At 30.4% G+C, this 70,311-nt stretch overlaps 7 protein-coding genes across 7 annotated transcripts; 5 read left to right on the forward strand and 2 right to left on the reverse strand.

Moving 5' to 3' along the window:
- Positions 1 to 16,243: 16,243 nt before the first annotated feature.
- On the forward strand, positions 16,244 to 16,741 carry OCT59_001745 (uncharacterized protein; the record flags this gene model as incomplete). The annotated part of the gene is made up of 2 exons (XM_025324220.1): positions 16,244 to 16,354; positions 16,487 to 16,741. The coding sequence occupies 2 exons, from the start codon at positions 16,244 to 16,246 to the stop codon at positions 16,739 to 16,741; spliced, it is 366 nt and encodes a 121-aa protein (XP_025187389.1).
- A 7,486-nt stretch (positions 16,742 to 24,227) lies between these two features.
- Positions 24,228 to 25,100, forward strand: OCT59_001746 (uncharacterized protein; the record flags this gene model as incomplete). The annotated part of the gene is made up of 5 exons (XM_066144046.1): positions 24,228 to 24,260; positions 24,423 to 24,477; positions 24,545 to 24,625; positions 24,711 to 24,832; positions 25,074 to 25,100. 5 exons carry the CDS (start codon positions 24,228 to 24,230, stop codon positions 25,098 to 25,100), a joined length of 318 nt encoding a protein of 105 aa, XP_065995247.1.
- A 5,291-nt stretch (positions 25,101 to 30,391) lies between these two features.
- Positions 30,392 to 31,402, forward strand: OCT59_001747 (uncharacterized protein; the record flags this gene model as incomplete). The annotated part of the gene is made up of 1 exon (XM_025324221.1): positions 30,392 to 31,402. The coding sequence occupies one exon, from the start codon at positions 30,392 to 30,394 to the stop codon at positions 31,400 to 31,402; it is 1,011 nt and encodes a 336-aa protein (XP_025187390.1).
- An 884-nt stretch (positions 31,403 to 32,286) lies between these two features.
- Positions 32,287 to 33,064, forward strand: OCT59_001748 (uncharacterized protein; the record flags this gene model as incomplete). Its single annotated transcript, XM_066144047.1, has 5 exons — positions 32,287 to 32,294; positions 32,525 to 32,581; positions 32,664 to 32,726; positions 32,804 to 32,957; positions 33,053 to 33,064. 5 exons carry the CDS (start codon positions 32,287 to 32,289, stop codon positions 33,062 to 33,064), a joined length of 294 nt encoding a protein of 97 aa, XP_065995248.1.
- A 3,716-nt stretch (positions 33,065 to 36,780) lies between these two features.
- OCT59_001749 (uncharacterized protein) lies at positions 36,781 to 38,739 on the forward strand (the record flags this gene model as incomplete). Its single annotated transcript, XM_066144048.1, has 5 exons — positions 36,781 to 36,837; positions 36,922 to 37,066; positions 37,247 to 37,308; positions 37,500 to 38,307; positions 38,696 to 38,739. The coding sequence occupies 5 exons, from the start codon at positions 36,781 to 36,783 to the stop codon at positions 38,737 to 38,739; spliced, it is 1,116 nt and encodes a 371-aa protein (XP_065995249.1).
- A 17,038-nt stretch (positions 38,740 to 55,777) lies between these two features.
- OCT59_001750 (uncharacterized protein) lies at positions 55,778 to 56,077 on the reverse strand (the record flags this gene model as incomplete). Its single annotated transcript, XM_066144049.1, has 1 exon — positions 55,778 to 56,077. The coding sequence occupies one exon, from the start codon at positions 56,075 to 56,077 to the stop codon at positions 55,778 to 55,780; it is 300 nt and encodes a 99-aa protein (XP_065995250.1).
- A 3,967-nt stretch (positions 56,078 to 60,044) lies between these two features.
- OCT59_001751 (uncharacterized protein) lies at positions 60,045 to 60,341 on the reverse strand (the record flags this gene model as incomplete). Its single annotated transcript, XM_066144050.1, has 1 exon — positions 60,045 to 60,341. One exon carries the CDS (start codon positions 60,339 to 60,341, stop codon positions 60,045 to 60,047), a length of 297 nt encoding a protein of 98 aa, XP_065995251.1.
- Between the last annotated feature and the right edge of the window lie 9,970 nt (positions 60,342 to 70,311).

Genomic DNA, 70,311 nt, shown 5'->3' on the forward strand with positions numbered 1-70,311 from the left:
GTGTCCAACTTTTCTTTGAGGGAGTGTTCCAATTTAGATACGGTCCGCGGTTTAAAAGAGAAATAACGGGACCAGAAATTTGTAGTCATTCGGGTCAGGGATGCGATCCTTATCGCGATATTTAAATGCCTTATTGGTTTGTAGATTTGGCAAAAAGAAAGCAGCGTCTTCTAGCAGCGATTAATTTGTCGTCCATAGTAATTGCCGCGTTAGGTTTTCCATGCACCCATTCGATTACAAATAATTGGATCTTACTATTTTAGTATAATCAGATCGCAGATCATTTTTTAATAAAATTTGACCTTTGCGGCGTTATGGGACCCAAATTGTATGGCCAACATAAAGAAACGAAATTTTTGACATGTTCTCCAGTTGGATGGAAAGTTATCCAAAAAGGATCTCAGCACGTTCACCCACGCTTAGTGGAGAAAGAGATATAGACATTCTATGCATTCTATGAAATGATTTGCGGAAAATACTTTTGATTGTTATCAATATTATGCCAGCCATTAAACTCACCACAGTTGTGTGGTCTGTTAATCTACACATAACATCTCCAAGAGTCTGAGTCAGTTTTGATAAAAATCTACGGCTAGTATCATAATTCTCAGATAAGAGCTTTTCATACTTTTGAGATCATCAACAAAGTCATCGCATGTAATAAATGAAGGCTCCCACTTTTTTTGACGCCCAATGAATTAAAATCCAGGCCAGATGGGTTTACCCATTATTATGGATAAAACAACAAGGTCTACTAAGTTATTATTTTTCCAAACATGGAACTCTTGGCATCATATGACAATGCTAATTATGCCTCATATCTCCTTAACTTTTTCCAAGTAAGATACAAAACATGTAGTGGTATGTGGAAGTTCAGCCAGGTCAAATCTTCCAAACTCCAGGTGCATCATTACGAGTCCAATTGGAAACAGTTGTGGTCTTCCATTTCCTTTGAGGTTGTATTCAAATTAGATTGAAGCCACCCTTCAAAAGACCAAACATTAGGAATAGTGTTACGCGGATCTGCGCCACATGGAAAGTTCAAGAAATTAGCAGCGATCCGCAGTGTAACGGTGTAACTTATACTTTGTATAGTTTATACTAAGTGTAATTTATACTTGGTATAATTTATACGAAGTTTAACTTATACATAGTATAATTTATACCGAATTTCGAATAATATATATAGAGCGGGCGAACAGTGGGGGATAGGGGATAATTAAGGTTTATTTAGTGTTAAATTTTAGTATAGTTTATTCGGTAATATTGCAGATCGCCGGCAGAGGCAGCAATATTCTATTCTGATATTATTTATGAATTTATTATGTATTAGCATTTATTTATTGTATTGCTTGATTGTTTTAAGTTATTATTTACATTGAATAAATATACACTTTAAAATCATACATATAACTCTTAATTTTACATATATACTTTATTTCATTTTATTTTACGATAAACGTAACACGAATTTCTGTTACTATCACGTGACCCCGACGCAAATCGATAGTAACAATTTGGTGCCTTCTGCCAGAAACCTGATACCCACCCGATTGTTGTATGATAGATTATAACCTATTCTTTCAACAGAATACTATACACGATCGTTGGCATACACGTTTAAACAATAATATAATCCAAGTTCAGTATTATCATCGTGATCTTTCCTGTCCATATTGTTACCCCCCTGGACCCACTACTCCACAATTCGTTAACTTTTGGGACTGGTATTCAACCGAAAATCCTACTGGAAGTTATACCAGTAATACTCAACAAGCACTAGAGGATTTATCGGACGCACCTACCATTCGGGATCTTTGGGAAGCTATCTATTCACTGGTTTTCACTGTAAGATATACCGATATACCTCGCCCTTACACCAATCTAAGGCAAGAGATATACAACGCTTGTATCCTTACCGATAATTTTGAGAAGGATTTTTATGGAGAGCTGCTGGAAGTAACTAGTGAAACTGAAGAACTTGAATTATCCGAAGTATTAACCGATTCTTCAGAATCCCTTGTTGTACAATTATCAACTGGATCATCCAACTATTCTGATTTAGAGATCAACTTTGATCTAATAGGACCGGAGCCTGGGCTACTATATATCAATGAAGATCTTTACCTTAATAATTTATTTAAAGAAGAAGAAGCCGGATTACTTTATACCGACGAAGACCTTCACTTAGATTTCCTATTTCAAGCACCAGATCCTGGTTTACTCTATACCGACGAAGAATTATATTTAGAAAATTTATTCAACGAACCAGAAGAACCAGACATGGCGGCTATGGCCGGAGGAATGCCTAATGCTAACCAGCTCCTTAACGCCTTGAATAATTTGACAAATGCGTTAGGAGTTGGCGGAAATAATATGCAAAATGTGAATAATGCGTTAAATAATTTAAACGCAGCGGTAACAGCTAACAATAATGCAATGCTGAATCGGGGAGTACAAGCGGCACCAGTTCCGACGTTTTATGGCGGAAACCAAGACCCGATTACATGGTTAAACGAGTTCAATAACGCATGCGCAGCAAACGGATGGAATGCAGCACGCAAATTGCAAGTCGTGCCCGCTTATCTGAAAGGAACGGCCGCAGTATGGTGGCAAATGGTTGTCAACAACCCTATAAACGCGTGGGGAGGAGCAGCGAATAATAACACATTTGAACATGTGTTCAAGCAGCAATTCCGAACACCTGCATTGGTTGAAATGTGGTCCACCGAGTTGGACCAACGGCAACAACAACCGAGCGAAACGGTCGATCAATATGCGTCAGCAATCAGGGAATTATACCAGCGAATCAACACGCCGGTATTTGCATACCCGGATAATGTACAAGCCCGGAAGTTCGTGTCTGGCTTGTTGCCAGAATTATACATGGCGGTGAAACCTTTTGGAGATCAAACGTTGACCGACGCCATTAATCGAGCAAAGGCCTGCGAATTGACGATGAATTCTGGAAGACCCCGGATAATGAATTATATGCAAACCGGCAAATCTGAGATGGCTGAATTGACGAAATTAGTTACCGTGTTGGCGCAACAAGTTTCCGAAATTGAGAAGAAAATTGATAATTGTCCGTCTGGTAGTTATCGGAAACCACCTGCTGCGAGACCAGAACTATCAGTTCCAGATAGACCACCAATAGTATGTTACTCGTGCGGGGAACCTGGACATATTAGCAGACGATGTCCAAAGAAGGAGAATACTACCGGTGGTAAGGCTGGTTTCAACCAAACCGGAAATATTGATCCCAATTTGCTCCAAGGACTGTTGAAGCAATTGGGAGGGCAAGGACAATCGGCGCCTTTAAACTAGGAGGTGCACCTTTGGAGGGTGAAGGTGCGAAACCCGTTCAAAATCCCTCGTATGTAACCTTGTTCCAAGCCTACCCTGCTCAAAGGAATAGACCAAAGACTCGAAGTACTCCATATCCGAATAAAGAAATAATCGAAGAGGAAAATGCTCGCGAAGATCCTCAGTATGCACCAATACCGATTCCTATCCAAACGACTAATAATGTTGGGGAAGGAGAGCCGATGACCGTCGATGCGAAAGAACAGGCTACCGAAATTAAAAAGAAGAAGGCTACGGTGCGGAAAAAGAAAACACCGAAGGTTCAGCCGTCGATAGCTGCTCACATACCACCGTACAACATAGTTGCCGATTTACAACAGCAACGAGCGAACATTACCTTCGGACAGCTATTTCAGATATCACCAAAGCTCCGAAGCGACGTTGGAAAAAGTTTACGGAAACCAATGACTAGAAGCGCTAAATTCGCTCATCAGGACGTACAAAATACGACAGCAATGTATTGTGACGCCATGATAAAAGGGAAAAGAATCCCATTAATTGTCGATACAGGAGCAGCTGGTAGTATTGTTACCTGTCAGCTGTTGAATGACTTGGGAATTGCGATAGACCGACCATCTGCTATTGTGATGATAAACGTCAATGGGAAAAGAAACGGCCATTGGGTGAAGTGCTGGATTTTCCGATAACCGTTGGTGGCGTTACTGTTCCTATCAACGTGGTAGTAATCGATACCGAATCTTATAGTGCCATAGTAGGTAACGATTGGCTATCGAAAGTGCAAGCCCAGTTAAACTATAAGGCATCGACGTTGTTGTTCACTTGGCAAGGCCGAGAAGTGGAAATCCCTGTTGAATATCGGATGATGCCGCACGAACGAACGATAAAACAAAAAGAGGAAGAGGCGAGGATAGTTGAAAGTGAAGAGGAAGAGGACGATGATGATGGAGATGAGGAGGAAGAGTCCGACGATGAATACGAAGAGGAAGAATTAGAAGAAAAGGTTTATTGTTGCTATCAGTTCGAAAGCGACAGTACGGATACTTTAAAGCAACATAAATCGTCCGGACTGAAAAAAGAAAATAGTACGACGAGTGGGGATCTAGTTCTCATCAATCAAGGGTTTTATTTGCAAAGAAACTTCTACCATTGGAATTATTACCGATATTTAGACGGAAAGTTCCAATCGGAAAAAGCTCGAAAAGAAATTTGTGGAAATGAAGGCAAAAGTCTTTGCCTATGTGGTAAAGCAAGAGGATGTAAAACCTGCCGAAATGATTTTACTTTATATACGGCAGTGAAAAACGTCCCGGAACAAATCGTCACCACGATGAGTATAGTTACGCCTGAAGAGAATGAACCGCCTATAAAGGAACAACGATCATGAGACCTCGAATCGGTCGAATTTACACCGAAGGATGTTGATGCGATTCTGCATGAGCAACAGGCCATCGGATGTTATTATTGTGGGAGGCAAGAAATCGGAAAGATAAGGGAATGGAGTGTTGCGTTACCCTTTTTACATAATGAAATTACCGATATCTTTGCGGGAGAATCAAAGCTACCGAATGTTGGAGAACTAACCGAAACTCAACGGAATGAATTTCAGAAGTTGATTGAACAGTATCGGGATTTGTTTGCTTGGACAACTGCGGAATTGGGTCGGACAGATTTAGTGTATCACTCGATCGACACCGGAGATGCTAAACCGGTTCGACAACGGTGGTACCGAACGTCCCGAACCGAACAACAATTTATAGCTGAAGAAATCCAAAAGATGCTGAAGCAAGGGCTCATCGAAAAATCCAAAAGCGCATGGGCATCTCCTGTTGTTTTGGTTCGGAAAAAGAATGGGAAAATGCGATTCTGCGTGGACTATCGTCAGTTGAATTAAGTCACAAAAAAGGATTCTTATCCGTTACCACGAATAGACGATATGCTCGACGCCTTAGGACATGTATCGTGGTACACTTCGTTGGACTTAGCCAGCGGCTACTGGCAAGTCGAAGTTGATCCCAAGGACAGAGAGAAAACGGCTTTCATCACCCAGTATGGTACCTATCAATTCCTGGTGATGCCGTTCGGCTTGTGTAATGCACCGGCAACCTTCCAGCGATTGATGAACGGGATATTGGAGGGGATACTATGGGATTTCGTGGTGGTGTACCTTGACGATTTGAACGTATATTCAACAACGTTCGAAAAACATCTGGAACATTTAAGGAATGTATTCGACTGACTTAAGAACGCCGGATTGAAACTGAATCCCGAGAAATGTTATTTCGTAAAAAGAGAACTATCGTTTCTGGGATATGTGATCAGTTCCAAAGGTATACGCACCGATCCCACGAAAATCGAAAAGGTAAAAAACTTTCCGATACCTCGGAACGTCACCCAATTGCGTGGATTTTTGGGATTAGCGTCTTATTATTGACGATTTATCAAAGATTTCTCAAAGATCGCAAATCCCTTAAATAAGCTATTAAGAAAGGACAGTCCTTTTGTATGGACTGAGGCGCAACAACAGTCGTTTGACTTATTGAAGACGCATTTAGTTCAAGCGCCTATTCTCGCATACCCGAAGTTTGACGAAGAATTCATCTTATTGACGGATGCTTCAACTTTGGGATTGGGCGCTATCCTCGCTCAGAAGGACGAAGACCAATTCGAGCGAGTCATCGCATATGCAAGTAGGACATTGAGCAAAGCCGAAAGGAATTATTCGGCTACCGAACTTGAGTGTTTAGCGGTTGTGTGGGCCGTTGGACACTTCCACCCTTACGTACATGGAAAGCGATTTACTCTTATAACGGATCATTCGGCATTGTGTTATCTTTTTAACTCGGCAACTCCTACCGGAAGATTGGCCCGCTGGGTCATGAAACTCCAACCCTACGATTTCAAGATTATCCACCGCGCCGGCAAGAAACATACGAACGTCGACAGTCTATCGCGAATACATTAGGAATCGACGAAATCGTAAAATTTTACCAGGATTGTATTTCTGGACGACACCTCTTATCGGATTACGGCTTGATCTAACCCAACCATGGATATTACGCTATATTACCAACTATTACAATATCTGAATGATCTCGTTCTACCAGAAATGATGGATTCCACACAAATCCGTAGTTTCAAAAGCAAAGCTCGACACTATTGTTCTATTAACGGAATTTTATACAAGAAAAATAATCGGAACCCTCAAAGACCTTTACGGGTCCTTCGACCTAGCGAGGTGGAACCGATTTTATATAATTTCCATAGTAATTCGTTAGCCGGACACTTTGGATTTAATGAAACCTATCGGACCATTAGTGAAAGGTACTATTGGCCGCAGATGGGAGACGATATTAAACAATATGTGCAGACCTGTGAAATATGTCAAAAACGGAAACCGCCAATAAAATCGGAACCGTTACATCCCATCAAGGTAGGAAGACCCTTCGATCGAATCGGAATGGATATTGTGGGACCGTTACCAATAACGCGAACCGGAAATCAGTATATCGTCGTGGCCACTGAATACTTAACGAAGTGGCCGGAAACTCGTGCCCTTCCAGACGCTAAGGCCGCTTCGGTGGTTCCGTTTTTCTATGACGATATCATTTGTCGGCATGGTTGCCCGAAGGAACTCCTAACCGACCAAGGAACTCATTTCGTTAATGAACTTCTGGATTCGTTATGTAATCGGCTGGGAGTAAAACATCGGTTATCCACTGCTTACCATCCACAGACGAACGGGTTGGTCGAAAGGTTCAATCGGACCTTGTGCGAACTTTTGGCCAAGTATTCTGACCAATATCAGCAGGATTGGGACGTCTACCTCCCATCCGCCTTGTTTGCCTATCGCACCATGCGACAGAACACGACCCGTTACGAGCCTTTCTATTTGATGTATGGGAGAGAGGCTACTATACCGATTGAATTACAAATCTCTAGTCAACCTGATAGTTCCGAACAAGTTGAAGACCTTACAGCAACATATTTTAAGCGACTATATCAGATAATTGGACCACTGGAAGAAGATCGTCGCAAGGCGCAGCAAAATATTCACCGATCCCAAGAAAAACAAGTTGAGCAATATGGGAAGAAAGTTCACCCACATCAGTACCAAATCGGCGATAAAGTACTACTTCGGAATTTTAAGGCCAGGAAATTGGATCCGAAGTGGAACGGACCCTACTACATACACGATATAGGACCGAATGGAACCTATAAGCTGCGGACAATGGATGGTCGCTTACGTAAGAAATTAGTAAATGCAAATCATCTCCTTCCATATTTTGAAAGGAGAGTGAACAGCGACGATTAGGTAATCAAACAATGCAGGATACGACATGAATCTTCTACAATTTTCCAGAAAAATAGGAAAATATAAAAGGGACGCCAGAATGAAGTCATTTTGACGTAAAAATGGAGACATATTCTAAGGAAACTATCCGGCAATTAAAGATTTTTCTACAACATTGGTTACATGAAAGGCGACCTAATGATGTTCTTACAATTGATTCCGACCGGATCCTTTTCAGTAATAATTTTGGAATACAGGAAATTCATCTATACGATTTTATTGGGAATTGTGCAACTGTTTTGGAAAAATGTGTGGAGGATTTGCGAAAGGAAGGAGTGACAACTATTCCTGTACCGGATTATGTAGGACAAGATGATGAACAACGATTAGAAACATTATTACATTTAACGCAACAACCCTCCTTCCATAGGCGAAAAACATTACATAGAATAGAGACCTTTTATTATTTAGGGGAAGTTCTAACTCTACGAGGATGGCGGAAGAAGGATGCCCGGCGAATAAGAGAGTTATTCAGCACCAATAAAGGCGCTAGTGAATTTAAGAAGACGGCTAAGCGTGTATACGAATTGTTCCAGGCGAGAGGATTGGCTAATTTGTATGCAGTAACCTATATACGACCACATCACCTTGACCAGATGGAGGAAGACGAATTTTATGGTCAATTACTACCGATTGCTCGCCAGTTGCGTGAAGCCGAAACCCTGATCTTAATACAGGGCTCGCAGGAGCTCACCCTTTCTAGGGGGGGCTGATGTTACGCGGATCTGCGCCACATGGAAAGTTCAAGAAATTAGCAGCGATCCGCAGTGTAACGGTGTAACTTATACTTTGTATAGTTTATACTAAGTGTAATTTATACTTGGTATAATTTATACGAAGTTTAACTTATACATAGTATAATTTATACCGAATTTCGAATAATATATATAGAGCGGGCGAACAGTGGGGGATAGGGGATAATTAAGGTTTATTTAGTGTTAAATTTTAGTATAGTTTATTCGGTAATATTGCAGATCGCCGGCAGAGGCAGCAATATTCTATTCTGATATTATTTATGAATTTATTATGTATTAGCATTTATTTATTGTATTGCTTGATTGTTTTAAGTTATTATTTACATTGAATAAATATACACTTTAAAATCATACATATAACTCTTAATTTTACATATATACTTTATTTCATTTTATTTTACGATAAACGTAACACGAATTTCTGTTACTATCACGTGACCCCGACGCAAATCGATAGTAACAATAGGTAGAATTAAAAAATAAATCTACCCATTTCGGGTTAGATTTATTTTTTTATGATGATCAGCTGCTGCTTACGAATTTTCTTTATTACAAAAATAGTAATTTTTGTATACAATAGTAGTACAAATAGTTATACAAATAGTAATACAAATGTGCGCAATTTATTAAACTTCGTTCAATTCACTTTTGCCCATAATAATTCTGAAATTTATTTTGAATAACATAGTTATTTATTTATATAACTTAAATTAAGATTATAACCCACAACTCAATATGGATGAAAAGCCAAAAAATTTATGGAATTATGATGTTGAATATCAGGTAATAACCATTTAATATCTTTAATAATTATGATTTCTTTATTGAACTTTTGTAGTTAAAAATATTAATAATTTTTTGTCTATTAAAGGAACATGTTACAATTCCTACTAATGATTCAACTATTGAATCAGAAAATGTAGATGAAAGAGTAGTTTATATAGGAAATTTAGAAAAAAGAAAACAAGCGTATGGAATATGTGGAGAATGTAAAGAACCTGGAACAGGATACAATTGGTGTCAATCTTGTAATGCTAAAAGATTTAAAGATAACTTTAAAAATTGGACTAGTGAAGTAAAAATATTGATGAATTTATACAACAATCACAACTTAATGCTGTGCATTATTTAAGATATCTTGAAATACCTTTTGAAAAATTTCAAAATATCACTTATATTGCAGAAGGTGGTTTTGGTAAGATTTATTCCGCTGAATGGTCTGAAGGATGTCTTGAATATTGGGATATTGAAAATCAAAAATGGTATAGAAGAAAGTCTGATAAATATGCATTGAAAAGTTTGAATAATTCTTCTGATATATGTTCAGATTTTTTAAATGAGGTAATTTAAACTTACTTTGTCTTATATATAAAGATTTTTATTTGCATTTATTTATTAATAAAAATTTTCCTTTTTGATGATGATTAGATTAAATCTCATCTTCAGATTTATCTTTTAGATATTATTCAATGTTTTGGAATTACTCAAGATCCAAATAATAAAGAGTATATGATGGTTTTATATTATTGTGAAAATGGAAATTTGAGAAATTATTTAAATAAATCTAAAAATTATATAAATTATAAATCAAAAATTGATCAATTACAACAAATTGCAAGTGGACTTTTAGATATTCATAATGCTGATAAAGTTCACAAAGATTTTCATTCAGGTAATATATTATTTGCAGGTTCTCCATATATAAGTGATTTAGGAATGTGTCAACCAGCAAATATAAAGAAAACAGTTAAAGAAGAAGGAATTTATGGAGTATTACCATATATGGCACCAGAAGTTTTACGTGGACAACAATATACAAAAGCAGCAGATATTTACTCATTTGGAATAATAATAAACGAATTTCTTTCTGAAGAAATTCCTTTTAATGATATTCCTCATGATGAATTTTTATCTATTAAAATATGTAAAGGACTTAGACCAACAATTTCTAAAGACATACCAAAGTTATTTGCAGATTTGATAATAAAATGTTGGGATGCTGAAATAAAAAATAGACCAACCATTAAAGAGTTGTATCAAGCACTAAATGAATGGAATTATGGTCCAAATAGTGAAATTTATTTTCAAATAGAAGAATATGATAAAATTAGAGAAGAAAAATTCAAAAACAGGTCAAATGAAGATAAATCCAAAAGCTTCAAAACGCATCCACAAGCAATTTATACTAGTAGACTTATAAATTTCAAAAATCTTCCAAAATTAGTAAATTCTTCGGATTTATCATCTTTTCAATTCAGTTCAAGTAATTAAATTTAAGTTTATTTTATCATATAATCCAATTTTACATTATTAATGTTATTTTTATTTTTTAATAGACACTAATTATACTACTCAATCAACATCAGCAAATCCAAGTAAGTATTCCTTTATTACTATAATTATTTTATTTAAATTTATTAATGTTTAAATACTATAAACACAATAATATACAGTTTCAGAATGCTTAGATGTTCAATTAAGTGAATTAGGTAAGTTATTATTATATGTAATTTTATTGATATTCTATATCTAATTTATTATTTTTTATAGAACTGAATGAAATTTGTCAAGATAGTGAACATAATATTGAATGAAGTTTCTTTTTATGTGAAAGTTGTATATTAATTCGTGTATTGAAGTTAGTTTTCTTCTATTTTTCTTTCATTTATACTTCATAAATTTTTATAATATATAGAACATATAGATTTATTGGATTTTATATTTAAGAATATTCTATATAAATAAAGAAGATTTTAAACATAAAACTGTAATACAGAAAGTATATTTGCAACTGCAAATATTCCGCTCAATGTATCTTTGCTCGATGATAACGGTTACAAATTCATAGTGAAATTTCTCATTTTATGCGTAATAAATAGTTTGGTTAATACTTTTAAAGGTAGTTAGATCATGTTAACTAAAATTCATTTTTTTTTCGATGAAAAGGCATACGGTAATTTCATATGATCAATATGACAAATAGGAACACGAATTTTCTGCACAATATAAACTTTTAAAATACTTAACATAAGGTGGTAAAATTTATAAATTTATTAATTTTACGCGTCTAATGTATAGTAATCTATAATATATTTATTGATTTCAGTAAAACAAAAGAACACAAATTTTGTATGCTCTGGTATTAAAATAATTTTTATTAAATTAAAATTCATCGTGTAAGATGCATATTCTTAAAAGTCCCAATATGTTAAAATTAGCTTTTGAATATTATGAAAAATCTGCTAATAATAATTTCTCGCATGGACAATCAGAAATTGGTTAGTTTCAACAGTTCCTATTACTTAATATTTAAATTAATTTAATTTGCTACACTGTATTATATTTTCTTTTAATTTACAAAATATAATAATAAAAGATATGAAATTTTAATAATTATTCTTAGCAAGTATATTTTATTATTAACTGAATGTATATATTTTTCATTAATGTTAAATCATTTTATTCTAAAAAAAATTAATCGACATAAAATAATTAATGCTTATTTTTCATTAGTACAGATCATGAACAACGATAGTATATAATAATAGACCCAACCAGATGATCGACATAGTCCCTAATCTCCTAGTTTATAAACTTGTTAAAAATTCATAATATACATAGTTACATATGTTGCTCATGTGATCTAAAAAATCAATTTATATGGTATACGTTCGAACTTTTTTAAAAATGATGATTGATAATATTTTCAGCGTTAAAATTTGATTATTATTATTTTCGTGAGTGACTTTCAACAAATTGGTTCTGGGAGTTCTGGAAAAGTATACCGTGTAAATTGGAAAAATTCAGAAAAACAATTTGCAATAAAATCATTTTATAATTTTAAAAATATCACTCTGAAAGAAATTATTCGTGAGGTAATTTAATATACAATAAGTTTTTTTTAATTAGTCTTTATTAGTCTATTAACATATTTATTTTAAAATTTTGAATTTATTTATTTAGTTAAAAATTCAAAGTGAAGTTGATGTTCGTGATAACATTATGTATTGTCATGGAATAACAAAATTCGAATCAGGTATTATAAAAATTTTAAACAAAGGCAGGATTACGTCGATAGTTATCCATGCGAGATAAAGACTCTTCTATTCTTTGAGAAAAAATTGTTTAACAGAAGTTTAAATACGTAAAAACATTGTCATGTAATGAGGTAAAAAAGGAATATGCCATTTTGACTTTGCTTAAGTTGTACTTCGGATAAAGCGGACTAGCTGGATCGGGAATATATCGAATGCATACGGTCCTTACTGCGCATAGAATATAATGCAATTCATAAGCTACACGTGCTTCAGAAAAAATAATGTTGGGAACGACACAAAAAAATAATTACAATTCGGACTAGCTTACCGTAGGTATCCCTATAAAAAATTAAATTATGTGAAAATGATACATTCCCAGAAAAAACATGGAAATATAAAACATGGATCGACATTTTTTAGTTTAGCACTTAATTTTCTTAATAAATCCATTGTAGGTTGAGCGTTTGACATTGGGAATAATTCAAAAGTTCGTCAGTAGTTCGTCAGCATAGATATAACGACAAAATGTCACGATCAGAATTATACTGCATCGATAATACATAGGCTTGTTTTACAAAACAAAATGTCGTTTCTATACTATTTCCTACAGACCACACCAGTGTTTCGTTCATCTAAACTATTTATACTAGTACAATATCCCAACATTAACTCTAATTCGATTTCATTTGTTATTTGTATTTTGTATCAATAATGCCTGTTTCCCAATATCGATATTCTGGATAGAATAAATGGTCGTCAATTATTATACATAAAACATGCAGAGTCAGAATTAAATTAACAATATTGATCTTAGTAAAACTTACCGAAATTTTATGATAATAGAATAGTCAATAAGAGAAGGAAAATAGGAAGCTGGAGTTATTTAACGAGGAAGCCAAGCAAGAAAAATGATTTGAGGAAAAAGAGGTTTCTCCGCCTAATAAGATCTTTGAATTTCTGAACAAAAAAAAAAATAGATATTAGCCTTGCATGCTCTGAGTCATTTCTTTGAAAAGGCACGTATTGTCTCGTCTAGAACTTCAATAGTTTCTTCAGTCCATAATGTTTTTGTTTAGCTCAGGCCAGAGTAAAAAATATTCTAAACCACATTTCAACAAACCAACTGTACAACCAAAATTTTCGTAATCATATAAATACTGTACCTACTGATTGTTGGTTATTATTAACTTTTGTTGTAGTTTGTACTAGTCGTACTAGTCATATATCTAAAATGTTAAATGATTCAGCGGAGAACTAGCCACATTGTTAATATTTTGAGTTTAATTTTAATAAACGAAATTTTCTTAATTAATTACTATAAAAATGGCCCATTTTTTTTGGATGCACAGATCGAACAACTTCTTCTTCTTCAAATATTTTGACACTTATGTTTCTCCAAACCATATTTACAAAGTTACGAAGCCTTTTTTACATTAACTTGGTAGGTTATTTTGTACTGAACTTTAAGTAGTTTGTCTATCTTGAGATCTGATTTTTTTTGGATAATGCAGGAATGGCCTCGTGTATATAATACGCTTGTATTTACATTTTTCCATCCACATCTTTCATAACTTCCACTCACAAGTTATCTTTCATCTTTAACAATAACTGATTATTACACTAGACATATCCGCTGATTTGTGGAATTAACGAATTAGATTAAAGCGGAATTATATAAAGATCATATTTGTGTTACATGATCATATGACACGGGTAAAAAGATTTTTTTCTTTTATAAACCCCCCTATCAATTTTCCCATCAGTTCTCTCTCAATATCATTCCTACGCTCTTTAGCTGGTGTGTAAGTATTAAAAAAAGAGATTTTACACTAGAATTTCTACAAGTATATAGTATATAGCATTATTTTGCATTAGACACAACTTGTAGCTATTTTTTTTTTTTTAATAGTTTATGAAAAATCTTATTTAATTTCAAGAAAAAAAAAATCTTTCAATAAATAACTCTTAAATGTTAATCACCAAATTTTAATGAATTTAAATAATATATTGACTTATATAAATTTAGTTAAAATCTATTTAAATTATGTTATTAATTATTTTTTAATTGATTTTTTTTTTTTTTAACTTTTTTCGTTAAATATTTGAATTTTGGAGAGTTTTTTTTTTTATTTTCAATAAACTAACTTTATGATATTTTTCCTTTTTTTAGAATTATTTTTTTTTTACTTGTTTCAAGTTATAGGTAAATTTGTGGAAAAGTTTAAGAGTTTTTTTACATATTTTTTTTGACTTATTTGTCTTATATAAGAGCGGTTTCAATTTGATGAACGGCAAATTCCTCAGATTGACGGATATGGACGTCATTGAGTTGTATTGAATTACAAAACATATTGAAGTTCAAAGTTGATAGTGAAGTATATCTGAAAAAAAAACGATAAATAATGTCTGTCTCTGTGATCAAAAGATGGATCAATTAATTTCGAACATAGGAGATTTGGACGATACCTTGAAAAATACATTTGAAATATAGGAGAGCAGACAAAAATTACGAAAGAAATATTGGATCATATGAAGAGCAGAGACTCGGCTTAATCAGTTAGAGTGTCAAAAAAATCGAACAGAATTTATAAGTGACTATAGAGATTGAGTTGGAGTGATTTAACAAAAAAATATGGAGAGAAAGAATTGCATGAAGCGGAGAGAGTCTTGGTTTTCAAAAGAGAAGAATGGCTTTAATGGTTTATGAGAGTAAATCTATTGAAAAGTTAAATAATTTTTTATTAATATGGAATGTCAACCAATGATATTAAATTATTACGTGAATTGGAAGATGACTATTTCATAATAATGAGCAAACCTTGACAGAGGCAGCAGTAGAGCGACTAAACAATCCGCTTCCCAACAACATGAATAAATACAAGGCTCCATTACAACTCTTAAAGCAATTGATATTTGTCCAAACGTATCTTCGATCCTTATAGCTCCTCGCCACTTAGTGTTATCCTAAAGGCACTGGGATTTTTATTATTTTTAGATCATCAAATGTGTTTTATTCTTCCACTTTCCATAACTAGAAGGACTTATAATATTTTTCATATTGATCTCCTTAATTTTGCAAATATTTTTGTTATTTTCTATTTTTATCTTATAAAATTATATTGTGAATGATTATATAAACATGTATAATGGAATTAAAGATTATCTTCAAAAGTGTTTTAAATGTGGGTGCGCACTAAATAATATATGCATTGTCATAAATTTTAATAAAATTATTAAATTTTTGTACCATGCGTAAAAATTAATAAGAATTTGAAAATTATATATATTTCTTACATCACCTGCATTTTGCGCAAGTGCGTAGAAAAAAACTCCGTTTTAATAAATCCTGTATTATATAACCTTATAATAACCTTTTCAATGTAAAAATTAGAAATTCCAGTCCAGGACTGGGTTCAAAAGGCGGGCTCTCACGGGACTACTACTCCAGTAGTTAGCTTTTCGTATTTTTTTGTCATTATTTTCTACGATTGAAATGGAATGCTGTACTGCAGCTATTCTGATAGGTAGCAATTATAAACAAACAAATTCTTATCATCAAAGTTACTTGGTAAGTAATAAAGGTTAATGAATTTTATTATTTTATTATTTTAGACCCGGACATCTTGCACTCGTTGTCATAGCAAGCACGTGAAAACCCGGATAAATATTGCCGAGATTCAAAGTAATTGTCGATCACGTTGAAGTCGTTGAGCTGTAATACTCCTATATATAGAGTGTATTCAGCAATAAAAAAAAATAAAAAATTTTAGAAAATGAATTCAAATAACCAAACTACTCAAGAATATTCTGATTTATCAATGTATCAAACTGAAAATAGCTCCGCGCCTTTGCATAATAATAATAACAATTCTTCCATTAACAACGTAGGAATGTCTAATACCTTCATTATTAATAATTTATTCTCACACTTCAAAACGATACATTTGAATTTTACTTTCCTTTACCAAATGATACACGTATTTATTACGTTACATATACCGAATTATATCCATTAGAAAATGCGCGACTCTTATAGCATTGATTTATCTCGTATTCCTAGCCATCAGCTTCCACATCATTATAATATCCAATCTTTAATTCGACAACAGATTCAGCAACAAGTCCAACAATCCATTTATCATCAAAATAATGTTCAACAACAATTCATTGATACTACAATTCAACCTACTTCTCAAGTACATTCAGATAATAATAACGTTTATAATGCAGCTTCAAATTCAGTATACGGAACTATTTCTTACAATATTTAAGGTACAGAATTTCAGAATTCTTACTAAGGAAATTTGATTATTATATTTTGAGATGAAATAAGGTTTGGCTATTAACTAAGATTAAGTTGTTAAATTTGCTAATTAAAGTGAGATATTTTTATTTATTTATTATTATTTTTTTTTTTGAGAGAATGTATTTATTTTATTGTATTTATTGTTTATATATATTTTGTGTTGATATTTAAACTGAAATAAAATATAATTTTTTTTAAAATTAACGTATTGTGTACGAAGTTAAAAGACTAATGGCAATCATTCCGTTTTTCCATATTTTTTTTCAATTTCTCCCAGATAGGAAGGCTTATTCCGTTTTGAAAAAAAAAAGAATTAAGAATTATGACCCTTAAATTATTGTTCAAATTCCATCATTAATATTTTAACGCGTAATTCATAACACTGCATTTTTAAACATTATTCTCTCAATTAGACGATCAAAAAATAAGATATGAGCCGATATCAAATAAATCAAAATAGGGATGAATATAAATATATTCTATAGTGCAGAACCTCTATACTCAACTACTTATATATAGTAACAATTGATTGATTATAAATTTCTAAAAAAAAATTTTTTTATATTAAAGTAAAAAATTTAACCAATAATTTTTATAGACATGACCATTAGCTTTAAAAATTATCGGTTATTTTTTTTCTAAATTAAATTTTGGCTGAGTTTTAGCTGTTTAAAAATCTGTAATTTAAATATATTGATTAAATTTAGTCAAAATTGAGACTAGTTTAAATTTTTGTATTACAGGTTTTTTTAGCCACATTTAATGTACAGATTTTTTTTTTAATATGCTAAGAAGAAAAAAAATTTTAAAACTGCAAAAAAAGATTTAATGAATAAGGTTGTTTAAATATAGGTCAATTTAATGTTATAGATGATAATTTATATACCATCAAGTGAATATTTAAAAGACAGTTCAGGTCAAAAAATACATATAATAAAATACAAATCTCATCATTGTATACCTAATTCATCAGTTTATAATGAAATACAATAAATAAATATATTATATAAATTTTATATCATATAACTTATAAAATCCTAATTTCTGATTGGTTAATATATGTATCACATGATGCTTACATAATCTGAAAAAATTGAGACTTTTTTTTTATTTTATAAATCAATTCCTTTTAATAAATAGAGTTTAATTTTTTTTATAAAATTAAAATCCAATTATAAAATCAAATTTTATTTAAATTTTTTTAAGTTCCTATTATAGAGGTTCTGCACCGTATGTACGTACATCCTACCAGAGTTTAGGAGTTATGCACTTGCACGTGATAGCGTTAACATTAACTCTGGTCAGTTCGTACGTTAATACTTAATATACACCCACGCTGTACATTAAAGGAACCCCATTACTAAATATCATGGTGAATTTATGATGTAATGCTGGCCAGTATTTTATTAGATTTTTAATTCTGGGCAAATGCACATCATAATTCTGGTATGGTGATCATCACCTCCTCCTATTTTCATTGGTCGACGGTATTTCAGTATTATTTATGTTAGTGTATCGACTGTATCGTGTAATTTACAATTTTTTTTTTTGCATAATTTTTTTTTTGCATGATAAATTTTTTTTCATATGAGAAACTATTTAATTATGTTATTAGATTAAATATGAGTAATTTTTTCTTACAAAAAGTCTATTTGATTTTTTTTTTAGCTCAGTCATCAATATTTTAATATTTTATAGAAAATCGAAAAAAAAATTCGGAAAAAAAAGATACTTTGCAAGTTTATTTTCTAATTGATTATTTTAAAAAAGTCGTAATTTATAAAAATTTAATTGACATTTTATACCAGGTAAAAAAAAATAAAACAATATTCTTTTCTTACAAAGAAAATATATATTTATGATGTGAAACATGTCTAATAATATAAATGTGATCAATGTAATCAAGTTTTATGTCTTAAATAAATTATACGAGTTTGATGCACTGTACATCAGATTTTTACATAATTTTTTTTTGTATTGGTAACAGACCTTTATGATTTCTATAAAATAAATCGGTGAAACCAAAGTTATTAAAAAGTATCAATAAAACCCAGGAGATGTAAATGTGATGATAAGATTCGTGTAAATATTTTTGAGAAGAAATCCTACATACTTCAGAATTCATGACTATTAAAAGCCACAATGACGTCTTGTTTACATTTGATCCTCCAAGCATCTCTTGGACCAAATCCACGGTACATACTCTAAATCCGCAGATCATTTACAGTATTAGGTTTCTGCGCCAATAGATAATAAACCGGATATTCAAAATAAAAATAATAACTAAAAACACGTTTGGTACGCCGGCGGAGATCTATTGGTTAAAACAAGATCAAATAAAAAAGATTAAAAAAAAGTTGGAAGAGGAAATAAGGAGGGAAGTAATGAACCGCGTGCTACTCACGATTAGTATATATTAATTTAGCATATAAGCTCATGATTCCTGATCTGTTTAAAGTTTAGCGTTTTTTTAAATAAAGATCGCACAAAAAAAAAACAAAAAAAGAATTTAAGTAAAGATTGCACGTTCAAAACATCTCTTCTTCGCATAAATTCTTTACTCTCAATAATACGAAACCAACTTACCATATCTGCCATATCCCTCACCCATGTTAAGATTCATTAACGTGAAATGTCGAATTTATTTGTGGTAAGTTGAGAAAAAATTTCTGATGATAGTTAGCTTATTGTTTTTCTTATTATATATCTATGGTAATAATCTTTATGACAATCTTGCTTTACAACATAATTATGTCTTTCTATCGTAAAGATATAAATAATTATTTGAATCAAGACAACTTCACTGTGATTTTGCCTCGTTAATAAAGCAGGAAAGAAATCTCAAGGGTGAAAAAATTATAATTAATTTGGGAAAACTATCAAAAACAAATTCATCACCGTAGTATGTAATTCTTCAACAGAGAATAATTTTTCGTTGAAAATGATAGTCGTGTTTCAGAATCAAAGCTCAAATTGATGAGACGTTAGAACCATGATTCCCAACTGATATATATTATATTCGAGGAATACTAATTTATAAGATCAATGCATTTTCTTGTTGATCAAAAAACTTATTAATTAAATAACAAAAGACTTTTCGATATACAATGTAGGCTAATTGAAACAAATCTTGGTATTACACTTAATCACGAATATAAGGAAGACTCACGAGTGAACTGAATGGACATACTACATGTTTGGTGAATTCCTGGCCAATTTTTCTTTGCGAGTTCATATGCGGACTCCTGTCGCACCTTTGTGAGGTACGTTAGACGTAATTGTTCGATTATTGTATGTTATTTCATTGCGAAACTATGATTTATCTAGATCTTGATTCTCAATTGATATACTATGTGTATATATTATATAAATACAATAAAAAAAGAACATTTATGTTTATTACAAAGGATAAAATGGTACGTTTTATTATTACATCAATTTTTTTTATTCATGGTGATTAACAACATTTCCAAAGGTGTAATTGCGTTGTAGAGGGCTTGAACCGTTTGTTGCTATTACCGTCGCGGGTAGAATAAAAAAAAATAAAATTAAAAAAATACTCCCCCTGATAGAAATTCCCCTTATTTGATATGTAATACGATTATAATTAAAAATATACCATGCATTGTATACATACCGTACATATTTTGATAAAGGTGAATAAAAATGAATGAATTTAAAATTGTAGTTATTATGAGATCTTGAGTCTGATAAAATATGATCCATCTAATCTTTACTTTCCCTTTATTTGATATTATTGATAAAATATGTGAGTAACCCATTCCAATTACAAAACTGGTTTCATTCAGAATAATCTTTTATCTATCGGAACCTTATCCATACGAAATTCGGGAGGAATCATCATGCATCAACCCATTTTGGTATTTTGGTTTTCGTGAGTTCCTTTTCTCTTCCTATCTAATAATTTTATCAATCAAAACTTACATATGATCAATGAACTTTACATATAATCTTTTGATCTTTGCATATGATAAAAAAATTAATATGATCAAAAAAGTCAACGGTGGCGTTTTTTTCATTTTTTTTTAAAAAAAAAATTCGTGTAAATTAATAAATGTGATTCTAAGAAAAAATGAGAGCATTTGTGACATTCTAGAGGGCGTTCTTTTTTTATTTAAACTGCTCGTTCAGCCGTTTGTCTAAGCTCCCCATGAGTGGGTCTTCCACACTCCTTAATGCGTTGGAATATTAATAATGAATGTCTTTCTCCGTATAAACAGAGAACAGGTAAAAGCATCAATAAATATTAATAAAAATCATAATAATATTTTTCAATTATTTACCAAAAATATTTTATTTCCAGACGATTCTCATAAAATCTTTATTTCCTTCGCTTAAGTAAAAAAACGCTTTATTTAATTTTATTATTATAACAAAGAGTGAGAGTATGTATTAATTTAATATGAGTCATAATTTTATAATATTCTAAATTCTCATTTTTTTTTCTTTTTTTTTTTACCAGAAAATAGTAATAATATTACTATATACACACACGTCATAATCGAAGTTCGGTAAAAAATTCGAATAAGTTAAATGAATCAGTTCGTCGAAATATCGAAATATCGGAAATCGTTTAATTCTTTTTCGTACTCGTCATGTAATTACAAAATCTTCTATTCCTGTATTATTTTGGTTTTCAACCTTTGTCTTTATCGAAATCGAATAAAGGAGTTTAACAATTTGTAACAATATTAAATCTTAATGAGCAAAAATATTTTATTTGTTTAAATAAAAAAATGTTACTTTTCTTAAAAAGTTAATTGTTTAAATTTTTATACAATGTCAGTTGTTTACTACGATAAAAAAAAAATTAACTCTATAAACTTCCTAACATTCAATATGTAACAATATTTGTAAAATCTTAAATGAGCGAAATATTTTAAGTGTTTAAATAAAAAAATGTTTATTTTTCTTAAAAGTCAATTTTTATATAATGTCAGTTCTTTTTTTTTTGTCTTTTATTACTACGATAAAAAAAAATAACTCCATAAACTTGTTAAAAATTCTTAGAATATTTTTTAAAAAAAAAATTTGTAACAATATTTGTGAATCTTTAACGAGCGAAATATTTTCTGTTTAAATAAAAAAATGTACTTTTCTTAAAAGTCAATTGTTAAATTTTATACACTGTCAGTTTTTCTTTTTTTCTTTGCCTTTTTACTACGATAAAAAAAACTTCAACATTTTCATAGTTTATTTTTTTTTTAAAAAAAAAAAATCATAATTATTATTTTGCTTACTTAAACAATATCAACCCAACATTGAAAAAAAAATTAAATTAGCGAGTGTTGAGTGTTTTTGTGACTATTAAGAACAAGAACTATTCGGAATTCGGAATTATAGATCCGCGTTTTCGGTAACATTTCCTTTTTTTGAAGGTACCTAACGTGGTACCCGGTTTTTTTTATGCTTTGCCCCGACAATCGACGAAAAAATTCCTATTAAAAAATAATTCCCATATCCGGAAAGAATTAGATCCGATAAAAATTCATCTATTTCTATTTTTAATTTTTTCATTAAATAATACGGGTAACTGATAAGAAAAATTTATTTTTAAAAAAATTTAGATAAGGCATATTTTTTTTTTCTTTTGGAATTTTCTCGTGAAAAAAATGTAGACCCTGCGTGTGAAATTTTTAATAATTGCTTAAAAAAAAATCATTCAACCGGGTATGATAAACAAATGAAGTTTTAAATAGAGTTTAAATAGAGTTTAATCATCCCAAAAAAAAATTTGTATCATGTCACACGATAAATGCGATAAATGCGATAAAATACATATTTTTTTTCAGCGATTGCCACAGTGTAACCGCCCCCGCCCCGGGGGAGATCTCTGGCACGTGATTATAGTAAAAATTTTTTTTCTGTTTTTTATTCAAAAAAATTCGATCACGTGAAATTTTAGTTCATACCACTACTAACATTCTGTATACTAATCATGTACACGTCAAATTTTTTAAGTTAATTTTATCTATAAATATTTCTCAAAAGAATAAATCCTTATTTGATGATGACAAAATTTATTTGAAAAAAATTTTTTTTTTTTGGTATTCACAAGAGAATTGATTTATTTCTTATCATACAACCTATGCATTACGAAAAGATCTATATCCATCTCATGTGTAAAAAAAACCAAACCGACCTCCGTGTCCATTTCAAATTTAAAACAATTAAGATCCCTAATTCCAAAACTTTTTAACATAAAATAATTTATTATTTGTCCATTAATTATGTTATTTTGATCTAATTGTGTTATAGAAGATTGGTTCAATTGAAGTGTTATCCTCACGTTACAATTAACTGAAGTGTGATTTTTAATAGGAGAAATGTTTACTTTCCTGCGCATTTTTTCCGGGACATATCCACCTACTCATCCGAATAAATAATTGAGGATTAGGACTTTTATGTGATGAAAAAGGGTTTCTTTTTTTGAATGGGTTATAAAATATAAACATGGTATATTTGTAATAATATTTGGCCAGGATATCAGAATAAAATTTAATAATTTTTTTTTTTACAAATTAACTGAAAGGAAAGGAAGTTGGTTTAATGAACCTAATCGAATATCATTGTTGGTTCAATCCTATCTACCATTTCATGTGTTGTGTTTACTACGAAAGAAAAAGAGAAATGAGTGAAACTTAAATAATATTTCAAGAATTTTCATATTTTCTAATTTATTTTTACAAGGTAAACGGGTCATTTTACGTAAAGAAGAAAGAAAATAATCACTCACATGTTGATTTCAGGAATTTTTCCAAACAAAAAATGATTATCTTTCTCAATAATTGATAAAGAAGATTTTATCATAGGTATAAATACATCATTAACACCTCGGACTATTCAGTTAATCATCGGAGAAACTAAAATGAATGAGCTTAAAATGAGTGGTTCATCAATTAATTGAAACTTATGATGAAAAAAAAAATATAATAACTACATTACCCATACACGTAAACCAGATACGTGATTTTCATCACTTTACATATTTCTTTCATACAAACAAGTCATATCGATCCGATCAAAGTGATTTCTCCATAATTTAACTTCCTTCTATATTAATATTTTGTGTATATGCGTTCCGGCTCAACCGCTCAAGTCTCATAATCAATGAAAAAAAAAGAAATTACGTTATTCAGAATTATTATTTGACTACACTCACTGATTTGTAAGAACTGGCGGCAAAAATTAGAAATATATATCAATAAAATTTTGTACGACAAGTTTGAATTAATAAACTGAAGCTATTTATAAGATTCTTCGTGTTACGAATTTTTTTAGGTTAACCAATCTAAAACAGACTTTGTCAAACCTTTTTTGACAAAATACCACAAGTTAGATAAACAAAAACGACAAATAAAAACAAGACAACTATTTGTATTATAACAGATAATTTTCTAACTCATAGTAAAAAATTTAAAAGATTAATAATGTTATCACGGTCTGTTGTTAAATATAAAGAGGTTTGTTTAAAATAAAATATATCCGTCTGCGAAGACTTTGGCTAGTAGCATAAATGTTTAATTCTATTATTAAAGTTATATGCGCTAGCGATCTTTTTCCATTAGTTTTTGCAAAGCATGGACGAAAGTAAATAATTAATTTAACTCCTCTTTTAATTTCAGAACCTGGTTTTTAATATATATGAATTCAAATATTATAGGCATGATGAGATTAAAGGTAAATAACATATATATTCAAATTTATTCAACATAAATGTATTAAGCTCTCTTTTCTTTTTACTTAGAAATGCATGCAATATATGAGGTACAATTTCCATTATTCCATGCGCAGATAATGATAATAGGGTTATGTTATGCTAAAAGGTGTAAGTACAATAAAATATGTATATATATGTATTTTCATTTTAATAATTTTTTATTTACAATTAACAATTTTGCCAACATATTTAGGTGAGAGACGAGAAGCATTATTTAATGTTTATCGTGTATATAGGAAATTTCGTTTATGTTGGATCGTTTTGGCATTATCTACATGGAATACCTTGAGATGTTACAGAAATTTCAATAATACAGTAAGTAGATTTCATATTTATTTAAGTGAAAGACGAAAAAAATATTTGACGTATATTGTATATGTTGGAAATTTCATTACAAATTTGTTAATATAAAAGATTCGTGTTAATGGCGTCATTATAATACTTTGATTATACTATGATTATAATTTGTGCATTTTATATGGAAAATTAATTTGTTAAATTTATATTAAAGCCGTGATTAATCTTTTCGTTTTTTTTTTAAAAAAAAAAAAAATAGGCATACGCATATGCTGGATTGTTTTAGCGTCATCTACATGAAATACCTTAAGATGCTACAGAAATTTCAATAATATAGTAAGATTTTATTTTTCATTCTCATTTTCATTTTTTTTTTTTGTTTTCTTAATACGTGAAATCATTTTATTATATTATAATTATTGAAATTAAAAAATAAAAATCAATTAAAAAATATATTTTTGAGAAATTTTTGTTACATAATGATAATATTTCTTCATTTATTAATCAGATTCTTTTTTTTAAAAAAAAAAAAATAGGTATACATATAGGACGTATATGTTGGATTGCTTTAGCGTTATCTACATAAGATGTTACAGAAATTTCAATAATATAGTAAGATTTTATTTTTCATTCTCATTTTCATTTTTTTTTTTGTTTTCTTAATACGTGAAATCATTTTATTATTATATTATAATTATTGAAATTAATAAAATAAAAATCAATTAAAAAATATATTTTTGAGAAATTTTTGTTACATAATGATAATATTTCTTCATTTATTAATCAGATTCTTTTTTTTTTAAAAAAAAAAAAAAAATAGGTATACATAGAGGACGTATATGCTGGATTGTTTTAGCGTTATCTACATAAAGATGTTACAGAAATTTCAATAATATAGTAAGATTTTTATTTTTCATTCTCATTTTCATTTTCATTTTTTTTTTGTTTTCTTAATACGTGAAATCATTTTATTATTGTATTATTATTATTGAAATTAATAAAATAAAAATCAATTAAAAAATATATTTTTGAGAAACTTTTGTTATATAATGATAGTATTTTTTCATTTGAGAGGTTGTTCATAAATAAATTTTTTAAACCAACTTTCCTACAAAGATCTCAAACCTCCATTTTTAAATCAAATTGCAGTTTATATTATTATATAAGTTGATTTTTACCTTTTTTCGTTCATAAATTTGACAATATTAAAAGATTCATTCCCATTATAGACGTATAAATGATTCGGATGAATCATATAGGGTATTTTTTTTAGTAAATAATTAATATGTATCCGTTGTCTACATCTACGGTTAATGTAAACAAGCTAAAAATTGAAACACGAAGACTTTCGTACACGCTCAGTGAATTATGAACTTACAATAATTAATGAAAAAAACCACTCGAAAAAACTGTCCAATCACATATGTCGCTAAACCACTTACCGCTGGAATCACTGAAAAACCTGGAGCGGTTGCACTATCATGTAATGAAAAATTCTAATCGTCATAAAAAGGAAAACATTAACATCATGTATTGTCGATGAAATGATCACCGATCACGTGTCTAATGATGTAGTGCCTCGGCTTTTTTATTTTAATCTATTACCTAATTCAAGATTTTGTTATAAATCCAGATCAATTTACACTTTACAATTACTCACTATTCAAATATGCCATAAAAATTAAAACAAACCATTAACAAATCAATTTTTTGACACGACTAATTTTACATTTCACATCCATTTTCTAGCGTTACATAGACTATCTAATAGTAAAAAGTGTAAGATTCCCAAATTTTGGTTACAATTTTACAATTTCGTAATTATTTAAATGTAATTAAAATTTTTTCTCACAATTATTTATCAAGAAAGATATTAACTTTTTTCAGTTAAAAATGACATGATGGTTTAAATCATTTGATTTCTTTTTACTTTTTAAACTAATAAATAATTGAATAAAGATATTGTTTTAATTGTTATCATATTTTTTTTTGCTTTTATTAAAAATACAATATATTAATCATTCTTAATTCATAAATAAAATTTAATTAATTGTTAATATGATTCTTTCATCAAAAATAATTATAAAAAAAAGAATTTTATTTATTAAAATAAAACTGAAAATTGATCATGATGAAATATTGAAATGCTGTGTGTATAATACTGTATATTAACTGTATTGTTATTAATAAATATTACGGCCCTACCACAAGGGACTTCCTAAGAAGTGTACTATGCTCCTCCCATGAAAACTACGCATAGCACCATGCCGTACCACAAACCAACCGGTCCTATCGCAGGACTGCAGCAAAAACTGGTACCCGCGAGCTTACTAAGATGTAAGCGCCTATGCTCCAACCCTCGCATAGTACTATACCGCTCCAAAAATTCCAACCAGCCCTACTATGAGACTGCAGCAAAAAGCTGGTACTCACAGGCTTACAGAGTAAGCACGCTATGCCCCCACCCATGCATAGCGTCATGCTGCTCCAACAAAAGTACCCAAGAATATAAGGAAGAGTGAAAAGAACGAGACGTTAAGAGAGGAAGAAGAGAAGCAGAGAATAGTAAGAGAGATGGCAAGAACGGGTAAGACGAGGAAAAAACCTAGAGAAGAAAGAAAAAGAGAAAGACAAGAAAGGGGAAGAAAAGAAGAGTGAGAGTAAAGGGAGACGAGTGTGAAGGAGGGAGGAGTAAATATGACTAAAAATAGAAATAATCAGTAGCTGGAGTTGAAAAAATCTTTGCAAAAGATGACTCATGGATATTGATCAAATGATCATTCACATCATATATGATCGCGTACGCTGATCCATATGGCTGTAATTCGGGACAAAAATTCCCTTAAAAAATCAGACCTCAAAGGTAGAAAACTACTTAAAGTTCAAATTGCAAAATAACTTACTACTTACTAGTAAATGTAAAAAAAGGCCTGGAGAAACTAATAAGTGTGAAAATATTTGAGAGTTATTCGATCTGTGTATCTAAAAATAAATGGGCCATTTTTTATTAGGTAACTTGATATACTTTTGATTTATATAGTTGACCGCGCGCTCCAACGTCACGTGCGACAAAGTACTTTCGATTTGCAGATACAATACAAAATAAAAATTTATGATTGCGCCAATAATATAGTACAGAATTTTTTTTTTTATACTCTATTTAATAATATCGTAACAATTCCACGAAGTACACCTGTAAAAAAAGTGTTATATTCTAAAAGACAAAAAACCAATAATACAGATTTACTACACGCTTGTCTTAAATATATAATACTACTTCAAAATCCCCTAATATCAATTATTCTTATTTCACTTACGTATTTTCCTTTAATCATCAATTTTCCAGAAACACAGTTACAGTACCTTTTATTTTCATAGATTACGTACTCTCCTGAAAGATAAACTCAATGCACTTAAAACTGGAATTTCAAACGCGAATAACAAAAATAGAAAATCTACCGTATTTATCAGGGTTTCATACAAAGATTACGTCATTATCTTTGGCACACCCAAAGATGCCAAATAAACAATGCTCATTACCATCCAGTTATGTTATGTCTAAAAGCCGTTGGCGATGTAAGGAACACGATATTGACACCAATTACCTCATATTCCACAAGATCGTAGATATTATTACGACCAAATAAAGAACAAAGTCAAATATAATGATAAGAAAAAAAGGAATATGTCTATATAAAGAGATACACAGCAATCGTCTAGGTGTGAGTTATTATATAACGCTTAAATGGTTTCGCTTTGTAAATATCTCCTGATTTTTGTAAATGCATGCGGGTAAGTCTATTCCATCGTTCAATTTGTTTGGGCGATCTCACGATGTCAAATTTAAGTTGAGAATATTCCTTGTAATATATTCTATGATCCGTAAGATATACGCAGGGGTTGGTCCAAGTCTTTAAAAAATGTTCCAATTTTTTAGGATTATAACTTCTCCTTGGTACGTCTTGTAAAGACAACTCACACGCCAAATCCATAAAAGTCATTCAACATTTACATATAATTCACGCAACACCTGTTTATTCGGAAAAAGAAAATCCTCAAGAATTATATGCGAAGGCTTAGGAGAAATGAACAAAAATATAATTAGATTTACCTCGAGTCCTGTAACGAAAGTTTTACATAAGTACGATCATCTTAATAAAGTTGGCTCCTGGTATAATTATATTACTAAAGATCCAGTTATTTCACGCCTATCGTGTCTAAAGATGTGGAATTCTCCGTCTCCGATCAACAGCCAAACATCTTTCTCAAGCGTATCCCTCCGCTTTCGAAATTGACCCCGAAGACGAACAACCAAATAAAAAGAAATCATATCGACTGATCGCGACTCTCTAGAAAGTCATATGATAGAATGTCCTCCGTTATATGATTAATTATGATTTAGTCCTATATATAGTTTTATTTGTTATTTTTGTATTTTATAATTAGATCTTTTTTTCTTTTTTACATCTTTTTTAAAAGATATAATCCTATGGTTCATTTTTCACAAAACATTCCACACCTGCCAGGTATCATTTTTTTGATAAAGGAAAAAGACGGACTTTCTTAGTAGATAGATTTTTTATTACTTCTACCTAATTATTTGGAATCTTGATCTTTCTCTTTATATAGTTTTACAGCGTGTAAGAATTTGACTTATATACATTCACTTTCTTAAAAATAGAAACTAAAATAAAATTCAATCACCACAAATATGCATCACACAATCAAACACAAACATAAACAACGAAATCGTAATCATAACAATTCCATGATCCTATAACATCAACACACAATCATCCAACTACATTCAATAAACTTACTAAACTTATTCCCACAAACATTAAACAACATCCCAAACAAAATCATACGTATTATCAGGATCAAGATCAATACCATCACACTCTTCTCTGCTGAAAGTACTAAATTATTTTGATTTATAATCACCTAAGTATGTACTAGACGCTTTTGCATATTTCTCCTAAGACTTTACTATAATGAGTGGCAGACAAGAATCCCTTTTTTAAGACTCAAAGCCCGTCCTGTTTACAGGAAAATCTTGATTACATTTTTGATATCGGAACTGATGAAATTTTACCTGAACGTACCATCAGAAGAGCTCACCATATACTATAAATGACAACGAGAAGAAGAAAGTACGATAAATGTGACCTTTCATTCACAAAATTTTGAATTAGCATCGATTGTTCTTTTATCGCCAAAGGGTTACTTCAAGAAATTTTATATTACTGCGGGAGGATAGTTCGGGAAAAGAATCAACAGGCCGGGTTGACTACGCTAAAATCCAAACAACTTATTCCTTCGTTTAAACCATTTTGTAATATACACATCTATAATTTATAATAAAATACTTTATGTTATACTATTAGAAAAGTTTGATATATTGATATGTAAAGAAAGAATAATTTATATAATTTGGATCTAGACTAGTGTTGATCGCCTTAAGTCATTATATATCACAATGTAATAATAGTGACAGACTTAAAAATTGGGTAAGATCATGTTATTTGTGTCATCTTTTTTTTTTTCTTAAAAAAATTTTCTTAAAAAAAAAAAGAAATGGAGAGAGCTAAATTAGAATATAACTCGGAAGAGAATAGAGGAAAGTCATTAAAACAAGATCTGGGATTAATAATAAATAACCCAAGATATAGTGATATAAAAATTATATGTAATGATAAAAAGGAAATATATAGTTCTAGAGCAATTTTAGCAGCAAGATCAGAAGTATTTGATGGATTACTTTATAATGGAATGAAAGAAAGTTATGAAAATCAAATTTATCTTCCAACAGTTAATTCTACTATAATGAAAATTATATCAGAATATATTTATACGGGATCAATTAAAGAACCTTTAACTAAAGATAATATAGTTGAAATTTTTAATGCAGCAGATTATTTTCAATTATTACCTTTGGTTGATTTTATTATTGAAACTGTTAAAGATGAATTAAAAGTTAATTATAGAAATAATTATTCACCTGAATTATTATCTAAGGCTGTAGATACAATGATATTATCGGAAGATAATATTCTCCTTAATATGTTGATTAAAGCAGTATCGACTACTCCTTTAAATACTATTGAATTTGGTCGATTATCTATTAAGGCTCTTCAATATCTTTTATCTTGTACACATAAAAAACAGAAGCCCTTTGCAACCCCGGAATATGAAGTTTTTCGGTATAGTGCTCTCCTTGTATCAAAAGAAATTTCTAATAATACATATAAAACTCTAATGGAACTGTTGCCAACCTTAAAAGAATTAGAAAAATCAATCAAAGTAAATAATAAATGGATTACCAATCGTCAGAAAGTTGCTAAGGAATTGGCGGCTTTAGTCAAATTTATTGATTTCAGACGAATTAAGGAACAAATAATAACTGATATTATCGAACCATTAGAAATTACACCAACAGTATCTATTTATCGATCATATAATAGTTATTGTAATAATGATACTCGTGGAATACCACAGTTATACAACTTTAAAAGATATTCATATGAAATTCGCTCATGGTCAGCATGTATATTTGTAAATGCATCAAGTGAATTAAGTGATCAATAAGAGTATAATTGAATTATTGAGAAAAATTATGAAAAGTCTTTGAGATTTTGATTTCTATAATAAGTAATTTTTATCTAGAATAGCTTGAGCGATTTATCTTTATAATAATAATCAATAAAAATCTTAGCAGCCGCTTTAAAATTTATTATGCATCACAGTATGTTCCAACTTTGAATTTAAATTTTTAATCGTGATAAGTTCCTAAGTTGACTGTTGAAATTAAAAAAAAATGAAAAAATTTTTGTAGAATTAATCTTACATTTACATTAAACATATGAATAGAAATTACTCTTCCCCTGTAAGTCGAAAGGTAAAATTTCTAAAATTTTTCATCTCGATAAGTTTAAATTGTTCTCTTATAAATTCGGGTTACGTTCGCTTTAATATCACGTGATATTTTGTGATACAATCAAAAGTTTTAAAATTTCATCCCAAGTTTATTCTCAAAAAACCATTATGAATTTATTTCAGTAATCGTTTGTTTTGTACTAATAATCTTTCACATAATTGAAAATGAAATAAAATATTCTAAAAGTATTTTAGGAAAAATAAAAATTGGAAAATTGAGATAAAATTGGGGATAACATTACTGTGGCGCAATTCATAAAATCATTTAATCAGCTGATCCCTCGTTATCTGAATTATCTCAAATATTTATCACCGTAATTTACCAGTATATTCCATTTATAAAGAATGAAAATGTTAAAAGAACCTATATATAAAAGTATTTGAAAGAACAAAAAAAAAAAAAAAAAAAATAACGAACCAAAATCCTTTGTCGTTACATTTCAAACTTTAATATAATCCTTATTTAGATAATTAATTTTTCCATTTTTTTTTTTTAAACTACTATCAGAATAATTTGATTTACAATAAAAACTTTTATGTTCATGTAACGTACGCCCAAATCCCATATCAAAACCAGGATATATATAGTATGCAACTAAACTTTTTATGTACTGATGTGTTAAAATAATTTATATAATGTAACAAAAAATTTGTTATTGGTTCAAACGTTTTCAAAAAACTCATTCCCAAAATTAACTCACAATCAATCTTTTCAAAAAATATTATATATATTACAGGAATATAATTTTAATCTACTTGCATTTCAACTTATAGTATTCAATTTTTAAATATCAATTTTCTTTTCATTTTTATTTGGTTGCTCGTTCATTGGTATTTTATTATTTACTTATTATTTATTACCGCGTTTATAAAATTAATTTAATACCTTTTCTTTGTTATCTTTTTTTTTTAGTCCAGAAATAAATCGGTTATACCTTCTGTTTTTAATAAAACCACGGTGTCTTTATCCGGACTGGTAATAAAATTTTGTTATTTTATAGATTTATATTCGTAATTTCTTTGTCTCGATATTTAATTGTCGACATTTATCAGTTTAAGTGGCGCAGTGGCGCAGAAGAATCAATTCTTTCTTACTCCCCTTTTTGGCGTACGAGACTCTATCATGCAAAACTTTAAGTTTACGTCAATGAATCTGAATTTTAAAGAAGGAATTGAAAATTCCAAAGACTTAAATCAAATGACTGAGGTATATAATGCCGTAAATTATTAGAGTTGTTTTACACTTAAAATCATTGATATTTTAGTAATGCTCTAACAATTGAAATTTTCAAATTATTCCAGGTGAAAGTATAACGAATTTTAGCAATAGAAGGGAATCGATTTAAATTGAGATTTCAAATTATTTTAGGTTGAAGGTATAACAAATTTTAGCAATAGAAGGGAAATCGCTTTAAATTGAGATATCACAATTGCTAAATTCGCAAACACAATCACCACAAACATATGAATATTATGATAGAGAAATAGTCAAGATAATCGCTAGAGATCAATGCAAAAAATGATTGCATGTCAGAAAATTGAATTTATTGAATTTATTATATTTATTATATTTATTATATGTTTATATTTATTATATTTGTTATATTTGTTATATTTATTATATTTGTTATATTTGTTATATTTATTATATTTGTTATATTTGTTATATTTGTTATATTTATTATATTTATTATATGTTATATTTATTATATTTATTATATTTATTATATGTTATATTTGTTATATTTATTATATTTATTATATGTTATATTTGTTATATTTATTGTATATATTTATTTCATTAATTTTATTAAATTTATTTTTATTCTTTATTGCGTCTGATCGTATTGATGCACTGATGAGGTTTTGTTCATATAAACATTGATTCCTTATAAATTTAATAAAATTTATTTCAACAAACATTCAAAGACTGACGTTCACAATACTATTACCGTATCGCTATACTGAATAGATAATTTGTACTGAGAAAGCTTCAGAGAAAAAAAAATTATACAAAATTCAAGTATTACTTTTTCGTTTACCAATAATAAACATATTAATGTAACATGCTGACGCTGAAAAAAAATGACAATACACTGTCTTGCTTGACATGACATCAGTAGTATTAAGTCCTTTGTACAGGTCGACATTGCTTTTAAATATCTCAATAAATCGACATTTTGGACCAAATAATTAAATAAATATTGGGAGAGAATTTTTTTAAACATATTTTTTTTATTATACCGTATATTCTCCACTTTAAATTTTTTTTTTCTTAATTGCGTAATTTATTTGAAAGGTACGCATCCACAATGTGAATAATTGAATGATCCTCACTTGTCGTTTTATAACTTGTATATTTGTATTTCCAAAACTTTCCATTTCTCTATTAATAAATTTATTTATTTCCGTGTTTACTTTTTTCGTTGAAAAATGATTTTGAACGAAAGAACAAAGAATTATTTTTTTAAGTGTATTTCATTTATATTAATGCGATTTTTTTCGCAAAGATATTAGATAAGACATTTAATAAGATTAAGAACCTTTAAACGTATTGTATTGTATAGTAAGCTAAAATTATTAAACATTATTATGGACTTGTGGTATATTAAGCCTTAATAAATAAAAAATAAGAAATAAGAAATAAACGAATTAATTGATTTAATGACTTATAAAAATATCATCTATTAACTTTTTTTTTATAACCTGGGCAATTTATCAGAACAAACAGAACAAAAAAAAAGTTCGGTCTATTCTATCCGGAAAAAAAAATTCTTTATTTTATATATATATGTACTTTATTTTGAAATTCGGTTTTATCTAAATTTTTTATCAAATGTATTGATCGAAAATTTAGTATCGGTATAATTTTTCTTTACTATCGTTTTTATGAAAACAGCCGCTATAAAATATATCTTTTGGAATGAACGGGTAAGAAAATGATTTGATCTGTCACAATTTTAAGAGATGAATTCTAATCACTAATTTGAATTTTTTGCTATAAAAAAAGTGAATAGATATTTAAAATAAACAATGATAATATAAAAATGGTATATACAATGAATTTCACGATAAAGCGATTTTCAAGATCTTTTTATCTTTATATTTGTGAATATATAATGATCGTTATATCAAACTTAAAAGTTTCGATATAGCGATTTTTCATGAGTTTGTTATACTAAGTTCTGTCTGTACTTTAGTTTGTTTATCTATTATATATATATACTGTAAGGACAGTAACAGTATGTTCACTTAATTTTTCAGAATTGGCTTAATTTAAAAGCTTTAGGAGTTCTCGCGGTTAATATATGTTTTGTTTTCTTTAATTATTTTTTGTAAAACGACCCGAGGAATTTTATCATTATCCATGATAGCATTATTTGAAAATATTTTGCTTCGTTTTAAAAGATAAATTTTTTCAAAATCTCACGAGTCACGTTCGATATTTAATTCTGGCCAGTTATAATTCCTGCCAGAATTAACAAAATCACGTGAACCAGCCAGTGTGAATCTTTTTTTTTTAAATCAATTATTTAACTTATTTGCGAATTACACTATTCTTGGGCGATTATTTTATATTTTATTTTTGGTTTCATATTGATTTGCTATAATGGATGTTGTCGAGATCTATTCCGTCGCGTAAAAATGTGCAATAACACAAAAGCTTATTATATATTTTTTTTTGTATCGCGTGCGTGTAATCAAATTAGAGTGTAGTGAACACTGAGCAACGATGTCTTGATAGTTGTAGGGCAAATCATGGAGAGAGAGGCACGTTTTTAAATTTAGCTAACGCTAATGTTAAAAAACTGCGACAAAGGTCGCAAAATTTGAGTAATAAAAATTCCACTTTTTTAATAAATAGTACGTACCGATTGCGTAAAAATTTACAATTTACGTCGGTTTTTTATTTGCATAAAGTTTAATCGCGTTTAATGATTTACAAAATTTAAAATATTTCGAAAGTAAACTACATACCTTAACGGATCAACGATAGATAGTTTTAATGATTTAAACTTGTGAAATAGATTTTTAATCTGTCTATCAAACTATATTTAGTTTAATTTAATTGATTAAAAGTCAAATGCAAAAAAAATTTCTTTTTTTACTTTTTACTTTTCATTTTATTTTCTGCTAATTACAAAACTAATGATCCAAATTTTTTTTTTTCGAATAGTACTGTAGTATAATGATGATGAATTATTTGATTTTAATTCTAATAATATTTCATAAATATTTATTTGTTATTTCCATAATTAATCAAAAATTTTGTTACTGTGAAAATTAGAGTTTATGATAATTTTTTATTACTATCATATTCATCAGTATCACGTGACAATTCCGTTACGGATCGACAAAAGCATAACGATATTAACTCAAGCAATTTTTTTACATGATAATAATTAATGACTAAATCATCCAATTTAATTTTATGATTTTATATTCAAAGAAAAGTTCAGTCATTCTTTTCAATGTAGTAAAAGTAGTTTATTTATTACAGGGCTGGGTTAGAAATTATTAACTTAATAATATCATTATATAAATTTTAGCAAACAATTTTAGTTAATTTATTATCATCGAAGCATAATATTGACTAGAATCATTTGCGAAAATTTTTTTATTCTTCATTTACGCCGATCAATTATAGGTGTCGTCGAAATTAATTACGGTATATGAAGCTCCGTAATTATTTTATAAATTATTGAATGCCGATCGTGATATTTTAAGGCCAAATTCACATTTTGCCGTAATGGCGTAATGCCGTAATTATAAACACGACATTTCGACGACACCTATACGATAAATTGTAAGTTTGTAACCCAAGTTTTAGTTACAGTTATACTACTAATAAAAATTTTTAATGTTACACATATTGCACAAGAGTTTATTTGCGAATAAATTTACCACGACCTCCGTTACTTTTTTTTTTTACGCTCCATTTATTAAAGTAGCGTTATTTGTTATCTTTGAATTTAATAGATAGATTGCATTCTATATATATACAACCAAATCGTATGAAAATATCCAAAATGAATTCTAAAGAAAATCTTAAAAATTTATGGAAGGGATACAGTTTTGAATACCAGGTAAAAACAATTCACTTTATCATTATTATTAATAACATATTTTTTAAATGGTAATAGTTTTTTTTTAATTATTTATTATAAAAGGTCCATGTCATTACAAATTCTACTATAGATTCTACTACTGAATTAATAGAAGAGTCAAATAGAAAAGTAGTTTATATGAATGACTTAGAAAGCAGAAAACAAGCATATGGAATATGCGGAGAATGTAATGAACCCGGTACAGGAAGTAATTGGTGTCAGCCTTGTAATGCTAAAAGATTTAAGGATAACTTTAAGAATTGGACTAGTGGAAGTAAAGATATTGATGAATTTATACAACAATCACAACTTAATGCTGTGCACTATAGAAAATATCTTGAATGGATTCCTTTTGAAAATTTTAAAGATATTACTTTTATTACCAAAGGTGGATTTGGTAAAATTTATTCAGCTAAATGGCCTGAAGGATATATTGATTCTTGGGATATTGTAAATCAAAAATGGAAAAGGAGTAATAATAAGAAAGTTGCATTAAAAAGTTTGGATAATTCTTCTTATTGTTTAAGTACAGAATTTTTAAATGAGGTAATAATTCAAAATAAATAATGTAATCTATTTACTTGATTTTATTTATGTATTATTTATATATTTATTAAAAATTTTTCATATTATTTTATTAGATTAGATCTCATCTTCAGATTTATCTTTTGGATGTTATTCAATGTTATGGAATAACTCAAGATTCAATTACTAAAGATTATATGATGGTTTTAAAATATTGTGAAGATGGAAATTTGAGAAATTATTATATGAACAATAAAAAAAGTTATTATTCGAAAATTGATACATTACAACAAATTGCAAGAGGGCTTTTAGATATTCATAATGCTGGAAAAGTTCATAAAGATTTTCATTCAGGCAATATATTATATCATGATAATCCATATATAAGTGATTTAGGAATGTGCCAACCAGCAAATAATGAAAATCAATCAGCTAAACAGGAAGGGATTTTTGGAGTATTACCTTATATGGCACCAGAAGTTTTACGTGGATATCAATATACAAAAGCATCTGATATTTATTCATTTGGAATAATGATGAATGAATATATATCTGAAGAAACTCCTTATAATGATATTCCTCATGATCATGCTTTATCTATTAAACAATGTAAAGGACTTAGACCAAATATTTTTAAATATACACCAAAATTACTTGCAGATTTGATTACTAAATGTTGGGATGCTAAAGCAGAAAATAGACCAACTGCTAAGGAATTGTATCAAGAACTTAAAAAATTAGATGATAAAATTTATGATCCTAGTGATATTAAATCTATTAAATCTCAAATATATGAATATGATGATAAAATAAAATTAAACAGAACAAGTGAAAAAAGAACTAAAAATTTTCAAACACATCCACAAGCAATCTATACAAGTAGACTTTTAAACTTCAAAAATCTTCCAGAACCAGTAAATTCAGGTAATTTAATTAATTTATAGTTTCAGATGGTTTGGATTGCCAATTAGATGAATCAGGTAAGATATTTATTCTTAAATTTTTATTTTATATTGTTACTTTATATTTATATATTATTGGATGATTAAACTAAATAATAGTCTAATAGCAGCACATAGTGCCGCATTAGACTATTATATAGTTTAAATCATCCAATAATAATATTATCAGTTTGACGGGACCGTTCATGCAATTTTTATAATAAACTCTCGTTGCTATCCAATAATTTTATTATTATGCTAATGCATAGTAATATGAGATAACCGACCTAAATAACAATTATGTAAAATCTGCATGAACTTATGAGGATAACTGATAATTATATATATTTATTTGTTTATTTATTTTATAGATCTTAATGAAATGAATCTAGATGATGAAAATAATATTGAATGAAGTTTTCTTTTTGAATCAGAGATATTAGTTTAATTAAATAATATTATTAAATTATCTTTTTATGTATTTTATATATGATATATTGGTTAAAAATAAAATTTAAATTGTTATATTTAATAAAAAATCATGATTATAAATTAGCCAGAATTAATTCTATGTATTTTTAAATATTTTAAATGTTCTTTATGAGTAAAGATCAATGTCTTAAATTGTCTTAAAGAGCAAGAAACAGTCCCTATAAAAAAAGTTTGTGCTAAATTTGTGCCAAATGGGTTAACCCTATAAAAAAATTGGATATGTTTTTTATAAAGTTTTCATTGCAGAAACTTTTAAAATCGAAACCATATTGTAACTAGTGATGGCAACGGTCACATATTAACCGGTCATGACCGGTTATAATCATGACCGATATCAATCAGTCAAAGGCTTCTGACTGACCGTTTGACTGACCAGTTTAACTGACCATTTGACTGACCGTTTAACTGACCATTTAATCATTTAACACTTTTTTTATGAACTTAATCAATAAAAAAGTTGTTATAACATTTTCTTTAGCGAATTTAATCAAAAAAAATACTTTAATGTTTTTTCTTAATTAAATTCATTAAAAAAATGGTTAAACAGTCAGTTAAATGGTCAGAAAAATGGTCAGCCAAAATGGTCGGTCAGTCAAAGGCCATTAACTGGTTATGACTGACTGATAACTGACTGTGACTGACCATTGCCATCCCTAATCGTGACCATGTTAAAATTTTATCATAGGAATTATAACCAAGACTTGGTCACAACATGGTTTTACACTGCCACGATAAGTTTAACATAATCGTATATACAGTCAACTCCCTCTATAGTCACTCCCGTTATAGTCACCTTCTACTATATAGTCACACCAGTTGAATGTTCAAACACTTTATTATTAAAATCTATCCTATATAGTCACAATCTATCTATAGTCACTATCACACCTATCCTCAAAAATCTTATATTAAAAAGAACCGTTTATAATCACAGTTATACACACCCCTACCATAAATTACCGGATTTTTTTACTATTTGTAGAATTTATGCGTAAAATTCAAAATTTTATATATATATGAAAAAATTTTTTCACTTAATAATTAAATATTTTTTTTTTCTTAAAATAAAATATCGAATATGAAGTTTATTATATAAAAAATTTGGACCAATAAAATTAATATTTAGTATGTCCACCTTTAGCCTTTATTACTGCCTCGATACGACTAGGTAAACTTAAAATTAGGTGGTGTAATGTTTCTATGCTTATTTTTCTCCATTCCTCCTGTACTACACTAATTAACTCCTGTTTAGATTTAGGCAAAGGCTTCCTTTTTCGTACCTGACGATCCAAATGGTCCCACAAGTTCTCAATCGGGTTTAAATCTGGGCTTTGCGCCATCCAGTCCAACATTGGAACATTATGCGTTCTCATCCACCAAATACTATAATTTGATGTATGACATGAAGCTCCATCTTGCTGAAATATGAAACCAGGGTAATTATTTACCCATGGTATAAAGTGATTAGCTAAAACATTGACGTAATCATCAGAATTCATGTTTCCATCAATCACAACCAAAGGTCCCACTCCATGCCAGCCAAAACAACCCCAAAACATCACTGAACCCCCTCCAAACTTAACTGTAGGTTGAATACAATCTTTATTGTAGGCTTCTCCAGGACTTCTCCACACTTTTACTTGGCCATCTGATTCAAAAAGAGCAAATCTTGATTCGTCAGACCATACTACCTGTTTCCACTCATCTTCCCAATTTCGTTTTTCTCTAGCCCATCTCAATCGATCTTTTCGTTGTTTTTCAGTTAAAAGAGGTTTCTTACGTGTAGAATAACTGCTAATACCTACTCCATGAAGATATCTTCTGACTGTACTTTGATGCAAAGTTGTGTTAAGGCTGGAGTTTAATCTGTTTGTTATATCACCTAGAGGAGAAAACCGATCAGTACGAACAATACGTCGTAGAATTCGTGTATCACATTGAGTTAAAATTTTTGGCCGCCCAGAACGTTTCTCAGGTATTGCAGAGCCCGTTTCTTTATATCTTTTGATAGTATCACTTACTGTACTGGTAGGTATATCAAGCTGAGTGGAAATAATTTTTTGTTTGACGCCACTCAAATAAGCACCAATAATTCACTCACGTTTAGTTGCTGACAGTTCGTTTCCACGCATTTAAGACTAGAAGAGTAACAAAAACATTTTTTTTTTTGTTTCTTTGTTTATATGTGCAATAGGGAGAAATCGCAGATTGTGACACCGATGTGCCGATTCACGTGACAAAAATCCGGTAATTTATGGTATGGGTGTGTATAAAGAATATATTAAATAACTTGGCATCTAATAATCGTACAAAGATGTATCATAGCTTGTTAGAATCGTCTCACTGAGACGAATCGAATGGTGGTAGTTTTATCCTTTCCTTTGCTAGTGTTTATGGCCAGACCACCCATTGCCTCTTATGAGACTAATCTCGGGTCTGTGTTCTATCATCTTCACTGGGCAACCATTATACCGAGTACTTAATTCTTCAGGTAATAGCACCACTTTAGAAGACATCCCCCATCGGGCCATTTTAGGCTGATCTGAAGCTAGGTACACACCGCCTACTCATCCTATATCCATTGCATGATACTGATACTCAATTTATTTTACGACCTTTAGAGAGCACCTACTTTCATGGAGGACTTTCGACAGGTAACATCAACCATCTAGTACCCTTCCATACCACCATTTTAGGTACTAAGTCTCACTCAAAGGCCACTACAGCCCGCGATTACCTAGCACCGATAGTACAATTGTTTACCCCAAGTAGTATACTTTGTAGTGACCACTCGGACAGGAAGTAGCAGGCATCTGTTCAGGATCACCCCTTATGGTGGGTATCAACCACCAGGGATCACCAACCAGAACCCAAGGAGTGGGGAATTGAACCCCATAACCATGCTACCTGTTCTGTGTACGAACACCTTGGTTGGCCTAAGACCTAACAGAAGGTCTAACTACCACTAAGACATTGCACCCTCAGCTTTACCATCTAGGATGACCATCTAGCCATTACTGACCCCAAGTGGTATTATGGAGTGACCACCCGAACAGAAAGTCCCCCCCAAGGTATAGTAGTGACCTCAAGGACAGGACTGCACACATGCCAATGGCCTCATAGGGAACGTTAGAAGGACACCATGACTCTTAGTTGAAATGTGCGGCCTAACCGTACACACTAATTCACCATGATGCAGTCCAACTACACTAATTCCTGTACCTTCACGCTATTGGTTGTAGCATCTACAGTAAAATTCTTTTTATTTCCGTGGTCATGGGAATCAAACCTGTGACTTCACCATACTCAGGCTTAATGAGGGTCTCAGTAACTAACCACCAAGATAGGGTGACCAACCCTAGTTTTATCCTTTTCCTTTGCTAGTATTTACGGTGTTATCCCCGTCTGCCACCCAGTGGTAAACAAGCTTCCCTGCTTTAACGTATATTCGTTCTCCATGAAACATTAATATTCTTGCTTGGTTTAGTTTTATTACTACTTAACTTTCAAATTGCGATAGCTCTCGCCACGATATTTCATCCTTTTTCTTCTTTCAAATTTACGATAGTTCTCTTTACGAAAGTTTATATTTTTTCATTTCATAATTCTTGTTATGACATTAAATTCACCATGAATTTGTCCAATTAAAATTAATTAAGCGAACATTACAATAAAGTTTAGGGCGAACCTATTACCTTTAAAATAACATTACGCTTTACAAACAATTAATTAAACAAAATTACTTTTTCATCATAAGAAAATAGTAACAAAAACAATTGAAACGATTAATTTTCATATAAAGGGTATTTTATTTATTCTTCATAAAATTCACAATTAACTAATTTACTTAAAGTTTTACATCGTATCTGACGACTGTGGAATTCACTTCCCATTCCCCTCCTATTTAAACCAACTTTCTTATTCTTTCTTTTCTTACTTCTTATTTCTTTCTAATATTTTATGTTATGTGTTTTCTTTTATGTGCTATCTTATATGCTATTTATATATTATCTTTTCTAATATGTTATACTATTTTAATATGCTATCTTTTCTTCAAAATAATCTTTCAAATATTATGTCGTAAAGATATAATCCATCTTTTGTGGCTGTGCTATCTTTTCTTTAAAATAAAATAATCTTTCAAATATTATATCGTAAAGATCCATCTTCTGTGGCTGTGCTATCTTTTCTTTAAAATAAAATAATCTTTCAAATATTATATCGTAAAGATCCATCTTTTGTGGCTGTGCTATCTTTTCTTTAAATTAAAATAATCTTTCAAATATTATATCGTAAAGATCCATCTTTTGTGGCTGTGCTATCTTTTCTACTGCGTCTCGTCAGCTATTCTTCCACTGCGGCTGCAGTTCATCAATATTTTACATGTTTTTATTTTTTTGTTCCTTTAATTCACTATCCTTCCTTTTTATATGATTTATCATTTGTGGCTTATGATTACACTCCTCCTAATTGTTCTTATTGTCGAACTTGATAAACTGGTTGTTAAGCCACATCGATCAACTCCCTACTTGATCTATTGGTTCTCCGTTAATCATTTAATAAACATTACATCATGTAGATCATTCCTTCTCCTAAAAGTTTATCCTTTCCGGTTAATTTTATCCAATCATGTAACTTTCTATTGTTTGATCTTTTATTACATATTATTCCTCCATATTATGCGATTACTTCAGTATCTATGGCTACAGTTTGCCCCCCACCTAATATTTGAGTCCCATCAAATTCGAACTATTACTTCAAAATTTGTCCTATCAATATATTCTTTCAGTAATTCACCATTTACTGGTGTTTTCAATATCTTCCCTTCTATAGTTTTAATTCTGTATGATCCTTTAGAAATTATCTCATGTACATAATAAGGTCCTTTCCATTTTTCTTCTAATTTTCCAGACCATTGTTTCTCTTTTGCTGCGTCATAATATAGTACTTTATCTCCGATTTGTAATTTCTGCTTTGTTCTATTCTTTTTATCATGGTATGATTTTTGTTTTTCCTGAGATTTCCTGACATTTTCTTTAGCTTGATTCCTAATGTTTGGTAATTCTTTGATTAACCCATTAACTCTCTCTGTCATGGTAATTTCCTTATCTTCTAAATCTAATAATGTCTTCATTTGTCTCCCATATATTAAATATCCTGGTTCCATTTTTGTTGAATCATTTCTTTTAGTTCGATACACGAACAATACTCCTGGTACTTTTAAATCCCAATCTTCGATATTACTTAGCTTTGCTAATGATTCACATAATGTCTTATTAAATCTTTCAATTAACCCATTAGTTTTTGGATGATAAGGCGTTGAAAAGTTATGTTTTATCTGAAATTCCTCCATTAATGATTTCACTAATTTATTATTGAAATGACTTCCTCTATCAGACTATCACTCAATATCTTCTTTGGACATCCATGCCTGCATATTATATCTTCATAAATAAATCTTGCAATTTCTTTAGCATCTGCTGTTTCCAATGCCTTTGCTTCAGGCCATTTTGTAAAATAATCCATCGCTGTAACTATATATCTATTATTTCTCTTTGTTACTGGTAATGGTCCCACTACATCAATCCCCATTTGATAAAATGGTTCTATAACTTTGATTACATTCAGTTCGTGTTTTCCTATTGGTTTTCCTCTTCTCTGACAATTATCACATGATTTGACATAAGCTTCCACATCTTTTCTCATCCCTTTCCAATAATATCCATCTTTGATCCTATTATACGTTGCATCTATTCCAAAGTGTCCTGATAATTCATGATCGTGAGCTATGTACATTAATCCTTCAAATTCGTATTTTCTTATCACTCTTAGTCTTTTCTCATCTTTTATTTTGTAAATTAATCCTTCTATAATTTCATATTCCCGTTCATCGTTGATATTTCTCGCTATCTTATTATATTCTTCCTCTTCCATGTCTATGTTGTAATTCTAAAAGCTAAAGTGTTGTAAAAGGTTGAAATGTTGTAAAGGGTTGAAGTGTTGTAAAAATTAAGGTGTTGTAAAAAAAAAATAAAGCGTCGTAAAGTTATTTTGCAAATAAGGGTTAAAATGTTGTATTTATTCTCTTTTTATTATTTTCTTCCATAATATTTCTTTGTATATTTCAGTTCTACCTATGGTTGTTTCTATTTTTACTATCTCCTCTTGTATTTCTTTAATTGATGATTCTTCCCTTTTGTTCCAATCATCAGTTTTTATGTTACCTAACCTTCTATTTTTATCTCTTAATTCAATAATTTCTTCCTGAATATCTCTTAATGCTCTAATTAATGCTTCTATCTCTGAGTTTGTGTTTATTATTACCTGTTCCATATATATTTTAATTTTTATCTCTCGATTTATTTTTGATCTTTGGTATTTCTATCCTTCTTATATATTTTTCATTTCCTATAATCAATTTAGATCGTACCCATCCTAATCCTTTTTCTATTGGTCTTTCTTCTATTATCATATTGTTTCCATCTTCCATAATTAATTTCACCTTTTTCTCTTTTAGTCTTATTATAATGTATACATCTACTAGTATGAAGTTTCTCCTTCTTCAATCCTTAAATGGATAATTGTTTTGTTCTCTTCTTCTTTTATAGTTACTTTCAATATCTTATCGACCTTTACTCGATAGGTAAGAAACCAATTCATGTAATGATCTACTAATACCATTTTGGAAATATAATTTTAAGCTCTTTGGTGTTTTTCTATCTCCTTATATACTTTTCTCCAACTACTATTGTCGTTCCTAACTTCAATTTGACTGTATCTTTTGGTATCTTTGTATACATCCTGGTTTTCTTTAAACATTTTAACTATGTCCAAATATTCGTTTTTCTTTAATGTTGGGTATGACGATTTCTCCATTTTCTTCGTTTCTCTTCCAATATAATTTTCCCAACATACATCGCCATCTTTTTCCAAAAATATCACTATTGATTTATCTATTGTTTCTTTTAACCTGAATATTTCTTTTTCCATCTCATGGTTCCCATGTGGAGTAATTAATCCTCTGTTGAAACTTTTCGTCTTCTGATAATAATATTCACAATATGGCGATTTGTCTAGAATTATTATATCCGTATCTTCATCATATTCTAACATTCTTCTGTTTATTTGTTCTACTACTTCCTTTCTAAATTTCCATTCTGTTTCTAACTTTGATTCGTGAAATTCACCTTTGTCTTTTCTTCTCCTTTTGAATGTATTAAATCTTACTTTTAATCCTTGTTTTTCCCATTCTTTAATTAAATTTTGTACTATACTTGTTTTTCCTAATCCATCCACTCCATCGATTATAATAACTTGTGGCTTATTTTCTCTTTCCAATTTCTTTAATACTTCTTTTTCTGTCTTATCCTCCAAATTCAAAAGTATTGCTTCTTTATCGGTAAAATATTTTTCATCATCCCATCTCCCTTTAAATCTTTTAGCATTATACCATTTATTCCTAAATTTGATATATCTCAATTTCCCCTTATTACTTTCTATTTTTGTTATTTCTTGATTCTCGTTCCTTGCTGTTTCTTTTTCTTTAAATGTCAGTCTTGATAATCCATCTGCATTTTTAATTTTCTTTCCACTTCTATGTATTATTTTAAAATCAAATTGTTGTAATTTCATTACCCATCTCCTGTTTGTTCTTTTCCATCTGTTAATCCTTTTAATGCTGCATGATCTGTTATCACTATAAATTTCCTTCCTACCAAATATTTCTGAAAATGTTGTATTCCCCAAAATACTGCTAAGCATTCCAATTCTGTTGGTGGATAATTCTTTTCTGCTCCCACTGTACTCCTACTTGCGTAAGCTATTACAACCTCTTTATTTTCTCCATTCATTTGAGCTAACACTGCTCCTAATCCTATCTTAGATCCATCAGTTATCAATATAAATTCTCTACTGAAATCCGGATATACTAAAATTGGATTTTCTGTCAATTTTGTCCTCAATACGTCAAATGCTTCTTGTTGTTCTTCTTTCCATTCAAACTTTTCATTCTTTTTTGTTAAGTTAAGCAAAGGTTTTGCTATCTTCGAAAAACCTTTTATAAATCTCCTATAATATGAACATAATCCTAAAAATGATCTTACTTCTGTAACAGTTTTCGGCCTCCTCATATTTTCTATTTTCTCAACTTTCTCTTTATCCGGTCGCAATCCATCCCTTCCTACTATATGCCCTAAGAAATTTATATTTCTCAATCCAAACTGACATTTCTTCAATTTTACAATCATATTATTCTCTCTCAATTTACTCAATACTTTATCTACATGTTCTATATGTTCCTCAAAATCTTCTGAATAAATCATTATATCATCTAAATACACTGTAACAAATTCTCCTATATATTCTTTTAATATTTTATCCATTAATCTCCGAAATGTTCCTGGTGCATTCTTCAATCCAAATGGCATAACATTGTATTCATATAATCCTTGTGAACAAATGAATGCTGTTTTCTCTTTATCTTCTTCTGCCATTTCCACTTGATGATATCCCGCTGCTAAGTTCAAACTTGTGAACCAACTTCCCTTTCTAAATTTTTCTAACAATTCGTCTATCCAGGGTAAAGGATATTCATCTGACTTTGTCACATTATTTAGCTTTCTATAATCTATACAAAATCTATAATTTCCAGTTTTCTTTCCTGCTAACGTCACCGGAGATGCCCAATTACTCCATGATTCTCTTATCTTCCCCATCTTTAACAATTGCTCAATTTCCTTCTTTATAAATTTTCCTTTTTCATCAGTTTCTTTATATCTCTTTTGTGCTATTGGTCCTTGATTTTCTTCAATTATTATTTCATGTTTAACTGTATTTATCCTTCCCAGTTTCTCTTCGTCATATTCGAATATATCTTCATATTTCCTTATCAATTTTCTAAATGTTGTTCTCTCCTCATCGCTCATTTCTCCCAGATGTGTTTTCTTTTCAAATTTTTCTTCTTTGCTCTCATTTAGCATCTTTACTGTCTCTCCTTCATTCAGAAAGCCAAGACTATTCATTTTTCCTCATCTCTCTTTTCTCTATCAGTTTTTACAATCGATAACAACTCTTCTTTTTCCATCTCCTCATATTCATCTTCACCCTCTGACTCTTCACTAGAATTGCCATCTATATCATCTATATTCTTTGGATCTTCATTAAATTCACCCCTATTCTCTGACTCCTCAAATTCAACATTTTTCTTTCCTCTAAAATCAATTGGTATTTCATATACTCCATTATCCCATTCTATTGTTAACAGACCTTCTTTCATATTTATTATCCCATATCTTAATAAATCAGTTCCTAATATCAAATCTTTTCTTCTCGAGTCAATTACTTCGAACTCTAAAGGTATTTCTAAATTTTCATCAATTTCTATTCTAATTTCCACTCTTCCTAATGAAGCTATGTTTAGAGCTCCGAATGGGTCGGGTCGGGTCGGGTAATTGACTTGACCCGACCCAAGGCAAGTCATGAATTTGGTGACCTTACCCGAATATCACGGGTCAGTTCGGATACCCGACCCGACCCATTGACCCGATATATTTTGGGTCAAAAAAACGTTTCGGCACTTTTTATTACGCCAAAACGTCTTTTTTTTTGTTTCTTCTAATGAAAAACGTTGGACCCGACATTTTTAAATTAAAGAAACAATTTTTTTTTGTTTCTTTTAATAAAAAACGTCAAACCCGACGTTTTTTAATAAAGAAACATTTTTTTTTTGTTTCTTTTAATGAAAAAACGTCAAACCCGACGTTTTTTAATTAAAGAAACATTTTTTTTGTTTCTTTTAATGAAAAAACGTCAAACCCGACGTTTTTTAATTAAGGAAACATTTTTTTTGTTTCTTTTAATGAAAAAACGTCAAACCCGACGTTTTTTAATAAAGAAACATTTTTTTTTGTTTCTTTTAATGAAAAAACGTCAAACCCGACGTTTTTTAATTAAAGAAACATTTTTTTTTGTTTCTTTTAATGAAAAAACGTCAAACCCGACGTTTTTTAATTAAAGAAACATTTTTTTTGTTTCTTTTAATGAAAAAACGTCAAACCCGACGTTTTTTAATTAGAGAAACATTTTTTTTGTTTCTTTTAATGAAAAAACGTCAAACCCGACGTTTTTTAATTAAAGAAACATTTTTTTTGTTTCTTTTAATGAAAAAACGTCAAACCCAACGTTTTTTAATTAAAGAAACATTTTTTTTGTTTCTTTTAATGAAAAAACGTCAAACCCGACGTTTTTAATTTAAGAAACATTTTTTTTTGTTTCTTTTAATGAAAAAATGTCAAACCCGACGTTTTTTAATTCAAGAAACATTTTTTTTTGTTTCTTTTAATAAAAAACGTCAGGTTTGATGTTTTTTAATTAAAGAAACTATTTTTTTTGTTTCTTTTAATAAAAAACGTCAGGTTCGACGTTTTTTAATAAAGAAACATTTTTTTTGTTTCTTTAATCGAACCCAATGTTTTTAATAAAAAAAGACGTTTTTGTAATTATTTTTAATGAAAAAACGTCGGATTCAGGTCAGTTTGGCATTTTTTTATATATATAAAATGCTGAAACGTCTTATTTTTGACCGAAATATGTCGGGTCAATGGGTCGGGTCGGGTACCCGACTGCGACTGACCCGACCCGAGGTCGGGTCATTAAATCTGCTACCCGACCTGAATTTTTCGGGTCAACCCGTCAGGTCACCCGATCCGTCGAGTTAAATTCGAAGCTCTAGCTATGTTATTTCCATCTGCTATTGTTAATACAACATCGCTTTTCTTCGTTATTGGTATATTTAATTCTTTTCTCAGTTCATTCGTTATTACTGAAGGTCCTGCTCCTGTATCAACTAATGCTCTAATCATTTTTCCTTCAATTATTATATTACATCTTGTTGCTTGTGATTTTTCTTCTTTCTGATTAATATTCTTTAATTCCCCCGAGTGTAGTCAATATCTCAAACCATTTAATAATTTCTTCCTTACTTCTGGTCTTTCATTCATCATTTGTCCCCAATTAATTGGTACGCTTGAATTTACAAATTGTTCAAATGGATCGAAATCTCCAACATTTGGTATATTTTGATTTAGCTTCACTTTCTCGTTTGTACATTCTTTAGAAAAATGTCCTTGTTGTCCACAATTGCTACACCTATTATTATTCTTTCTAGTTTCATATCCTTTCTGTAATTGTTCTTTTGTAAAACCTCTCTTATTATTCTCCTGTGCTTTTTGTTGTTGTCCTTGCCATTGTGCATTTCTTCTTCTATCTCTTTCATCATTCATAACCTTGTCTTTATTTCTTTCACTCTTTCTAGGTGATACTGGGAACATATCGTATCTTTCCTCATTTTCATAGTTATTCACTTCATATCCATCAAATCCATTATTATTATAGTTATCATACCCATCACCTTCATTATATCCATCATATTCATCATTATATTCCATATTATACACATTATGTCCTCCACCATAGTATTCTTCTTCAAGATAATTAACTTGATTATTTCGGCTATATGACCCTCTATTATTTCCTCCATATGATCTTCTTTGACCTTCCCTACAAACTCTAGAAGTATATCCTTTTCTTCCACATGTATAACAAGTCATTCTATCCCAGTTCATATTATTTCTTTGGACATTATTATTTCCGATCGGTCTCCTATCATTCCCATTCCTTTGCATTACATGTGTTTCATTTCTTTGCATTATATGTGCTTCCAACCTTTTCATTCCATCGATTAACTCATCCCATTCATCACTTTTAACTTCTTTATTTTGTAATTCTTTTGCGATTGGATTCATTCCTTTATACTTATTTGTCTCGTCTTTCAAAATTTCTTCCATGTTTTTCTCTTGTCCTACTCGTTTCATATCCAACCCTGTTGTTTTCATTAACAATTCATCTTTCGCTTCCTCTTCTCTTTTTGCCTCATTAACTGCATCATTCAGATTCGTCAGATTACTTCTCCTAACATGGTAACCTAGCATGGCATCTAACCCTTGAATAAAATAATTTACTTGATATAAATCATCTAACGCATGACCTCTAGTCGCAATTCTTAATATCGATCTAAATCTTCTAGTATACTCTTCAACACTTTCATTTGTTCCCTGTTTAATTCTTGCTAGTTCCAACATTTTTCTTCTTTGAACATCATTCCTAGTAAATCTGTCGATTAATCTTCTTTTTAAATTCCTGTCCTCATTATGATCACACCAATTCACTAAATTAACTGCTACCTTTTCTTTTTCTTCATTATACCATTGTAATGCGATTCCTCTCAAACAAGTTATGGCTATATTTGCCTTATTTTGTCTACACACACCTCCTCCAACATTTCCTTCTGGTCGTCCACTTACTGTAAATGCTATCTCAAATTGTCTAATCCAATCATTAATATCTTCATTCTCTTTTCCACTAAAAGTTGGCATACCTACTATTCCCCCCATTCCTGCGGTTTGAATCCTATCCGCCAAAGTCTGTCCTGCTCCTAATGCATTATCTAATGCATTTGGTGCTAATCCCATAGCATTTTCCATTATTCTCCTTATTTGTACTTCATTTGCCATATTTACTATATTCTCTTGAAATAATTCTTGTAAATTGTAATCAGATATTTCACTTTCCATGTCAGAATTTTTAAAATTTAATGAACTATTCGAATCTGAATTTTGATTCAGACCAAAACCTCCTGTATTTATAACATTTTCGATTTTATTTTCAGATTCCTCTTCTTCAAAATCTTCATCACTTCCATCCCATATTTCATATTCTTCTGGACTTAATATTTCTCCAATCTTTTCTGAATCATCTGTATTATCTTCTTCTGATTCTTCATTATCACTCTTTTCACCACTTTCTTCACTATCTATCACTCCTGCTTGTTCTTTCAACAACTTATCTAACTTCTTCTTTAGTTCTTTTTCTGACTCATTTTTATTTTCTTGAAAGATTTCAATAAATTCTTTATCTAAAATTTCTCCATCTGTATATCCCATACTAGTTAATCTTAACAATTCCTCTTCAATTATCATTATTCCAATATCCTCAAAAATCTTCTGTAATCTTTTTACCCGATCATCAATTTCATTAATATCTTCTTCTTCACAATCTCTGCATACAGTTCCTCCTAATCTAAACATATCATTCATCCATCTTATTTCACATCTTTCACACCAAGTTGTATTCTCATTTAACCACTTATGAATCTCTTTTCTTAATTCTTTATCTTCCAAATTTATCATTTCCATATATTCTTCCACAAATTCTTTAGTTATTATTATTCGATTATTTACTCCAAAACTTTTTATCCTTTGAATTTCTGATACATCTATTTCGTATCCCAATTTTTCTAAATCATCTTTTAATTCTGCTAACTCATCTTGTTCATCTTTCTGCATTTCTTTAATACATTCCCCACATTCATTATCTGTTCTGTCCATTTCAAATCTCCTATTACCACATCTTTTACATATTACTGTTTCTTTTTCTAACCATTCTCTTATCTCCAATTCTTTTTCCCTTTCATCCATTTCCTCTACCTCTTGGACTTTATCTATAAATATTTTTGTTACCAATATATCCATTTCTATCATCAACTTTATTCCTATCTTCCAAATGTATCTCAATTGATCTTCATCTATAGAACTTGTCCTTCTCTTTAATTCACTAAATTTCCATGATTTGTCTCCTATTATTATCTCTAATTCTTCCTCAGAACTATTTTCTAATTCGTAACTCGCTGGACTACCTTCACTTTCTGAATCCTCTGGTTCTTTTGTAAAGCCCCTAGTGTCTATAAATATTCTTATTATCTTTTGTATCATATTCTTATGATGTTCTTGAACATTATCTATTTCTATATTTTCATATATTATTCCTTGCATTAATTCCTTCACTTTTTCTTCACTTTCCGCTATCTTTTCTTCTTCATAGAATAATTCTTTGAACTTCTCTATTGCTCCTACTTCTGCTTTTACGGCCCTAATTTCTCCTAATGCGACTCTATACCATTGCCAAAATTTCTCAAATCTTCTCTCGACATCCCAACCTTCCAAGATATATTTGTGTTCCACTAACTCAGGATTCCCAATTAATCTGTCAAATACTTCATTCTCTAAATTTCCTTCAATATAATCCCTTACAATTACTAATATAATTGTCCGTAATCCTTTTTCTTTCATTTTTGGTTGTATTCTATATCTTATTGATTCCGTTATTCTATCCATTATGTCTCTACATTTTCCTTTGTGTATTGTATCTTCTCTTTCCGAATTATCCATACTTAATAAATCTATTACTCCCTTGATCATTACATTATTATATATTATTATTGTATCTTCGAACTTAAATAATGCATCCCAAAATTTCTTGAACACCATTGGTTTATTTTCTATTGGATGACATAATTCACAATTTAAACATTCATCTAATTCTCCTGTTCTCAATTCATGTTCCTCTTTATGTACCCTATATTCGCTCTCCCATTGATGGTACCATTCCATAGTTGTAATTGTTCATCCAGAATCTTAATTAAAATTTCACCTCCTTTTATATATATTTCATTTCTAACCCTCTGAATATTCTTCTCCGTAATGTTCTTTCCTTTTATATATCCAATATATGTAATCTTTCTTTTCATAATATTTTCGTTTAATTCTTCAATCTATTTCCCTTCTTAATATTATCATAAAATTTCACTTCAGGTACATATCTTGTAAATTCCGTCTCATATTCAACCTTGTTTCTTTAAATTATTTCTTTTATCTTTGAATAAATTACTTCTTTCAATTTTAGATTCTATCTCTCAATTTTACTACGCCATATTTTACCATTAATTTTTGCTGCGCCCTAAAATTTCAAAAAAAAAAAAAATTATTCTAAGTCCACAATCTCCTCAGACTGCAGAGGTTTTTACTGCGCATTCTAAAAATTTCAAAAATTTTCTAAGTTTTTACTGCGCCTCAAGGTTTTCTTTTATCATCATAATCTATAATTTTCGCATTTCACAAACTTCAAAATTCTCATAACTTCTAAAGTTCGTGAGTTTTTAGTTCTTTTTCATTATATATGTAATCTCTACATCCATATATTCAATATTACGCAAAATATCTTCTTTGTTTAATCTTGTACTAATTCTTATTATAACCATTATGTCAACACACAACATATTATACTTTATGCGACACACGCATTTACACTTATGCGACACACGCATTTATACTTATGCGACACACGCATTTATACTTATTTAACGGTATTTCTTCCTATTTATTATCTTTTACAATTCAATAACCTATACTCGGCTTGCCTTTACCTTCCCAATGAAGTATAGTAGTTTCGAGGTTTGTTACTCACATTTCATCATTTGACCAGCAAATATTCCTAAATTTCACATTATTCCATAATGTTCATCTTCTTATCGTGAGTTCAATTGCGCATTTTCCTAAATGCTTTCAGTTTTATCTGAAGTAGTTATACTCACGATGGTTTCTCTTTTTGCCTTGTGAATTCAATTACGCATTTTCAAAATGCTTTCAGTAGGGAGATGTTCCACTCACGTCTGAGTCCAATTATTTCAATTCCCATCTGAAGAAGTTATATTCACAGCCGGTGTTTTTGTAATAGGTTCCCACGTAACCCTTGTGTTTTAAATAGGTTCCCACGCAACCCTTGTGTTTTGGTAACAGGTTCCCACGTAACCCTTGAGTTTATAGCTTACTTGTCAACTTTTCGTTACAACATTGTATCCCCAGGAACTTCTGGCATCTGCAAAATACAATGGTGCCCCTCCCAGAATACAACATCTTACGAGGGCTTCCTTAATTTCTTGGTTTTACAATTATTAGCGTGAAAACTTCAAAGACGACAACTTTTGTGACTTACTACAATACTTTCCGGATTTTCCTGTAATAAATCTATTATTTTGAAATGAGTTCATTATATTCCATCATATCACCGCATCCTTCTTTTTATAATTCCTAAGGTAGGTGTACAATATTGCTATTTCACCCGTTCCCATTTTAAAGTTTTTCAGGTACTTACAACCTTTTTCCCCAACTGAATATTATATTTTAACTCTAATACCTCTTTTTCTGAGTTCAGATTCTTCGGAATACCACGTCGGTACCATGATCGGAACGATCCTTCCCTTCGCGAGTGATCAATTCACTTAGTTGTTAACCGATTCCTTCTTAATACCGCATAGGTACTTGACTATATGAAGATAGTCAAAATGTTGACGCAAAGTCAACATTTCCTTTCTCGGAGCATGCACCAAATTGTCACCCCGTCTGCCACCCGGTGGTAAACAAGCTTCCCTGCTTTAACGTATATTAATTCTCCACGAAACATTAATATTCTTGCTTGGTTTAGTTTTATTACTACTTAACTTTCAAATTGCGATAGCTCTCGCCACGATATTTCATCCTTTTTCTTCTTTCAAATTTACGATAGTTTTCTTTATGAAAGTTTATATTTTATTCATTTCATAATTCTTGTTATGACATTAAATTCACCATGAATTTGTCCAATTAAAATTAATTAAGCGAACATTACAATAAAGTTTAGGGCGAACCTATTACCTTTAAAATAACATTACGCTTTACTAACAATTAATTAAACAAAATTAGTTTTTCATCATAAGAAAATAGTAACAAAAACAATTGAAACGATTAATTTTCATATAAAGGGTATTTTATTTATTCTTCATAAAATTCACAATTAACTAATTTACTTAAAGTTTTACATTGTATCTGACGACTGTGAAATTCACTTCCCATTCCCCTCCTATTTAAACCAACTTTCTTATTCTTTCTTTTCTTACTTCTTATTTCTTTCTAATATTTTATGTTATGTGTTTTCTTTTATGCGCTATCTTATATGCTATTTATATATTATCTTTTCTAATATGTTATACTATTTTAATATGCTATCTTTTCTTCAAAATAATCTTTCAAATATTATGTCGTAAAGATATAATCCATCTTTTGTGGCTGTGCTATCTTTTCTTTAAAATAAAATAATCTTTCAAATATTATATCGTAAAGATCCATCTTTTGTGGCTGTGCTATCTTTTCTTTAAAATAAAATAATCTTTCAAATATTATATCGTAAAGATCCATCTTTTGTGGCTGTGCTATCTTTTCTTTAAAATAAAATAATCTTTCAAATATTATATCGTAAAGATCCATCTTTTGTGGCTGTGCTATCTTTTCTTTAAAATAAAATAATCTTTCAAATATTATATCGTAAAGATCCATCTTTTGTGGCTGTGCTATCTTTTCTACTGCGTCTCGTCAGCTATTCTTCTACTGCGGCTGCAGTTCATCAATATTTTACATGTTTTTATTTTTTTGTTCCTTTAATTCGCTATCCTTCCTTTTTATATGATTTATCATTTGTGGCTTATGATTACTCCTCCTAATTGTTCTTATTGTCGAACTTGATAAACTGGTTGCTGAGCCACATCGATCAACTCCCTACTTGATCTATTGGTTCTCCGTTAATCATTTAATAAACATTACATCATGTAGATCATTCCTTCTCCTAAAAGTTTATCCTTTCCAGTTAATTTTATCCAATCATGTAACTTTCTATTGTTTGATCTTTTATTCCATATTATTCCTCCATATTATGCGATTACTTCAGTATCTATGGCTACAACGGCCAGACCACCCATTGCCTCTTATGAGACTAATCTCGGGTCTGTGTCCTATCATCTTCAATGGGCAACCATTATACCAAGTACTTAATTCCTCAGGTAACAGCACCACTATAGAAGACATCCCACATCAGGCCATTTTAGGCTGATCAGAAGCTAGGTACACGCCGCCTACTCATCCTATACCCATTGCATGATACTGGTACTCAATTTATTTTACAACCTTTAGAGAGCACCTACTTTCATGGAGGACTTTCGACAGGTAACATCAACCATCTAGTACCCTTCCATACCACCATTTTAGGTACTAAGTCTCACTCAAAGGCCACTACAGCCCGCAATTACTTAGCACCGATAGTACAGTTGTTTACCCCAAGTGGTATACTTTGTAGTGACCACTCGGACAGGAAGTAGTAGGCATCTGTCCAGGATCACCCCTTATGGTGGGTATCAACTACCAGGGATCACCAACTAGGACCCAAGGAGTAGGGAATCGAATCCCATAACCATGCTACCTGTTCTGTGCACGAACACTTTGGTTGGTCTAAGACCTAACAGAAGGTCTAACTACCACTAAGACGACCATCTAGCCATTACTGACCCAAGCGGTATTGTGGAGTGACCACCCGGACAGGAAGTCCCCCCAAGGTATAGTAGTGACCTCAAGGACAGGACTGCGCACATGCCAATGGCCTCATAGGGAACGTTAGAAGGACACCATGACCCTTAGTTAAAATGTGCGGCCTAACTGTACACACTAATTCACCATGATGCAGTCCAACTACACTAATCCCTGTACCTTTACGCTATTGGTTGTAGCGTCTGCAGTAAAATTCTTTTTATTTCTGTGGTCATAAGAATCAAACCTGCGACCTCACCATACTCAGGCTTAATGAGGGTCTCAGTGACTAACCACCGAGATAGGGTGACCAACCCTAGTTTTATCCTTTTCTTTTGCTAGTGTTTACAGCCAGACCACCCATTGCCTCTTATGAGACTAATCTCAGGTCTGTGTCCTATCATCTTCACTGGGCAACCATTACACCGAGTACTTAATTCCTCAGGTAACAGCACCATTTTAGAAGACATCCCCCATCGGGCCATTTTAGGCTGATCTGAAGCTAGGTACACGCTGCCTACTCATCCTATATCCATTGCATGATACTGATACTCAATTTATTTTACGATCTTTAAAGAGCATCTACTTTCATGGAGGACTTTCGACAGGTAACATCAACCATCTAGTACCCTTCCATACCACCATTTTAGGTACTAAGTCTCACTCAAAGGCCACTACAGCCCGCAATTACTTAACACCGATAGTACAGTTGTTTACCCCAAGTGGTATACTTTGTAGTGACCACTCGGACAGGAAGTAGTAGGCATCTGTCCAGGATCACCCCTTATGGTGGGTATCAACTACCAGGGATCACCAACTAGGACCCAAGGAGTAGGGAATCGAATCCCATAACCATGCTACCTGTTCTGTGCACGAACACTTTGGTTGGTCTAAGACCTAACAGAAGGTCTAACTACCACTAAGACGACCATCTAGCCATTACTGACCCAAGCGGTATTGTGGAGTGACCACCCGGACAGGAAGTCCCCCCAAGGTATAGTAGTGACCTCAAGGACAGGACTGCGCACATGCCAATGGCCTCATAGGGAACGTTAGAAGGACACCATGACCCTTAGTTAAAATGTGCGGCCTAACTGTACACACTAATTCACCATGATGCAGTCCAACTACACTAATCCCTGTACCTTTACGCTATTGGTTGTAGCGTCCGCAGTAAAATTCTTTTTATTTCTGTGGTCATAAGAATCAAACCTGCGACCTCACCATACTCAGGCTTAATGAGGGTCTCAGTGACTAACCACCGAGATAGGGTGACCAACCCTAGTTTTATCCTTTTCCGATCACTGGCTGACGAGTTATTCAACAAAATGTTAAACATCGGCATTATAATATTTCTTGATTTACGTTTACTGCGCCATTTAACATTTTGCTAGATTTCTCAGTACCTAGTGATTGTAAAACAACGATTATAGCTCGTTAGAATCACCTCATCGAGACGAATCGAATGGTGGTAAGCTCATCTCTCTGTGATCGATATTGACGGAGTTATTACTTAAAAACCATTTAATATTTTTTAATTTCAGAAATTGATCTAGTAATTGGATTTTGATGTATCTTATACCATTAGATTCGTCTCATCAAGACGAATCGAATGGTAGTAAGATCGTCTTTCTAGGATCAATATTAGCAGAGTTATTACACAAAAACCATTAATATTTTTTTAATTTCAGAAATTAATCTAGTGATTGGATTTCGACGTATTTTATACCATTAGAACCGCCTCACCAAGACGAATCGAATGGCGGTAAGATCATCACTCTATGTTTAATATTGGTGAAGTTACGATACAATAAAGTTTTAAGTATAATTCTGGCTAAAATTATGTTAATTTTTGGCCGGAATTATGATATACAAATATAAGAAATTTTTTATATAGTCACATTTCTTTATAATCACCAAATATGGACTGTCCCAAATGTGTGACTATAAAGAGAGTTGACTGTATAAATAAGAATTGACACCTGATTTAATCAGGTCATACAAAAATAGTATTGAAATCATAAAATACAAATTAAAGTTATAATTAACACATATTTAAGTTATAATAAATATATGTTTAAGTTATAGTAAACAAATATTAAAGTTGTAGTAAAGTTATAATTTATTTATTTTAAATAAGTTGTAAAGAAATATTAAAGTATTCTATTCTAAAACTAATCATACTCAAATCTATTATTATTCAACAAAGTTATTTTATTAATATAAATTATTCTATAAATGTAAAATCCCTTATTAATTCTATGAATGATATTCAACACTAAAAGAACCAGATGCCTACAAAAAAAAAGATATAATTTTTTTAAAAAAAGCAAGCTAAAAAAACATTACTATAGATAAGTTTCGAATAGAAACTTACCATATCACATATTCAAGCCCTAAAGCTGAAAAAACTGATACATACAAAAAAGAGAGAGATTAAAAAAAATAAATTAAAAAAAAAAACATTTTGAATTTTTGAATCAAAACTTACCAGACTCAAGTCCCCGAAAAAACTGACACCTACAAAAAAAAAGACAAAAAAATTTTAAAAAAAAACATTATACAGGTTTACAGTTTCGTAAATTTTCAAAATATTTTAACCGTAATATTACGCAGGTTTACAGTCTCGTAAATTTTCAAAATATTTTAACCATAATATTACACAAGTTTACAGTCTTGTAAATTTTCAAAATATTTTAACCATAATATTACGCAGGTTTACAGTTTCGTAAATTTTCTAAATATTTCAACCATAATATTATGCAGGTTTACAGTTTTGTAAATTTGCAGAATATTTTGATCATAATATTGCGTAAATCTTACGATATTGAAAACTTGTGTAATATTTTAATTGTAATATCACATAAATCTTATAAAATTGTAAACTTACATAATATTTTGATATTTTTTGAAATATTATACCATAAACTTTCGTAAACTTACAAAATCATAAACTTACACAATTTTTCGCGCTATAAAATTTCCTGATGTAATTCTTATTTGCAATAACAAGTTTTGGAATTCCAGTTTTCCCCTTCCATTCCCATACATTAATGGAGATCTCAGGATTGAGTTCCTCAATCTTGCTAAATATGCGTGGACAAACAGGAGTAGGCATGGGAATAGCATTGAGATTGACTTGTTCCAAGTATGGCTTAAATTTTTCTGCCTGAAAGATTCGCTCAAGTTTTTGTGTATATCTATCTTTATATGCGAAGTAAGCACTTAAAGCCCTTGCAAACATTTTTCAGAGAGTAAGCCTGTGTCTGAATTAAGGTTGCTTGTCTAAACCTCTTCAAAATCCTACGATTAGTTTCGTCAAAATTTTACTATAGATTTATTATAGTTTCGGCAGAGTTTCGGCAGTTTTGGCATTTATAATAAGTTTCAGCAGTTTCGCCTTTCTTCAAAGTTTTGCCAGTTTTTTAATATAACTTTAATATAGTTTCAGCAGAATTTTGCTTTTCGGCAAAATGCCATCTTGCCTAAACCCCTAAGTTTCGGCAAGCAACCTTAGTTTGGATTAAGGTTGCTAGAGAAACTAGGAGGTTTTGGAAAGTTGGCGAAATGCTGAAATGGTGAAACTTTGCCAAAACTATATAAAAGTCTTATTAAAAAGTTGGCAAAATTCTGGAGAAAAGCGAAATCTAACAAAACTTATTATAAATGCCGAAACTGCCAAAACCTTGCCAAAACTATAATAAAACTATAGTAAAATTTTGGAGAGGTTTAGGCAGGCAACCTTAGTCTGGATCTATAAGATCTTTGTTGTCTGGATTGATAGTATACTTCTTATTTGCAAGTGCTTTGGGTGTGAGAATGTATGAGTCTCCTTCTGCTCGACGGTAAGTATACAGTCAAACCTTGATATAGCGAACTCTTGATATAGTGAATTTTTCAGATAACTATAATAAATTTCCCCTTGCTATAACGAATTAACCAATCAAATCTCTTAAAATCTTCACTATAACCCTATAGCAAAGCTGAGGTCTGAAACTTAGGATTCGTTATAACAAGAGTTGACTGTACATCTCAATAGTTAATACATCTATACTAACAATTCTTTAGCCAGACCCTCCTTTTATAAATTTGACAATTTTATCTTCAATTTCCACTGCTGTTTTTGTTAAATGACCATCTATATCATTCTTTAAAAGAAGTACACGTATAACTCCTCTATGATAAACTTGCTTATATGTTCCAATATTATCTATATATGTAGCCAATATAGTGATAACTGATTTAATTTGCCCCTTTTCTTCAAGTTCACTCTCAAGAATTTTTATTATTTTCTGACTGGTATCAGCTAGGGATGGCAATGGTCACGGTTATTAACTGGTTATAACCAGTTATGACAGTGACCGATATTAGTTGGTCAAAGGCTTCTGACTGACCGTTTAACTGACCATTTAACCAACCATTAACTGACCATTTAATTATTTAACACTTTTTTTACGAACTTAATCAATAAAAAAAGTAGTTATAACATTTCTTTAGTGGATTTAATCAAAAAAAAACACTTTAACATTTTTTCTTAATTAATTCATTAAAAAAAATGGTTAAACAGTCAGTTAAATGGTCAGAAAAATGGTCAGCCAAAATGGTTGGTTGGTCAAAGGCCCTTAACCGGTTATGACTGACCAATAACTAACTGTAACTGACCGTTGCCATCCCTAGTATCAGCTATTATACTTGGGAAATATGGTATATCTCTAACATTTGGTTTAAAATCAGCTTGCCATACTGTCTTATATTTTAGAGATTTATGTGGGCATGCAGGATTATGATCTCTTTTTACAAATTGAATATTACACCATCTTTCTCTATAATTTTTTGCATATCAGCAAACCATTTATTATCTATTTGTGAAGCACTTCTTTTTCGTAAAATATAATGATTGTAATTACCAGATCCTGCTAACTATTTTGCTAGTTCATCAATTGGTAAATTAGGAGTTTTCTCTGCAGGAACTTGAATAACCACTGGTGTGGAATCTTGAAGTTGCTCCAGTTGTGGTTGTGATGGCTCAATCTCAGGTGTGGGATTCTAAGATTTAACTGTTGGCTTGCATTAAAACTTTCTATTTTGATGCTTACGAAGCTTTTGTGGAGTTGCAAAAGCTTTTTCACATCTATCACAAATTTGATTACTTGTTACCATACTAGATACATATTAATAACCTAAAAATTTTTTTTTTCAATTAATAAATTCTAAAATATTTCCTATATTGTGGTCATTCTTATATGAAGCCAGAAGGTTGTTGCATTTATTGGAAGACAAAATCACACTTTCCTTATACTGTATGTGGTAAACCTACAGGTTCATCTAGTGATCGATATCAATCTTATATTGGGAATTACTATCAAAATCAGTATGAAAATAGGCTTCATTAAAGAATCAGAGCAATTTATGATTAAGATTAAATTTTGGTTAGATTTCATTATTCCAGATTTTTTCATATAGTAGGGAAAGCTTTAAAACATATCTAGTTGACTACCTGCTATACATTTTTTGGTTAGACCTGGATCAGATTTTTGATTAGACTTTTGGTTAGACCTGTTGTCCCAGATTTTTTCATATAGCAGGAAAGCTTTAAAACATATCTAGTTGCTTTCCTGTTAAAAATTTTTTGGTTAGAGCATAAATGGCTTAAATCATTAAATGAATCCCTTTTAGAGTATCATAAAAATAGTATGCCACAATGAATTGCTGAATCGTGTCATCAGTATTACAGACACTTTGTGTCCTTCATACCTTTGGCACTTATAAAGGCAATCTGATATAGCAGTAGGTTCTGAATTTGGTCAATCTGGTCATCCTAGGATCAATTTATCAAATAGGCAAATTCAGATTGATCAGATGAATCTGTTAAATAGTCCAGATGGATGACCAGATATCTGATCAATCCTATATGGAATTGACAAAAAAATTTCCTTTTTAGGAAATTTTATATTATACGACTAGAAACTAAATTTAGAAAAACTGGTTTTTTGTGAAATGGGTATTACCATTAGGGATGGCAACGGTCACAGTCATTAACCGATTATGACCAGTTATGACCATGACCGATATCGGTCAGTCAAGACTTCTGACTGACTGTTTGACTGACCGTTTAACTGACCGTTTGACCAACCAAATTTTTTTATGAAAAATTTAATAAAAAACGTCACAAAAATGTTTTTTATTAATAATTTAATTAAAAAAAAGGCAATTTCTATTTGTACACAGGGTGTTTAAACACGGGTCATATTAGTAGATTAAAAATGGCATTCAAAACCTCCTTTAATGCCTTAAGTAAACTTGCAGAGCAGGTGAAAATGCATATATTTATCTGTAATATAATAAGAATAAAAAGTAAAAGAGTATAATGTCGGTAGCATTCAATTTCAAATTAAAAAACAAAAAATTAGTTTATTAAAAATTATATTTATATGACCTGTGTACAAACACCTTGTGTAAACTTAGAAATTTTCTAAAAAAAAATGTTTTTCGCAAACGTTTTTAATTATTTTAACAAAAAACATTGCGAAAACATTTTTTATTAATAATTTAATAAAAAATAAACGTTTTCGCACATTTTTTCAATTGTCTTAATAAAAACACTGCGAAAATATAAAAAAAAATGATCGGTCAAACGGTCGGTCAAACGGTCGGTCAGTCGGTCAAAGGTTCTTGACTGGTTATGACCGACTGATGACCGACCATGACTGACCGTTGCCATCCTAATTACCATAAATAGAAATGATCGATATACTATCCGTGTGTTACGTGATAACAATTAAATACCTAATCATAAATTCTGGCTGAATTAAATGATCAGTTAAAATTTCCTTTTTAGGATTCTTGTGAAATCCAAAATTTCATTTTTGCTGGGAAATAAAATTGCCTTTTTTTGGATTTGTGTAATGTTACTCATACCCTAAAAAGGATAATTCCATGCCAATTACTTAATTCTGGCTGGAATTATAATCAATCTAGTAAATCTGCAAATAATCCAATGATCCAATTTTTTTAATTCAGATTATCTGTTACGTGATCATCTGGATGATGGATTGACTAGATTCATCTGGAACGCACCTCTAATCTGATATAGCATAAAATTATGATACTCTGGAATGGATTCATGTGTGGTAATAATGCCTAGAAATATATGATTTTAATCTTATCTACAATGCTTGGGGGGTTCTTTATAGCTATCAAGTAATAACATATCAGGAATCAAGGTAAGGTGGTCTGGTGATAGAAAAACAGGTATAGTATTATCATATCAGAAAACAAGGCAAGATGGTCTGGAGATACCCTAAATTATGGTTATACCTATGTGATAGCTGCTGTTCCAGAACCCCCAAGTTTGTCCTACTGTCCAGTCATGTTAATTTATAACACAGTCATGTGAATTTTAGTCTGGATTATTGGACCATGCGGTCCAGTTATTTGCTTAAAATTACTTGGGTCTAATTGATTATAAAGCTTGATCTACATGATTTTTTTTTGCTATTCGCTTTATAATGAGAGTTAAAAAAAATTATTTTTACTAATTTAAATATTTAATGGAATAATAGTTTTGTAATAAGCTAATGCAAAATATATTCATATAAATTGTTAGGATTCTCTTGTTTCAATAAAATTAAGATGCAAACATTGTTACTTTAATTTTTGCATTTTATTGTATAAAATATTTATTTAAATCTATAACTAATTATTAATTACAAGAAAAAAAATTAAAATGTAGATCGGTTATGTAAATTTAGTAATTTAGTTCAGTCAAATCAATCAAAATCATAGCACTCAGAAAAGTTAACTCAGTTTGATGGTAGTAAAGTCCAATTAAAGTTTAAATTCAGTCTGCATCAAAATTCATATGACTGTGCTAAAAATTAATATGACTGAACTCAGAAAGATCATCAAACTGGACTTAGTAAAGATATACTTGATTTTTGGTTATTAAAGAAATATCTAAACTTCAATCAGACTTATTCAGTTTAGTTCCATATACTAATTTAAAAAAGTTCACTGTAGCAGTAATACTTGCAGTAAAGGTCTGTAAATGGGACTCAGAACCTGGAAACCCTAACCCAGCTTGGGCTCAGATCCGTGTTTAGGCTGGCAAATTTTTTTCAAAACCGGGTCTGGGCCAGCACATGAATTTTCGGCAAACCCAGATTTTTGTAATTCTGGCCAAAATCGTCTTAATTCTGGCCAAAATTAAACTGGCCAAAATTAAGTTGGCCAATTTTTTTGTTTTTACAACAAAATAATATAATAAAAGTCCAGGTCCGGCCGGTCTGGACCAGGTTTTTGATATTTTAAGTCTGGGCCAGACTGGGCTGGGTACTTTATGTTAATTTCCAAGTGCAGGTTAGGCCAAGTTGTAAAATAGTGGTCAATGTAGACCTCTAGTTTGCAGTATTGGCGTATAGATATCAAGTGATAAATTACTATTTGAAAGTGAAGCATTATAATACTGGTTTCAAATATATGAATTTATAATATTTATAGAAAAATAATTATTCCAAACACTCCTTCTAATCTTTAAACTTTAATATATTTATTTATTTTATTTTATTTTTTTTTTAAATGTTGAATCATGTACCATTTTATTAGAATATATTTGGATTACATAATAATCACAAATATTCTATGAATGATACTTCCAGCTCCAGGCCAGTCCGATCAAACATTAGATATTATATTACCAATAGAATTAAGAATAAAAGTAATCAAAAAGCAAACCAAAATAACATACTATAAACTATAAACATAAAAATTAAAATAAAAACAAAACAAAAACCAATACAAAAATAAAAACAAAAACAAAAATAAAAATTAAAAATAAATTAATAATAAAATATATGTCTAAAATTATAAATATAATTGAGAACAGAATAAAAATATTATTTTGGAACTATCAATCCAGTAATTTTTTGCTCATGTATAATGTAACCTTATCAACTTTCTTTTTTATTGGAATCCAATCCTCACATATGTATTTCCTTACAAAGGTATCCATTGATTTCTTTACTAAGGAGACTGACCTTTGTAATCGATCTATTTTTCCTGTTTGTATATCTTTAACTTTATTTGAAAGTTTATTTGCATTGTCCTTTACATTGGATTCTGAAGGTTGATTTGAATTGTCCTTTCCCTTGGATTCTGAAGTAATTTTATCTGTTCTAGAAATGCCTCTTCTTTTTTCTCATAAAATAACTTGTTCACATCTTGGTTTTCATATTAATTCTTTAAATGCTAAAATAAATCCAATTAAAATATTAGCCATAAGTGTTTGTGCCTCAGTAAGAGATATCTTAAAGTCTTTTTGTAATTTTGTTGTTAAAAAAGTTTCGACTTTCACTTCCAATGCCAGCTGTTGAAACTTTTGAAATTTTTCTGATTTTGCTGTAACTCCTAGTATGTTTTGTAATACTTTTCTAATAAAATCTTCACCTTGACCTCTGATTTGTTTTTGTTTCAAATATATAATTATAGATTCTTTTGTTGTAATCTCCAATATTTTTTCCCAAGCCACCTCATATGCCTGACATTCAAATAAATGATTCCAATTTTCCTTCTTATTACATTTCATAATACATTTCATTTCCTTGTAGAGCCTTAGTTTTCTTATTGCTAAAATAGATCCTAAAAGAAGGATTTTGTGAAATAATTTTGCTATACATTAGTTGAAAAAGGACAATTCAACCTAAATTTGACCAGGTCGAATATAGGCCGAATGATGATTTAATCTGTGTCAAATTGAGGTCGAATTTTGGGTGCCAATCATCCCAAATTCGGACAAATTATTCGACCATTATTCAGGCTTAAATTGACCAATATTCGACATTAAAACTTTAAGCCGAATTATGGTCTAATAACAACCCATTTATTTATGAATTTATTTTGATTTTTTTTATCAAATTTATTAAATAAATGTATTTATTAATGCTTAAATACTTTATAATCATATTATTATTATTGCATCTATCTAATTTACAAAAAATATTGCTAATTCAAATACAATTCCACAATTACATGATTCATGTATTCGTATATACGAATCTTTGATTGTTCTTTAGTAATCCACCCAAACCTATAAAAAAAAGAGAAGAATGGTGTAACCCGAGAAATCAGGATAATCACGTGAGCGGATGAATAAAAGACCGAATGGAACAAGGATAAATAATTAACTGATGGATAAATAATTAGCCGAAGGATAAATAATTAACTGATAAAATAATATTTATAGTTTAGTTTAGTTTAGTCACGAGATAGTCATATGATAATACATCTTTATTTTCTTATTGTTCTTAAATTTTTATTAGTAGAAAAGTTAGAAATAGTAGAAATAATTTTCTTAAAAATGTATAAATATAGGTGGGATTCGTTAGGAATTCCACAGTCAGTTTTTGACTCAAAATTAATAAAATAAATATTAATTATTAAAAGTTATCTTGAATATGCTCATTGTATGCTTGAGAATTAATTAATATTATAATATTAAGTCCAGAAAAGTAATGAAAAGGGAGTTATTCTCATTTCATTGTATGAAATATAATAAGAAGTTAGGAGAACTCTCGCAGTTTATAAGAAGTAAAGTGGTAATATTTAAAAGAATAAATATTACATAAAGAATAATATTTTGGGAATATTATGAATGAGAGGTAGTATCTGAAAGAAGAGATATTACGAATATATGAGAGAGAAAGCGAGAAGTTAAGAGAAAAATAGAAATCTAAACCAAGCGAAATAACGAAAAATAAAGTGAAATAAGAGATTGTGTTTACTCACGGGTGGCAGACGTGGGTGACAATTTTGGTGCAATGCTTCCGAGAAAGGAAATGATCAATAATGATTAAAGGAAATGAAATATGATCATTCTGACTATCTTCATATAGTTAGGTACCTGCGTGGTATTCCTAGAGGATCTGGACTTAAGTATAAAAAGAAAAAAGTTATTAAGTGTACAATGAGAAATAAAAGAAGTACAAGTAATGAAGGATAATCAAAGCATGTGTTGCTTGTGATTAGGAGATTTATCAGGAAATTATGAAGTTTATTATAAAAAGTAAAGAAATGTATGTTAGTATGAAAAAGGACTAACATGAAATGAAAGAAAAACACACTAAACGATGTATAAACCTGATAAATAAGAAATAAAAAGTTGTTAATGACAAACCTAGAAACTACCATACTTTGATGTGAAGGTAGAGGTAAGCCTAGTATAGGTTATTGAAAGTAAAAGGAGATAATTCTATAAGAGTTATTGGAGTTAAGTTAGTCATAATAATTGACTATAGAAGAAAATAAGACCGTATCAAGATTTCACGGCAAGAAAGTAAATCTAATAAAAGAAATAATGCAAAAGTTGCGGGTGAACTATAAACCCAAGAGGTTGCGTGGGAACCTTGCAAGAAAAACACTAGTGGTTATGTGGAAACCTTTAAAACACTATAAGATTGTAAGTTGTAGGTTAAGCTGTAATAAACCCTCTAGATTGTAAGTTGCGGGTTAAACTGTAAGAAACCCCATTATTATTATTGTACGTTGTGAGTAAAGTGGTGTTAAACCCTTATATTAATTTATTTTTGAAGGAACTTGCTGGTCAAGTAAGAGAATGATAATAGTAATGTAAGAAATATATAGCTGCCCCTTGGGCAGGGGCGACTGATTAATAAAAATAATAAATAAATAAGAGAATAGTAAAGAAATAGTTGTGTCACCAGGGGCGTTTGTCAACAGAAATTTTAGTACGTTGATCGCTTAAAAATCCGTGGCTATCCAATTATAATAAGAAAATATTAATGAATTATAAAATGAAATAAAGAAAATGATGTTGTTAAAAGAATTTAATAAATAAAATAAATGTTGTAAAGTAAATTGTGTAAATGCGCAGTAGGTACCAGATGTGTCTGGCACTTGAATAAATTTCAGGACGCAGTAAAATACATATAGACCTCCCCGGTCTGAGGAGCACACGTCAAATGACCAAAAATAAGCAAAAAAAATGGCGCAAATCGCATAAACTATTCGCAAATTTGTATAAACTATTTACAAATAGTATAGGTTAATTCGTAAATAGCCAAAAACAGCCAAGAATAGCCAAGAATAGCCACTGCTTTTCGCGCCATTTTTTTTGCCGATTTTTAGCATTTCGACCTGTGGAGATTGTGGACTTCCCTATAAAAAAAGAAAATTCGGAATTTGTCCTGAAAAGTATGGAAAATGTCCGAAAATTTTCCGTGCGTCCGGAAAACATTCGGAAACGGTCACGTTTTGGAACATTTTCCGGACGCACAAATTCCAGACATTTTCTTGACACTCCAGAATTTGTCCAGAATTTGTCCAGAATCGAGCGTCCGGAAAATGTTCCAAAACATGACCGTTTCCGAATGTTTTCCGGACGCATGGAAAATTTCCGGACATTTTCCATACTTTTCAGGACAAATTCTGAATTTTCTTTTTTTATAGGGCTTAGATTATTTTCAGAGAAATAAAGTTAGTATATGAGAATATAGACCTTCCCAGAGCTGAGGAGATTACATAAGAATATTATATAAGAAGTCACGTGAGTGGTACAAATCACATGAGTAGTACAAATCATATGAATCATAAAAAGTAGGTTACACAAAGCGCAGTAAAGTGATGAAAACAATAAAATAATACATACCTTAATGCGGTGGAATAAAAATAAAATGCGAAAAATTGAAATTTAAAAGGAAAAGGGGGTGTATTTATAATTTTTGGAGTAACACAAATCACGTGTTGAGGGAATAATTTTTATTTTTATTTTTAATACCCATGTGAACTAGATTACAGAAAGATAGACAAGAACTAAAGATAAAACAAAAGTCGAACGCTATCTAATACTACGCTATAATCAAACCTCCCGTAGGCGGTGCCACTCTGGTATGGATACAAGAACCGATGGGGACTCACCGAAGCGAGATCGCACCACTATATACTAGAGAAAGGCAATCTAAACTAAGGAAAAAAGAGAAGATCCGTATTTTTCTTTCAGTCATTTAAGACCGCCACCTGTAAATACTGTCATAGGTGGAATGGTTCACACTATTCTAATTGTTGTACTTTGGTGTAAAAAATTGTACGTGGGGGTTACCCTAAAAAAAGATGTAATAAAATACTAGTCAAAAGTAAAAATGTGGCTAAAATTAGTGTAAGTCTATTACTATCAGCATGCCACTAAAATGAGGAATAAGCTG

This window comes from Rhizophagus irregularis, chromosome 10 (genome assembly GCF_026210795.1).
Source record: "Rhizophagus irregularis chromosome 10, complete sequence".
NCBI classification, from domain to species: domain Eukaryota; kingdom Fungi; phylum Glomeromycota; class Glomeromycetes; order Glomerales; family Glomeraceae; genus Rhizophagus; species Rhizophagus irregularis.